The 72089-nt window shown below is 34.8% G+C and overlaps 1 protein-coding gene and 2 pseudogenes across 1 annotated transcript; 2 read left to right on the plus strand and 1 right to left on the minus strand.

The window, feature by feature from the left end:
• The first annotated feature begins 24437 nt into the window (after positions 1–24437).
• On the plus strand, positions 24438–34873 carry LOC120115336 (annotated as a pseudogene).
• Positions 34874–35341: 468 nt separating this feature from the next.
• LOC120115310 lies at positions 35342–50428 on the minus strand (annotated as a pseudogene).
• A 9362-nt stretch (positions 50429–59790) lies between these two features.
• Positions 59791–61460, plus strand: LOC120115309 (60S ribosomal protein L30-like). The gene is made up of 5 exons (XM_039136042.1): positions 59791–59902; positions 59997–60102; positions 60424–60525; positions 61220–61288; positions 61379–61460. The coding sequence occupies exons 1-5, from the start codon at positions 59882–59884 to the stop codon at positions 61417–61419; spliced, it is 339 nt and encodes a 112-aa protein (XP_038991973.1). The 5' UTR covers positions 59791–59881; the 3' UTR covers positions 61420–61460.
• The last annotated feature ends 10629 nt before the right edge of the window (positions 61461–72089 follow it).

Raw genomic sequence — 72089 nt, forward strand, 5'->3', positions numbered from 1 at the left:
TCAAAACAATCAAATAATTTTTTGTGCAAATGAAATTATTAAATTAATATTGTAGGTGGAAAACATGAAACACTATTAAAAAAAATTGAAACATAAATTACATAACTTTAAAGAAGTATCGATCCTTTTTATAAAAAGTATGGACACTTTCAATATAATATAATGTAATAGGTAAATTTGCAATGCTATCGGTATAAATATACCGGTTTACTTATAAAATAGGTAAATATAAGCGCTACCTATTACATTATATAAGCGCTACCTAGTATGTTATTGTACTTTATAATATTTCCGGTTAAATAATATAACATAACCGGTCTAAATTTTAACCGGTCACTTGTTTAACCGGTCACGCCGTATATTAGCCGTTTTTTAGGCGCCGCACCGCAGAACTACCCGGTGGGTAGTGGTTTAGTGGGTAGGTAATAATGTTTCCTGTTTTTAGGGGGTTTATATAATAGTGGGTGTTGAATAAAAAACCTACAAAAATAATAATAATAATAATAATAATAATAAATAATATTTTTTAAACTTAGACAAAAACGAGTGTCTACAGCTGTCCCTCTTTGCACATTCTTGTGTTGACAAGGATATGACAAAGACGAAAAAAGACTTTGTCCGATTCCCTTTTTTTCTAATTTGATTTGGGGGACGATACTGCTCATAGGTGATGAAGAGGTCTGGTCGTCTAAGGTTGATAACATGGTTCCTGTGACACTAAGTCGATCCATTGGGCACGATATCATTCTTCGTGAAATTGAAATCGTGAGTGACTCATTCTTTGTGAAGTTAAGTTGAATTGTAAAATCCTGAGAATGATATCCTTCGTCATGAAGTTGAAATCGTGGATCCCTTGAGCGTGATAACCCTCGTTGTGACGTTGAAACCGAGTTCAAAGTATTGGGAAGTAGCTCCTGCATTGTCTTCTAGCCCAATATACTTTGTTGTGAAGCTAAAATTTGACCTGAATGAAACAGGTTTTTCATTTTTGTGTCACAGATGACTCATTCGTCACGAAGTTGAGTCAATCTTTTAGGTACGATATCCTTCGTTGTGAAGTTGAAATTGTAGGTTTGATGACAGATAACTCTTCTCGCCTTTGAGTTATGCTGCACTGGGTTGGGGAATGAATCCCTATTTTTACATATGACTTTAAGTCGATCTGTTGGGCACGATATCCTTCGTCATGAAGTTGAAATCGTGGATGGCTCATTCGTCGTGAAGTTGAGCCTTGAATTGGATATCCTTCGTTGTGAAGTTGAAATCCAATCTAGAGATGGATGCTGCTTGTGGGCACGATATTCTTCATCGTGAAGTTGAAATCGTGGATGGATCCTTCATTGTGAAGTTGAGCCTTGAATTGGATATCATTCTTCGTGAAGTTGAAATCCAATCTTGAGTAAGTTTCACCAAATTGGCTTTGAGTTGGATATCATTCGTCGTGAAGTTAAAATCCAATATTGAGTAAGTTTCGCTTCGAGTTCAATATCTTTCGCTGTGAAGTTGAAATTGACTCTGAATTAAACTGGAAAGTTGTTTGTTGACAGACGCTCTTTCTCTGTGAAGTTGAGCTTTGAATTGGATATTCTTCGTTGTGAAGTTGAAATCCAATCTTGTGTAAGTTACGTTGTTTCGAGTCCAATATCCTTCGCTGTGAAGTTGAAATTGACTCTGAATGAAACTGGAAAATTTTTTATTGACACACAGCTTTTCTCGGCTTAAGATGTGGTGTAAATTTCCTCTATACGAAGGATGACCTCCATTCACGGGTCTAAACCGATCATAATTCTTTGGAGGACTCCCCTTCACGGGAAAGCCATATTTTGTTAGCCGGATATCATTCGTCGTGGAGTTGAAATCTGGCTTGAAAACATGAACTAGAAACTAGCCACTTGTCGTTGAGTTAAGCTGAATTGGATCCGTTCTGAATTGGCTCTCAAACCCTTCTGAAGTTGATTATAAGATCTGTCGATCTTTCAATATGTCAAATTGGTTAAGGTGTAGCTCCTCGCTGCTGAGTTAAGCAACCACCATCGATATTTTACAAACTATTTTGAATCAAGTATCTTTCGCCTTGAAGTTGAAACTTGATTCTAAAGCTGCAAAAATTTATCTACGAAAAATGATAAATGTGATGCTCTTAAGTATGTCTAAGATGCATGCAACATGAATTAGTTTTATTTTATCTCTTAGATTGAGTCTCATTCTTTGTCTGCTGATAATTCACATCAGGATGCTGAATCTCCAAAGATGCCCCAATATTCGATGTTGGATCTCCAAAAATGCCCTAACATTTGATGTTAAATCTCCAAAAATACCCCAATATTTGATGTTGAATTTTCAAAGATGCCCGCATTGTTCCTCATCTCTTGCTTCAGCATTGATTCTAAGCATGAGTTTTGTGTCTGAGAGCCACATGTCATTTACCAAGATCCACTCTAGAGAGATTGTCTTGTTTGAAAAATGTTTTTTTCTCTTTTATTTTCAAAGTTCTGAAAATATCAGTTAAAAAAGTTTCGAAAAATGTTTAATCAAAAGTTTTGAAAATATTGCCCCTTTCGTGGTTTTACAATTGAGACGAATCACAAAACTAGAGTTCGTTGGATATCAAAAAATTAATTACATTGTTAATCCGTCAATAAATTATAGCTATTTGACAAGTATCAAGATCAAAGCTATCTTTGGGAAATGGTTAAATAAGTAAAGGATAAAAAAAAGTCTCAGGTTATTGTGTTTGGTCAAAGGTTTGACACTTTTGTTTATTTGACGCTAAATAGTTTGGCGGGGTAGCTTGTATGCTCTTCTACTGGAAGTGTTCTCTGACTTCCAGCTTTTATGGTCACACTCGGATTGTGCGACGCCTTAGCAAGGAATTTGTGCGATCGCTTCAGCTGTACAATTTTATATTTGAGCCGTCTTTTCATGTTTTCAACTCAAATCCTCCTTTAGTTTCAAGATGACATTTAGAATTTACGTCTTGAACCCCTTTGTTTTTTTCTCTATCATGCATTAAAGATTTTAGAAAACTTTTTGCAAATAAAGATTAATCCTGATGGGCGGGATGAAATCTAAAGCTAATCTCTTCTGTTCAGAAATCAATGTATGATTAGAAAGGACTTTTAAGGCACGTAACATAGGCCATGGTTCATGGTTATGAGAGAAAAGAATAAATAGGTCCAAACAAGTTTTTCAGGGTATTGAACCAAAGATCAATTCAATTTGCTGCCTTCAATCCTATATTGCTCAATTTGAATCAGCTCATATGTGTTTCTCTTGATTTTTTCTGGATGCTCCATGAACTTCGAGTGAAGTGATTCTGGAATGATTGTGCTTGATCAATATCATAATTTGAATCTCGATGCATCATTTGAATCGAGAGAATCTGTGTATATGTGTATTGTCTTCTTTTTTCTTCACTTTTTTCTTTGTTTTTGTTTCTCTTTTTTATTTCTGATTGGATCTTCGCAATTGGCATTTGGTTCACCTTTTGGTATCTCCTTTGAATTGATGTCTTCACTCATGTGAGCAGATTTCTTCAACCTTTCCCCCCAGTGTAGAGGGTGATCCTTGGTTAGGGTTGAATCAGAAGAAAAATACTATAGGATCAAAAGGGGACATAAGGGATATATATTTTCTTCTGTTGTGAAGGGATAAAGAAAGAAAGTCGTTCATCATTTCATACATGAAAGTCTTCACATAAGAGGTATCCCAGGGGGATAGATTTTCAGGATTAATTTTATTCACATGAAAACAGTTTAATTAATGCATGATAGAAATATTTCGAATGAATTCTTCTTTTTGCTTATTGCTCCCAACATGTCTCAATGTTCAGGCTCCCTGCGAAATGCCCAAGTTATGTCTTAGAAGAATTCTCATGTTCAAATGAACAACTCAATGCCTTAGGTTTTAACGGTATAAAAATGTCAATTTTGAGTCTAAAAAGAAAATGGTGTGACTTTATTGACTCAAAGAAAGACATGTGTATGACTCTTTGTATATCTAAAAGATAAAAGCAATGTTCAAAAGTTTCAAAGGGTGGTAATGTCAAAATCTGATATTTTGGTAATGACCATGAGTTATTTTGGGTAACAAATCAATGTATTTTATTTTGGGGTTTTAGACAGGATAAGAAAGGTCTAATCTTTCTATATGTCAAAAATATATAATTCTTGAAGAATTAAAAGAATATTTAATTCATTTAATATTCGAAGAACTAAATATTAAAACTCGTTCAATTATTCCACCTTAGAAGGTAGCATAAATTCAGTCGTATAAAAGATTAAGCAAACATGAAAGATCAAAAACGTGTTAAAAAACAATGCTCTTAGTACAAATGGTAGATACAATGCCCCCTTCTTCGATTGTTCATGCCCCTAAATCCATAAGGTTTTGGATCTTGCGCTTCAGTGCCTTACAGTTCTTAGAGGAATGTCTGGAGCTTCCTATGTGGTAACTAGACACGGCTTCAACATCGTAGCCCTTAGGATATGGGGACTCTTTTCTCAGATCATCATGGCAGGGTTAGTCCTACAATCAGCTAATCAGGCTCCCGCTGTACTAATTTCATTTTTTTTCTTTAATTGTTCAAATCTTGCTTCCATGTGGTGTCATGTGGTTAAGATCACTTCATCGAATCCTCCATGAAGAAATTTCATGTTTATGAAAATGCTTTAAAATGAAATGTAGATGCAAAATGCATAATGCATGAAATGTTCGAGGCATTGATCCGAAAACATGTGTGTTATTATAAAATAATCTTTATTGGGACAAAAGTGTTATTTCTTAAGAGACAAAAACATCCTAAATGTGCATTCTGACTAAGTCTTCTAGACCCAAAACAGGTTGACTAGTTTTCTACCTTCGTCTGTCACCGGTCGAATACCCTACCAAACCGTTCCAGCTTCTCAGGCTAAACCGTGCAAGTGACGAGCTGCTTTTTGTACTTGTTCCCAGAAGTATCAAATGACTACATCTCTGCCTTTCATCCTTTGCTGAACATGCTTTCTAACAGAAAAGCCATTGAAATCCTCCATCAAAGGGATTATTTGAAGTTCATTTGATTGTTTATTGAATTTGTCGACAGTGGCTTCCAATTCAGCTCTCGTTTTGCCATCTTGTTCTTGTTGTCTTTGAAGAGACTCTCCAGGTCAGTACCCTTTTCTCATCTGCCCCTGCACCCTTTGTCAACCCATTTCTGAAAAGTTGACTTTTGATGTACTTAATTGTGGGCACCGCGTCTTCTTGATTGAATGCGACACATAGTTGGCTTGCAGATTGTCCTTTACGTTTTTTACCTATTGTATTATAACCCCTTTGTCCATTAATGCAAATTATTTATGTTTAACGAACACATTTTTGTGGATCAACTCCTCTTTTGAATGATGTGTGAATGATAAAAATAAAATGAAAGAGAACAAAACTGGAAGGAAAAAAATTAGTGAAATGAGGATAATATAAAATAATAATAATAATGAAAATAAAAAGTCCTACCCCACATAATATCTACCCAACATGCTTTAATTCCTACCCGTACATGATCTCTATCTCGCATGTTAATTTTGAACAAATCCTAACCGCATATTTTTTAGTTCACATGTTTTGAACAAAAAGTAAAATAAGAGATAACTCAAGCATCTTAGGTTTTGAAATGGAGTTTCGAGGTGGGCTCTAGCTCCTTGTAGTCTCCCGATTTAGGTTCTAGAAAAATGTACCCGAGTTCTCCTTGTTGGTGTCCCATTGGGCTTGTCAGACCCTTAGTCCTAAGCCTATTGCAAGCTTATGTGGACTAAGTTAAACTTTTGAGAATACATTCCCTTATGCCTATACGGAGAATAAATTCGCACGAAGACATAAGATATATGAATCTCGAATGTTACTTGCTAGGCCCATACGGAGAATAAATTCTCACGAAAGTGTCACTTTCACCCCCACTTAAAAACGGGTTTAGAGCTCGGGTATAGAGCCTTGGATGAAAACTTTTTAAAAAAATCTGAAATCATTGAAAAAAAGTCAGTACGACTATTTACTTGAAAAATAATCAAAGATAAATAATTAGAATCGAATAAATAAATTAAAATTAAAATTTATTATTTTCGCTTAAAAGGACAACCGAAAATTAATTATGGCATGACTCACTTACCTGTCCCTAGTAGAGTCACCAAGCTATCGCGGTCGTCTTTCAGTTGGGCCCGGAATTGGGCTTTAACGTGAATAATTGGGTTAGAGTCACCACCAATCATTTTAAAAAATAAATTTTAGGTTGATCGGATACCATCTTACCTGATTTACGTTTTACTAGAAATATGTTAGATTCGAGAGTCGGTTACAGTCAAGAAAGAATTAGCACCCTTGAAGTGCCCTTTCGGTACTATTTAATTTTTCGGTTGTCTTAATTGCAAATATTAAAAATTTAAATTTAAAAAACTCAATTCGAATTGCTTACCTTTGATCAATTGGAATCCCTCTAAAAAGTCAAAAATATTATATAATAAAACATAAAAAAATAAAAAAAGATAAATAAATCAAGGGAAAAATAAATAAATAAAAAGAAAAAACATAAAAAAATAAAAAATGTTAAATTATAGAAGTAAGGGAGAAAATAAGAAATAAAAAACATAAAACAAATAAAAATTTAAAAGGAAAACAAAACAGAAATGAAATCAAATAAAATGGTGAAAAACAGAGAAAAAAATAAAGGTCGGGGGAATAAATAATAATTAAACTAACAGTCAAACAGTGACTAAAATAGAATGTGTATAAATTACAGAGTTAAATCTGAAAATCATTAAACATAATATATAAAATAACCGAAATGAAAACATCGAAAAATAAAGGCTTAAATTAAAATATTAAAAAGCTGCATTAATATGTAAGAAATTTAGCACAACATAGAGCTGATATGCAGCATGGCCAAAAATGAAGGATCAAATACAACACCATCACATAAACAGATGCAAACTATATAATAATGAAAATCACTATCAAGGTTCAATTAAAATATAACTTTGAAGAACCTAAAAGTCTGACAAAGAATACCGATTGTTGTGTATGATATACTTTCTTCAGAGAATTACCGCATGTTTCCTTTCTTCTCATGATTAGCTCCATTAGGCGGGCACATGTCTTTTTTCCACTTGATTTGGGTGGCAGTAATTTTAACTCCATCAAGAAAGGTAAAGGTCTTTCTAACCTTTGTATCTTCGAAATAAATATTGGGGTTGAAGTTAAACGAAATAGAGAAACCCAATTTCAGATCTTTGGAAACAGTTGACACAAAACCTTCTGACCCTCTTCAGTAAAAATTCACCAAGAACAGGGTGATTCAAGAATTTGCTTTTTCTGATAGGCTTCACCTGCAAACGCATTGTCTTTGTTGCATTTTCTTCAGATTGCACATGTGGTGAGTATGAAGGAGCACGTGAGCTGCATGTCGTAGAATAAAGCTAGTGCCCTGTCCGGATCATCATTTTGCTCATAGGCAGCAATTATCGAGTTCCAAGAGACCACATCCCTTACTACTATGTTATCAAAAATCTTATGGACATTTTCCAACTTACCGAACCCTTCTAATCTCATCTCATTCAGAACATCTAATGCCTCGGCAGCATTGCATTCCAACAACCCATATCTCATACCGGCATATCATCGAACAATTTACGAGCATAGTTGAAAGCTCTGAACAAGCTTTTAGCACATGAGCAAAAGTGATCGAATGTGCGACGCGCGAATGAGACATCACCAAGGTAAGCATAAACATTAACAAGCTTGCCAGGAAAAAGACACTTTGAGCTTTCCCCGAAACAACAACAAGGGCATGCAAGAGCTTAGCAATGTGCACTCGGTTGCAGGATTTGAATAAGCGGTCGAAATCGTTCCCATGGGCAAAGCCTCCATCTGATGTACGTTGCAGAAAATTCGCTGATGCTGATGCTGAAAACAAGGTGCAATGAGCTTGAAGCGACGACAAACTTCTGGATATATGCCTACTTCTGCCTCACTTAGACGGATTTCTTCAAACATGGTCAGGTTCATGAAAACATATTGGAAACCATCTTTGTATGTGTACTGCTTTTGTTCCTTGAAAACATCTGCCTCTTCAATCGTACTTCCGGCTCGAAACGTCTTCTACACGATGTTGTCAGTGATATAATTGCGCATTTTGGTCCTTACAAATGCAGCACCTTTTCCAGGTTTCACATGAAGAAACTCTAAAACTTTTCATGGAGCTCCCTCAACTTCAAGGTTCATACCCACTTTGATATCGCTACTAGTCAAAGCGTGAATCCTGATAATTTTACGAGGGGAGTGGGTTAAATGAAGTGGGTAAGTGGAAAAAAGTGGTGACAGTTCTGAGAAAATAGTGAATTTTGTGGGGGAAAACGCATTGGGAGATGAAATGCTCTTGAAGATGAGGTCCTCAAGATTAGAGTGGGTGATGAGACAGTGAAGGTTGCCCGTTTGAGAGAAAAATAAGAGACGTGTGAGGTGGTGGGTAGTGGTTTAGTGGGTAGGTAATAATTTTTATATTTTTAGGGGTTTTGTGAAATAGTGGGGTTGAAAAAAAAAACCTTTAAAAATAATAATAATAATAATAAATAAATAATAATATTTGTTAAACTCGGACTAAAATGGTTGTCCACAACTATATCAGTAATCACTTAATTATTTAGTCATTTTATTTTTATCATTGATCTTTTAATTTTGTCAATCAGACTACCTCATTATTTAATTGTCATCAATCAAGTCACATGTCGTTAGTAATTGACAGAAGTGCTGACGTGACAGTTAACAAAATTGGTATAATTATATATTTAGTCCTCAATACTCATTCATTCTATTAATTTAATCCTAATTTTGATTTAATTTAATGAATTTAATCCTCTAATCAGATTGTGACACATGTCACTACATAAATATAAAGTATTTTTAATTTAATTATTTTATTTTATTTTAGACCCCAATCAAATGGTGACACGTGTCACCATAAGATGGGATGAAAAATTAGTAATAAAAAGATATTACACAAGTAGGGGCGAGTGGGATTTGAATCCAAGTTAACTAAATTATAAACCAACGCACAAATCACTAAGCTATAACCTCATCCGAGTAAAAAAATGTAACATCTTAAATATAATACGTTTTAACGAATGACAAAAAAGAAGGAAAGTTAAGAAATACTTCTAGTATTTTTTTTAATAATTTCATATATATATATATATATATTTAACTCAATTTATTTTTATTAACAAATATGAAATTATTTGATAAGTTAGATACAATTTATATATATAATTATTAAATTAATTTTTAAGTTAAATACTAATTTTAATTTTTTACTAATAATTATATATATATATATATAAATACATTTATTTTTATTAAAAATATATGAAATTATTTGAAAAATAAATTATTTGATAAATTTAACAATAATTTTTATATATAGTAATCAAAATAATATTTTAATTTATATAATAATTTTAAATTTTTTAATTAATAATTTCTTATATATATATATATATATTAACTCAAAATTATTTAAAAAAACTTAAATTGTTTGGTAAAGTTAAACTGAGTTATATATATATATGAACTTATTTTAAAATTTTAAATTTATTCCTTAAGTTAAAAATATTTTTTATTTTTTCTTTTACCATTCTTTACACTATGTTTTATTCGAAATGTTGCATTTTATAACATAATATTGAGGGTAGCTTAGTGGTTTGGGTGCTGTTATATAACCCTAAGGGGGTGTTTGGATGTGAGAATGTGGGATTCATATGGGAATGAAATCCACATTCTCCCGTTTGGTTAGCCCGGGAATCCCATTCCTGGTAATGTAAGATTACCAATAGTGGATTTTTTGGGGTATATTACCGAGAATGTCATTACCTTCATTTCCTTAGGTATTGCTGGATTATCGGTGTTTTGGACTAAAATGTCCTTAATTTGTTTTTCAAAAATATCCTTCTCCTGTCATTGAATAATAAAAATTGTACGAAGGTTAAATTACAAATTTATCTTTAAACTATTTTAGATTTACAAAAAAATCTATAATTAAAATTTTATATGAAGTTCAGGGGTTAAAATAAAATTTTACCCTTTCATTAAACCTTTTTATATTTTCAATTTTGTAAAAAAATTATATAAATTATATAAATTTAAATTTTTTAAAGAAAATATATAAATATTTTCCAACTTGTTAAAAAAACAAATATTTAATAAAGACACTTTGGTCAAATATACATTCCAATAATCTTTTATTCTTTTAACCAAACACGATAATCTTACATTCCTGCTAAGCCAACCAAACACAAAATACATTAATCCTATTCCCTGGTAATCTTATATTCCCATTGGTAATCTTACATTCCGTGAACCAAAAGCACCCTAAAGGCATGTGTTTGATCCTCACACCCTCATCTTATGCTATTGTTTCTTCTTTTAAATTTAATTTTCTATTAAATTAAAAAATATCCTACAGTCAAGTTCTGAGATGTGTCACATTCTAATTGTATGTGTCACAATTTGATTAAAAGATCAAATTTAATAAATTAAATTAAAATTATTATCAAGTTGATAGAATGCATGACTATTAAGGATTACATGTGAAATTATGTCAATTTTGTTAACTGTCACTTAAGCACTTCTTTCAATTGTTAACGACTGACATGATTGACAACAATTAAATAGTTAAATGGTAAAGTGAAAGAACTAAATAGTTGAGTGATTAATGATATAAATTACCCTTGTCATTACCATTTTTTGTAAAACAATTAAATATTATTTTTAAAAACAATTATGACTTTAATTTGGAAAAATGGGTGATTTTGAATTGATTTGAATAAAATTAAAAAGAGTCGCCATCAACCTTTGGGTTAGGTAGGTCGAATACCTAAAAACGTCTTTTAAAACAATTTTAAGAAAAATCATTTTTTAAGACAAGATTCGGTCTGCATTACCAAAGATTCATTTAAATGGATTCGGGAGTCGGTTACGTGCGGGGAAGGGTAAACACCCCCGCAACGCCCAAAATTGGTACTGTGTCGCTTACACATCGTTGTAAATGGTGGAATTTATGAGTCGAATATAAAGTTAATTTATGATCCATTTATCGAACATTAATTAATTTGCTTCGAATTATTTAATTAGAGAAAATTCTTTAACTCGAAAAGAAATCTCGAAATTAGCAATCCTCCATCGGGAAAGCTAACTCGACTATTTCTCATCCATAAAGAATATTTCCTTCTTGATAAAATGTGAATCGAATATAAATAAAATTGATGTTTGCATACAACAAAATAAATTGATTAACTAAAATGTGAATTGAATACAAATGCAAATTTTGAGATTGACATTTACATAAAATAAAATAAATTACTATTTAAAATAACACACATCGCATCATTTGCACAAATTAATTAATGAAATATACTCGACTTGTTGCAAGTTCCTATGTCGTTAAAATGCCGTATCGGATCGCACCACTTCGACCAAGTGATACTTTCCACGCTCATTCTACGCATACGTGTTCTTAAAAGTATTTGGACAATATTTAAATAAAGAAAAATGGAAATAAATAGAAATAGGAATATGTGAAATAAATATTTACAACAAATAAAATTAAGCATATTTAATTACATATGGTACAAATAAATACATAACATGAAAAATGTACATACATAGGGGATTAAAATAAAAGAAAATTAATATTACAAACCAAACTATAATGACAAAAAAGTACTTTGAATTACAAAAACCCAAAATAACAACCTATAAACTCAAAGGACCAAAATAGTACAAACATGAATTTCAAAGGACTAAAATGAAATAAATAGAAATATGAAGGCCGAATCATAATAAACCAAAAGTAAGATAATGGCTAAAATAATAGATTTATAACTATCATAGCCAAATTTGAATATCAGAGAAAGTACACAACACCTAAGATCAGTGACTAAAATATAATATTTATAAATGTCAGAGATAAATTCGAAACTCAGCCAAAATACATAACATATAAACTCAGGGGCTAAAATGAAACTATTACAAACATTGGGACCAAAGTCAAATATCCACAAAAATGACATAACATACATTAGTAGGACTAAAATATAAACAAGGAAACATAGATGCCCAAAACAAAAGAAAATAAAATAGATATTAAACCAAACATCAAACAATGACTAAAATAGAATATATACGAATATGATGACCAAATTCAAATAACAGTAAAGATAATAAAATGCATGGGACCAGTGATTAAATTAAAATATTTGAAAATATTAAATCCAGAATCAAATATAGACAAATATGATATAAAACATGAACAGGGACTAATATATAACATTTGCAAATTTCAGGACCAAATCCGAATATCAAAGGAAAATGCACAATAAACTGAAACAGTGACTAAAACGAAATAAATATAAATATCACAACCAAATTATAATATCAACCAACATAATATACAAATTAATGACTGAAATGCAATCATTAAAAACTAAAAGGCTCGAAATAAAACAATAATAATTTCATTAAATGACTTAAATAAAGCATTACAAATGAGAAGGGACCTAAACTGTAGTTACCCCATGCTTGCAAAAACACGGGTGCCCAGACCCTTGAAACGGCGCCGTTTGGTCAAATTACATAAGCCCAAAAACGGGCATTCATTCATCCATCCTCATTTGCCTCTCATCCAAAGCAGACGGAAGTGAGAGAGTTTTAAAACTCTCTCAACTTCTTCCCATCGGGGAAGAAAGGGCCGCCTCATACCGGCGGCCATCCCGGAGGCCCATGACGGCCGGCACGGCAGTGCCCGGCGGTCGGAGGGTAAACATCTCAAAAGACCCCCCTCCTTTACCCTCAACCCGAAAATCACCCCTACCTAACCTAAAACCGACCCTAAACCCTTAAATCTAAGGTATACCTTTTGGGAAAACAAGAAACCGGTGACCCTTCCTCCTCTCGATGACTTCTCCGATCAAGGTATGGTCTCCTCCCTCTATTTCCCTCTTGTTTTTTTTTTTTTTTTTGTTTGGTTCGAGCATTTCTCTTTTTGTTTTTTTTTCTGGTTTTTCTCCTTTCTTTTTTTCTTTCTCCCTGAACCCGAATGGTCTCTCGTTCTTCTCTCTGTTTTTTTTCAACCGAATGACCCCCCCTCTGTTCTCTTTGCTTCCTTCCTTTTATCTTGCTTTGCATGTTGATTTTTTTTCGTTTGGTGAGATGATGATGTCTAGAATAGCCCATGTCCTTCTCTGATTTTGTAAGATATAAATCCCGAATATTTAGGGATTTATTGGTATTTTAATTTGGGGTTTGGTTTTTGGTTGATTTGGTCACTGATGGGGTTGCTGTTTGATTGATTTTTCACTGTAGATGACGATGGTGGCGCGGGAACGGCGGCTGGACCATCGGAGTGGGCCGGAACAGTGACGGCGGCGCGGTTGGAAGTCCAACAGAAGCGGCGGCTGAGCTGATTATTTAGGGTTTTGAAACCCTAATTTTTGTTGGGTTATCATATGATGGGCTCGGGTTAAGCCTAGGTTGGGCCTTGTTGTATTGGGCTTTGGCCTGCAAAAAAATATGTAATAATAAATAATAATAAAATAATAAGATAACGATAATAATAATAATAATAATAATAATAATAAAATAACGATAAAAAAAACCCGGACAAAAACGGGTGTCTACAGCTGCCCCTCTTTGCACATTCTTGTGTTAACAAGAATAGGGCAAAGACGACAAGAAAACACGTTTTTGTCTGGTTCTCCTCCTTCTTAAACTTAGAAATTGGATAATGTTGGTTGTTGGGGACGACACTGCTCATACGTGATGAAGAGTTCGGGTCGTCTAAGGGGACATGGTTCCTACGTGATGAGGAAATCTGGTCAAGGGTTGACACTGCTCATACGTGATGAAGAGTTCTTGGCCATCTTAAGGTGATAACACGGTTCCTACATAATGAGGACGGCTGGTTATCTACGGTTGACACAGCTCCTACGTGATGAAGAGATCTGGTCTGGGGAATGACACGGCTCATACGTGATGAAGAGTTCTGGCCATCTAAAGGTGATAACACGGTTCCTACGTGATGAGGACGGCTGGTTATCTATGGTTGACACGGCTCATACGTGATGAAGAGATCTGGTCTGGGGATGACACGGTTCCTACATAATGAGGACGGCTGGCCATCTTTAGGAGTTATGGTTTCAAGAGAAACCAAATTAAAGATTTGTTTCAAAAGAAACAAACCCAAAGATTTGTTTCAAGAAAAATAAACTCAAAGATGATATTTTTAAAAGCACCTGTCTCAAAAAAGACCAAATTCGTTTTAAGGGAAACGACTCAAAGATGACGTTTAAAGGGAAACTGTCTCAAATGAGACAAAATTCGTTTAAAGGGAATTGATCTCAAAGATGTTTGTTTTGTTTCAAGGGGAACAAATTCAAAGATGGTAAATTTTGTTTTCCAAATAAACAAACTCGAAGATTTTTCTCAAAGAAACTGTATCGAGGGACACAAAATTTTGTTTCCAAAGAAAGAGATTCAATGATTTTTTTTTTCAAAAGAAATTGTTTTAAGGGATAAAACATTGTTTCCAGAGAAACAAACTCAAAGATGATCTTGTTTTAAGAGAAAATGTTTCAAGAGAAAATGTTTCAAGAGAAAATGTTTCAAGTGAAACGACTCAAAAATGGTTTTATTTCAATTGAAACAAACTCAAAGATTTGTATTTCTAGAGAAACTGCCTCAAGGGAGTCAAAATTTGTTTAATAAAAACAATCTCCAAGGTGGGTAGTTTTAAAAGAAATTGTCTAAATGATCTCAAATGTGGGTATTTTCAAAAGAAGTTGTCTCGAGAGACAAAATTTTATTTCAAAGGAAACAAACTCAAAGATTTTTTCAAAAGAAATTGTCTTTAAGAGATAAAATTTTGTTTCCAAAGAAAGAGACTCAAAGATGGATTACATCTTAAGTAAGACCAAATTTGTTTCAAATGAAACAATCTCAAAAGTTAGTTTTTAATTAGAAACTGTCTCAAGAGAGACAACATTCATTTTTTAAAGAAATAGACTCACAGATGATTTTGTTAAGAGAAACAAACTCAAAGATTTTCAAAATGAACATATTTAAGGATTTACTTCAAAAGAGACTGTCTCAAGAGATACAAAATTCATTTTAAGAGAAACAGATTCAAAGATTTTTTTTCAAAAGAAATTATCTTAAGAGAGACAAAATTTTGTTTCCAAAGAAACAAACTCAAAGATTTTTGTTTCAAAAGAAACTATCTTAAGAGAGACAAAATTTTGTTTCCAAGAAAAACACCCTCAAAGGCGATAAAAAGTCTGTTTGTTCATGCACGTTGAGGAAATGTCTTGATTGTTGACTTCAGGAAGCCCAAATCATTGTTTCTGTAAGTTAGACATCTGGTCATTTCCGAGCTTTGATTTCCTGAGAGATCAAAATGATGCATTTTTGACTGACTATATTGGATGTTATGATGGATGTCAAGATGAAATTTATTTGATTTTTTATTGAATTTGTCCTCAAGCGAAAAATGTCTTTAATGCACCTGATGATAAATGTTTAATGCAACTATGCAAAATCATGTAACATGCATGTATGTGTTGATGTATGTATATATGCATGTATGAGTTGATGTATGTATATATGTATGTATGAGTTGATGTATGTTTCTCAATCTGTAAGGAGGATGGTTGCGAGAGCAGTCTTCACTCTATCATTGATTCAGCTTGTATGCATTTCCACTAGGGTGTACTCTTGCAAACTTAGACCTGAGACAATTTGTTTTCCTTGCCCCATCAAATTTTGCCCCAAAAATTTGGCTTTCTCTTGCCCCAGCTTCGATATTGAGCTTCAGATAGATATTTTGAATTCCAAGATACGCCTCCAGAGAGATTATCTTGTTTGAAAATGTTTTTCTTCTTCTTTTATTTTCAAAAGTCTGAAAATATCAATAGTTTCGAAAAATGTTTAATCAAAAGTTTTGAAAATATTGCTCTTTCAAGGTTTCACAATTGACAAATCATAAAACAAGAGTTCATTGGATATCAAAGAATTAATTACTCTTTTAATCCTTCAATAAATTATAGCTATTTGACAAGTGTCAAGATCAATGCTATCTTTGAGAGATGGTTAAGTAAGGAAGGATAAAAAGTCTCAAGTGGTTATTTTGGTCAAAAGTATAGTGTCTCATTTATTTGATGTTCTCTGATCTGATGGAGTAGCTTCTGTACTCAGTTATTGGAAGTGTTCTCTGACTCCCAACTCTCATGTTCTCATTCATGTTGTGTGATGCCTCATCAAGGGATTTGAGCAATCGTCTCCTATGTAATAATCTTCATATTCGAACCGCCCTTTCAGGTTTCCAACTCGAATCCTCCTTTGGTTTCAAGACGTTACTCAGAATTTTACGTCTTTAACCCCCTTTGTTATTTTTCTCTATCATGCATTAAAGATTTTAGAAAATCTTATAAGTAAAATATTAATCCTGATAGGCGAGATGAAATATGAGGATAGTCTCTTCCGCTTAGAAATCCATGTATGATTAGAAGGGACTTGTAAGGCACGTAATGTAGGTCATGGCTCAGGGTTACGAAAGAAAGGGATAAAAGGCCCAAACATGTGTTATAAGGGTATTTGAACCAAGGATCAATTAACTCTGATGCCTTCGATCTTGTTTTGCTCAATTTGAATCTACTCGCATGTCTTTCTCTTGATGTTTTATGATCTTCGAGTCAAGTGATTCTAGAGTTATTGTTTGATTAATCTCACGGTTTGAAGCTCAATGCGTCATTTGAGTCAGGAGACTCTTTGTCTGTGTTCTTTGTCCTCTTTTGTTCTTTGCTTTTTCTTTGATTTTGCTTTGATTTTCTCTTTGCTCTTTGTTTTTTTCTTTGCTCTTTTCTCTTTGATTTTTTTCTTTGTTTTTGATTGGATCTTCGCACTTGATGTTTGGTTCACCTTTCAGTATCTCATCTGGATCAATGTATTTACTCATGCGCAGATTTCCTCCAACTGGCCCCCCAGTGTGGAGGGTGATCCTTGGTTAGGGTTGAATCAGAAGAAAATATCATTCAGGCTCAAATGGGGACACAAGGGATATATTTTCTCCTTTTGTGAAGGGATAAAGAAAGAAAGCCGTTCATCATCTCATACACAGAAGTCCTTGCAGAAGAGGTATCCCCAGGGGATAGATTTTCAGGATTAATTTTTATTTAAATGAAAACAGTAATTAATGCATGATAGAATTATTTTGAATGAATTCTATTTTTCTCTTCGCTTCTTGCTCTCAACATGTCTCAATTGCTCATGCTCGTCTTCAGAAAATTGATGCGAGATGCCCCACACTGTGTCTTCTTTGTAGGAAGGTTTATGTTCAATTGAACATCTTGTACTCAATGTTTGTAGGCTTTATTGGTAGGAAATGTTGGTTCTACGTCTAAGAAGACGATGATGACTTTATTGGCTCAAAGAAAGGTATGTGTATGACTTTTGTGTCTCAAAAAAATAAATACAGTGTTTCAAGGTGGAAAGAATATTTCAAGGTCTCAAAGAGATAGAATGTCAAAAATTGGTTATTTGGTAGTGACCAGGAATTATTTCGGGTAAAAAAATCGAGAGATTTTATTTTGGGTTTTAGACAGGATAAAAAAAGGTCTAATCTTGCCATATGTCAAAAATCTATAATTCTTGAAGAATTAAAAGAATTCCTAACTCATTTGATATTCAAAGAACTCAAAATTAAAATTTGTTCAAGTATTCAACCTTAGAAGGTAGCATCATTTCAGTCATCAAAGATTAAAAATATTAAGCAAATATTGAAGAAAGAACAAAAACGAGTTCAAACAAAACAATCTCTATGGATGCAAGTGGTTGATGCAATGACTTCTCTGGCCTAGTATTAGGATACCCCTGAATAAATCATATTATGGATTTTGTGCTTTAGTGTCTTGTAGTTCTCAGTGGAATGTCTGGAGCTTCTTAGATGGAAATTATGCACTGGATCAACATCGTAGACCTCAGGGAACGATGACTCTTTTCTCGAACCATCCTGGAAGACTCAATCGAACAAGCTTCTATCGTGTTGATTTCAGCTTCTTGCTTATATTCTCATATGGTCACGTGATCAGGATCACTTCCACTGACTTCTCCATAAATGATCCCATGTTTTTATGAATGATGCATATGAAAATGCTTAAAAATAAAATACATATGCATAAAATGCAAGGATGCAAATGAAGATGCAAAAATGTTGATCCCAACGATGAATATCGTAGAATAATTTTCACCAGAAATAAAAACCTTCACATTACAAAACAATCCACTTCACAGATATGCCTTCGCTTAGATGGTGAGCCTGGAATGGATCACTGCTTCATATCGAATCTTCATCCTCAATAATGATGCCCTCAAGCGCTCTGTAATTGACTCCGTTAATGCCTCGGTGGTAATGAGGTTGGTGTGTCGCTCTTTGATAACTAGCGATGAAATGATTGTAGATAAGACTCCACTGCTAGATTACTCCTTGAATCAGTGGATCATCATCTCAGTATGAATGATGCACGATCTTCGAGCTCATGCTTCGTCTCGGATCTTTGTACTTGGAACCGATGCCCCTCAATGCTCTGTAAACTAACTCCGTTAATACTCGGCTATGCTGAAGTTTGTGCTTCACTCCCTGATGGTTAACGATGGAATAATTGTGGATAAGAATCTACTGCTGGATTACTCCTTAGATCAGTGGATTATCATATCAGTCTCGAATAATGCACGATCTTCGAGAAATCTCATTCTTGTACTATGGACTTCTTTTTAGCCCTCGATGCATGTCTGTATATGCGATTGCTTGATTGAAAAGTTTTATCTCTTCTTGTGAAAATTTTCTCTCGAATATCCCCTTACGGATCAACACTTTTACATTATGATGATGCAATGCAATGCAATGCAAATGACAAAAGACACAAACAAAGAGAAGAAATAAGTTAGTATACACAAACAAAAGAGGAAAAAAAGTTTAGTACATAAAATAATTGATACAAATAAAAAGGTAATTCAGAGATGGATATAACACCTACCCCGTCATGATATCTACCCAAACATGCTTTCAATTAAATAACAATCCTACCCGGACATGTTATATACCCCAAAATGATCTATTTTCAAGAAATTGGTCCTAACCGCATGGTATCTAGTTCGCATGCTTTATTCGGAAAAAAAATATTCTACAAATTTAAAAGGTTAAGGTTTAGAATCGTTCCTCCTTCGTGTACACCTATTTGGGTACCTACTGACGGACAAAGGTTCGGTATGACTATACCTAGGGTAATCGTTCGACGGTTCACTATATGCTTGGTTTCGGCTCTAACGAAAAAAAAAGGGACTCGAATTGTCCTTGATGTCGGTGCCCCTTGGGCTGCCAAACCCTCGATCCTCACCCATTACAGGTTTCAACGGAAAGTTCAATTCGAGGGGATTCACTGTCTTATACCGTACGAGGAATAAATCCCTACGAAGGTATAAAGTATGTATCCCATGGGTTATTGCTAAAACTCCACGAAGAATAAATTCTTACGAGAGTGAAGCATTCACCCCAACTAATTTGGATCGAAGCTCGTGTCTAGAGCTTATGTTATGCCAATGCGAGTGATGTGTGTGAGGAGGAACATACCTACCTTTGACTCAAATGAAAAAAGAAAAAAAACTCGACAAAAACTTGGACTGAGCTGAAAGCAAAAAGATAAAATGTCAATATAATTAAAAATGAAGCAATTAAAAACTTCAATAAATGGATCAAAATTAACTAAAAACTAGAAATCATAATTTCCACCAAGACAATATGTAACGACATACAGCCTGACTCTCAAAAAAAAGATGTCCCAGCAGAGTCGCCAAGCTGTCATTACCATTTTGTAAAACAATTAAATATTATTTTTAAAAACAATTATGACTTTAATTTGGAAAAATGGGTGATTTTGAATTGATTTGAATAAAAATTAAAAGAGTCGCCATCAACCTTTGGGTTAGGTAGGTCGAATACCTAAAAACGTCTTTAAAACATTTTAAGAAAAATCATTTTTTAAGACAAGATTCGGTCTGCATTACCAAAGATTCATTTAAATGGATTCGGGAGTCGGTTACGTGCGGGGAAGGGTAAACACCCCGCAACGCCCAAAATTGGTACTGTGTCGCTTACACATCGTTGTAAATGGTGGAATTTATGAGTCGAATATAAGTTAATTTATGATCCATTTATCGAACATTAATTATTTGCTTCGAATTATTTAATTAGAGAAAATTCTTTAACTCGAAAAGAAATCTCGAAATTAGCAATCCTCCATCGGGAAAGCTAACTCGACTATTTCTCATCCATAAAGAATATTTCCTTCTTGATAAAATGTGAATCGAATATAAAATAAAATTGATGTTTGCATACAACAAAATAAATTGATTAACTAAAATGTGAATTGAATACAAATGCAAATTTTGAGATGACATTTACATAAAATAAAATAAATTACTATTTAAAATAACACATCGCATCATTTGCACAAATTAATTAATGAAAATATACGACTTGTGCAAGTTCCTATGTCGTTAAAATGCCGTATCGGATCGCACCACTTCGACCAAGTGATACTTTCCACGTCATTCTACGCATACGTGTTCTTAAAAGTATTTGGACAATATTTAAATAAAGAAAAATGGAAATAAATAGAAATAGGATATGTGAAATAAATATTTACAACAAATAAAATTAAGCATATTTAATTACATATGGTACAAATAAATACATAACATGAAAAATGTACATACATAGGGGATTAAAATAAAAGAAAATTAATATTACAAACAAACTATAATGACAAAAAAGTACTTTGAATTACAAAAACCCAAAATAACAACCATAAACTCAAGGACCAAATAGTACAAACATGAATTTCAAAGGACTAAAATGAAATAAATAAAATATGAAGGCCGAATCATAATAAACCAAAAGTAAGATAATGGCTAAAATAATAGATTTAACTATCATAGCCAAATTTGAATATCAGAGAAAGTACAAAAACACTAAGATCAGTGACTAAATATAATTTATAAATGTCAGAGATAAATTCGAAACTCAGCCAAAATACATAACATATAAACTCAGGGGCTAAATGAAACTATTACAAACATTGGGACCAAAGTAAATATCCACAAAAATGACATAACATACATTAGTAGGACTAAATATAAACAAGGAAACATAGATGCCCAAAACAAAAGAATAAAAGATATTAAACCAAACATCAAACAATGACTTAAAATAGAAATATACGAATATGATGACCAAATTCAAATAACAGTAAAGATAATAAAATGCATGGGACAGTGATTAAATTAAAATATTTGAAAATTAAATCCAGAATCAAATATAGACAAATATGATATAAAACATGAACAGGGACTAATATATAACATTTGCAAATTTCAGGACCAAATCCGAATATCAAAGGAAAAATGCACAATAAACTGAAACAGTGACGAAAACGAAATAATATAAATATCACAACCAAATTATAATATCAACCAACATAATATACAAATTAATGACTGAAATGCAATCATTAAAACTAAAAGGCTCGAAATAAAACAATAATAATTTCATTAAATGACTTAAATAAAGCATTACAAATGAGAAGGGACTAAACTGTAGTTACCCATGCTTGCAAAAACACGGGTGCCCAGACCCTTGAAACGGCGCCGTTTGGTCAAATTACATAAGCCAAAAACGGGCATCATTCATATCCATCCTCATTTGCCTCTAATCCAAAGCAGACGGAAGTGAGAGAGTTTTAAAAACTCTCTCAAACTCTTCCCATCGGGGAAGAAAGGGCCGCCTCATACCGGCGGCCATCCCGGAGGCCCATGACGGCCGGCACGGCAGTGCCCGGCGGTCGGAGGGAGTAAACATCTCAAAACCCCCTCCTTTACCCTCAACCCGAAAATCACCCCTACCTAACCTAAAACCGACCCTAAACCCTTAAATCTAAGGTATACCTTTTGGGAAAACAAGAAACGGTGACCCTTCCTCCTCTCGATGACTTCTCCGATCAAGGTATGGTCTCCTCCCTCTCTATTTCCCTCTTGTTTTTTTTATTTTTTTTGTTTGGTTCGAGCATTTCTCTTTTTGTTTTTTTTTCTGGTTTTTCTCCTTTCTTTTTTCTTTCTCCCTGAACCCGAATGGTCTCTCGTTCTTCTCTGTTTTTTTTCAACCGAATGACCCCCCCCCCTCTGTTCTCTTTGCTTCCTTCCTTTATCTTGCTTTGCATGTTGATTTTTTTTCATTTGGTGAGATGATGATGTCTAGAATAGCCCATGTCCTTCTCTGATTTTGTAAGATATAAATCCCGAATATTTAGGGATTTATTGGTATTTTAATTTGGGGTTTGGTTTTTGGTTGATTTGGTCACTGATGGGTTGCTGTTTGATTGATTTTTCACTGTAGATGACGATGGTGGCGCGGGAACGGCGGCTGGACCATCGGAGTGGGCCGGAACAGTGACGGCGGCGCGGCTGGAAGTCCAACAGAAGCGGCGGCTGAGCTGATTATTTAGGGTTTTGAAACCCTAATTTTTGTTGGGTTATCATATGATGGGCTCGGGTTAAGCCTAGGTTGGGCCTTGTTGTATTGGGCTTTGGCCTGCAAAAAAATATGTAATAATAAATAATAATAAAATAATAAGATAACGATAATAATAATAATAATAATAATAATAATAATAAAATAACGATAAAAAAAACCCGGACAAAAACGGGTGTCTACAACCCTAAAATCAATACCCAATATTTACATATTGAGACATTTTGGTCACTCAACGTTAACCTAAGTTAGATTGTTGTCATTAACAAAAATCATTAATTTTTAATTTGACCCCTAAACTTTTGAAAGCTTATTTTTTACCCATCTAAAAAAAATCTAAAATGAAGCCTACCAATGCTAAGTGTCATAACCATTTGTAATATATAATTTTATTAATAATAATAATAATAATAATAATAATAATTTAATAATTTTTTAACCTGAACAAAAACGGGTGTCTACACTAAGGTTTTAGTTGATTTTTATATGAGGAAGCATAAGCCCTGGATGTATTCGGCTTTGATCATGGTTAATTTTTCTTTAACAGAAGCTATACTAACGAAAAGACCCAAGCTTCTAAACGAGAGTGTTAAAGGACCAGATCTAATTCATAACCTATTAGTGATTGTTAGTGGATGAAAAGCTGAAACTGGAAACATCTGTCAGTACTGATCGTTTCCCGAAGACCAAGAAATTGCCTTGAAAAATTCAATTGTTGTTGGTTAATGCCATCCATTTTCACCAGTCATATGGGTTGGTGTTGAGCTCAGGTCGAACCTGATGTCCAGCTCCAACACCATATCCCGATGGCTCATCACTTGTAGTTTCATTGGAAGATTCCAAGCCTCCGAGGAAAGGCAATTGTGGCGCTTGATGTAGCCGTCACTGATCGAAACCAGGAGTAGTGGCATCCCCATTCCAAGCACTTCCTATTTGTAAACTTAAGTCGCTTGGCACTCCAAGTGGAGCTGAAATTGTCCCGTAATTCAACCCAAAATCAGTAAGGTGTTGCAAATGAGCCATGAACCTCAATGGAGGAACTTGAGCTGTTTTTCGGTCATCGGTGACTGCAGATTTCGAGCTACTTCCTTTTCTTCTTTTGTTCCCACCGCCTTTTGGAATATTTCTTAAGGCACCACCTCTAGTCTCTAGACCAGTACCTTTTACAAGCTTTGCAAACGTAACGAGGCTCGATGAGATTATAGTTGTTGAAGTAGCAGAACTTCGTGTTTGTTGACTCACACCTCGGGCATTTTCATGCTGCTTCCGGCATCGATATATTGTTCACCGTGGTTGCGTGAGAATTTTTTAGGTTTTTTTATTTGAGAAGGGATGAAAAAAATAAACTTTTAAAAGTTTAGGAGTTAAATTAAAAATTAACAATTTTAGTTAAAATGGCACATCATCAATTAACAATGTTAACGTTTTTAAATTTTTTTTTGATAAATTTGGGATCAATATAAGATAATATATGTTCAAACTCTCAATCATTTGACAATGAACACTTATACTACTGCATATGCAATGCTCAAACCAAGACTTTAAGAGATAATAACAAATCTCTTAACCAATGAGATCGTTTGATTCGTGCTATAATCTGAAAATTTTAAATAATAGAAATCAAATTTTTTTCAAAATCAATGATTAAAAAAGAACAGAACAAAAATAAGAGGTACTATCCGTGTAGTTTACCCGAATACTTATTATACGAGGGCATGTAAAAAGTAAATATTTATTTATTTTCTGGATCATCTCGTCTACTCGTTGTTGCTCTCGACCCTCAGTCTTCGCCAAAATAATATTTAGATTTTTTACTCTACATTTTATCTATCTAGGGTTATTTTTACAGACACCATGGCCGAGGTCATAAACATGACGGTCGATTCCCTAGAGCGCCGCCGCGGTGGTGACCGTAAAGATGACAACAACAACAACGACAGACAACTTCCAGCGTCTGACGATCCTAACTCTTCTCCCCCTGCTCCGCCGCCTCGAAGCCGCGACCGAGATTCGCGTGAGCGACGGGACCGCGATTTCTACGATCGCAACCGCTCTCCCCCGCCTCCACCTCCAAGAGAGAGAGATAACAGGCGGCGCAGTAGCATTAGCCCTCCACCTCCGCCGTTGAGTTACAGGGATAGGAGACACTCGCCTCCGCCTCGTAGGTCTCCGCCTTACAAGAGGTCTAGGCGCGAGAATGGAGGGTTTGAAGGAAGGAGAGGAAGCCCTAGAGGCGGATTTGGACCCGCAGACAGGAGGTGATACTTCATTTCTTAGATTTTTTTTTGTGTAGTTACAAGTTACAACTAAAATGTATTGATTCTACTTCATTTAACTTATGTGTTTGAACTGTTGCCTTTTATGGTTTTAGGTGTTTTGCTGTGCTTAATGTCATGAACATATTTCTGATTTGCTAAACATTGTATTTTTCTTAGCTGATTAAAGATTGAAAGTTCGTTAGCTTAAAAATTAGGATGACACGGTTTAAATTAATAATAAACAGTTTTTTAGGTGCCAACCTGCAGAGTTTTGTAATATATACATTTCTTTTGGCCATGATAGACTACTTTTTTTCTTTTATTAATCTGGGGTAAGTACAAGGCTTTATCTGTATAAAGATCTCACATCCTGGCATCTATGGTGCTTGAACCCGGGTCCTCAAGGAAAAACAGCAACTCTTTTACCACAATGCCACTTGGTTCATGCCATGATAGACTACTTAGAATGTGAACACTTCCAATGAATCCTAATCGCTACTGCTTATGCTGCCAGTGGATCCTATTTATAGAGGAATTGGCTGATGGGAATAGTAACACTATAAGATGTTTTTTGTTAGGGTTAACATATTAACATTTTTACGGTAAATGAAAGCCTTTTCACTTGTCAGTGTTTGTTCTGTTTTTGAGAGTTCTTTATATTGAAAGTTCGTTAGCTGGTTACATTAATAATAATCAATTGTCTAGATGCAAGCCTTTAGAGTTTTGTAATATATACATTGTTTGGCCATGATTGACTGTTTAATGCAAACACTGCTAGTGAATCCTGATTGCTACTGCTTATGCTGCCAATGGATCCTATTTATAGAGAGGTTGGCTGATGGGATTAGTATCTCTGTAAGATGATTTTTTTAGTAGGGTTAACATATTAACATTTTTATGGTCAATGAAAGCCTTGTCAGTCAGTGTTTGATCTGTTTTTGAGAGTTCTTTATACTGAAATTTGGTTAGCTTAAAAATTAGGATAATACATTAATCGTAAACAATTGTTTGGGTGCAAACCTACAGTTGGCCTTGATTGACTATTTAGAATGCAAACACTGATAATGAATCCTAATTGCTACTACTTATGCTGCCAATGGATCCTATTTATAGAGAGATTGGCTGATGGGATTAGTATCTCTGTAAGATGTTTTGTTGTTAGGGTTAACATATTAACATTTTTATGGTCAATGAAAGCCTTGTAAATGTTTGTTCTGTTTTTTGGAGTTCTTTATACAATTATACTGAAAATTTGTTAGCTTAAAAATTAGGATGACACGGGTTACATTAATAATAATGAATTGTTTAGGTGCAAACCTGCAGAGTTTTGTAGTATATACATTGTTTGGAAGTGATTGCCTATTTAGAATGTAAACACTGCTAATGAAGCTTAGTTGCTAGTTGCTACTACTTATGCTGCCAATGGATCCTATCTGTAGAGAGATTGGCTGATGGGGTTAGTATCTCTGTAAGAAGGTTTTTTGCTAGAATTAACAAATTAACTTTTTTATGGTCAATGAAAACCTTGCAAGTGTTTGTTCTGTTTTTGAGAGTTCTGTATATTGAAAGTTTGTTAGCTTAAAAATCAGGATGACACGTGTTACATTAATAATAATGAATTGTTTAAGTGTAAACCTGCAAGGTTTTGTAATATATACATTGTTTGGCCATGATTGACTATTTAGAATGCAAACACTGCTTATGAATCCTAATTGCTACTGCTTATGCTGCCAATGGATCTTATTTATAGAGAAATTGTCTGATGGGAATAGTATTTCTGTAAGATGGTTTTTTGTTAGGGTTAACATATTAACAATTTTATGATCAATGAAAGCCTCGTTAGTGTTTCTTCTGTTTTTTTAGTGTTCTTTATCTTTAGTTAGCTTAAAAATCTGGATGACACGGGTTACATTAATAATAATGAATTGTTTAAGTGCAAACCTGCAAGGTTTTGTAATACATACATTGTTTGGCCATGATTGACTATTTAGAATGCAAACACTGCTAACGAATCCTAATTGCTACTGCTTATGCTGCCAATGGATCCTATTTATAGAGAGATTGGCTTATGGGATTAGTATTTCTGTAAGATTTATTTTTGTTAGGTTAACATATTAACCATTTTTTTTGGTCAGTGAAAGCCTTGTAACTTGTAAGTTTTTGTTCCCTTTTTTCAGAGTTCTGTAAATTTATTCAAGTCTTGATTTCATTTCTTCTTGGTAATGCTCACATATTATTTATGTCCCTTGTTTATCATGTGAATGATTCACTCATCTTTTCTTATTATGGAAGGCTACATTGTTTTTACAAAATACTGGACTGCCTGTGAATATCTGACACTGAGCTTTTGTTTTCTGGAATCATTTGATGTTAGCTGTGGAGTGGATCATTCAGTCTGTTCTCATTTTTCTTTCTATCCAGTGTAACTTCTATTGATTTGTTATTTTCACTGTTGAGCCTGGAGATATGTTTATGTTAATATGTTACTTGTGTAATTCTATAGAAAATGATTTGTTATTTTCACTTGGCAGTTTTGTCTAGATTCTGATTGTTGCTCATGCTGTAAAACACTTTTTATTGTGTAGGTTTGGCTATGATTATGGTGGTGGATATGATCGTGAGATGATGAGCAGGCCTGGTTACCTTGATGATAGGCCTCATGGCCGGTTTAGTCGCTCTTCTGGTGGTTATCAAGGTGGTCATTTCTGGAACTTGCTTAAATACTTTAAAATTTCCTCCAACTTTTGTTTTTGCTCTTGGCATAATCTTGAAGCACTTGTATTTTAACCTTTTTATTTGCTTTCCTTTTTCCATTCAGTTTGGTTTGAAGTATCTTACATTATCGAGTTTCCAGAATGACATTACCTTGTTTGGTTTCACAATATCACCTAATAGCGGTAATGTAAGATTACCAATAGTAACACTATTTGGGAATATGGGTAATGTCATTACCTCCCATTTCTTTGGTGATGTAATATTCTTGAGGGAATGTTACATTTTTGGACAATTTTGTCCATAGAATGTATTGTTTTGTCAACTTAATTTTTCAAAATTAGACCCGTTCATCAGTTCATGGGTTAGGTGGTATAATTTAGATAAATTAAAAAATACTTTTATTTAAATTTAATTATAAAATTATTTTTTACTTTTTAAATCAAAAATTGATACTTTGGGCAAATGAGTTGGGTCTAAGCCCGCACTTTGAATTTTTTGAAATCAGACCTTGGCCCAATCCAGCCCATGGACACCTCTATTTCAAATAGAAAATTATTTTAGTAATCATTATAAAGCTGATTCGTTGGGTTGTAGTATCAGAGGTAAATATAGCTATAAAATTGGCAATGGGAGGAACATTCGGTTTTGGCAAGACAATTGGGCAATGGATCATCCTTTGATGGTATTGTTCCCTAGACTATTTTCTATTGCAGTGAATAAAGCAGGAAGATTATTTCACTTTGGGGAGTTCAGTTCAGGGGGTTGGATTTGGAACGTTCAGCTGAGGAGAGAGTTGAATGACTGGGAATTTGAGCAATGGGCGAATTTGATGGCTGTTATCTCTGATTTTTCTATTTCTGTTGATGCCGCTGATGGACTGTTTTGGAAGGGGACTGGAGAAGGGGTTTTCACTGTGAAATCATGTGTCAATCTATCTTATTCGGGTTCTCCCGATTCGGAGGAAGCTAAATTTTGGAAGTCTAATGTTTGGAGGGGTCTGTTGCCTCCAAGAGTAGAGACTTTTCTTTGGCAAGTTATCTTAAAGAAGTTGGCAGTGAAGACAACTCTGGTTAAGAGAGGTGTTCAGGGCATAAATACTTTGTGTTCTTTTGTAATCTAGAAGAAGAGTCTTCATCGCATTTATTTTTTTCCTGCTCGGTTGTTTGGCCAATTTGGATGAAATTCTTGGGCTATTGGAATTTTCAGTATGTTTTTCATGCAGATGCTAAAAGATTCCTATTGGCTTGGAATGACTTGAAGACCAACTCTCTTATCTGGTCATTTATCCCTGGAGCTGTTTTATGGACAATTGGAAGACCAGGAATTTTATAGTGTTTGAAGGAGGGAAGCTTGATCGAGCAGAGATTTTTCTTTCTAGCAAGGTGCAGGCTTGCTTCATGGTTTCTAGCTAAGGAAACTCATATACTATTTCCAAGGATGATCTTATTGCTGACCCTTCCTTGGTGGATTCCTACTCGTCCCATTCTAATCGGATTTCAACCAGTTTCCTTGGTCCCTCCTCCAAAAGGTTTTTATTAAACTTAATGTGGATGCGACTACTTCGAGTGATTGGAAGAGGAGTGGTTTAGGTGGTATTTTGAAAGACATGTCTGGTTCGATTCTTGGCTCCTTCAAAGGGCCTGTTGGTCCGGGGCCCCCAACTTTAATGGAATTAAAGGCTATCCTAAAGGGTTTAGATTTTTATGAATCTATTTGTCATAGGTTTAAAGATAGATTGATTATTGAGAGTGATAGTAAGGTGGCAGTTGGTTGGGTTAAGGATGTGGTCTCTTGTCATGTTGTTTATGTTCAAATTGTTAAAGACATTATTCAAAAGCTTAGTGTTTATGAAGGTTTTATTAGTTGGGTTAGTAGGACAGCCAATATAGAGGCGGATGTCCTAGCTAAGGCTGGTATTGGTTGAATTATGTTCTGTTAAGGGCTGTTTCTTCTGGTTTTGTATCTCTTGAGGGAGATTAGTTGTATTACTGTATATTGAGTTTAATGAAATCCTAGGGCACTCTTTTCCTCCTTGTGCGGATTAAGGAGCTATTTTTACGTTCCGTTAATCACGAAGGGGGTTTTATTGAGGCCTTCTATTCCTATAAAAAAAAATATTAATTATATTAATAATATGCTAAATGTAAAATTTAGATAGAGCCCAATTGAAATAGTTCTATGAACTTTCATACCACTATCTTCTGATTTAATATAAAAGTTTAATCTTATTTTAAAAAATCTATCAGAAGGATAATATAGTAAAATGTACTCGTGCTTCTAATTTAATATAAAAGGTTAATCTTCTTTTAAAAAATCTATCAGAAGGATAATTTAGTAAAATGTACTCATACTTAATTTGGTAATGTAACATTTCCTGTAATATTTCAAGTAATCTTACATTTTGGTAATCCTATTCCCAGACATAAACTTACATTTCGGCAACCAAACACCCCCTTATTGCTGCTATTAATTTAAAAGGTTACATTACAAATATAGACTCACATTTGATTTTTATTCGAGTTATTAATATAGAATCTTGGATTATCATGTTCAATGTTATTTATATAAGGAATTTACTTTTTCCGATATCTTGTTTTTGTACCCTACAAACACCTGGTTTGGAATTGCACATCTTTTGTGCTATAATTATGATAGTTGGAGATTAATAATGGGTTTGCACTTGGGTTTCCTATTTTGCCTGCTTTATATAGTAATGTCACTTGGAAAGGAGATGACGTGACATGTCCTCTTTGCAAGTTGGAGGATGAGTTCCTCACATTTGTTTTTCTCTTGTTCGGTGGTTTGGGTTATTTGGAACAAATTTCTGAATTTCTGGAGGATAAAGACTGCTTTTCATGATAATGCGAAAAGCTTTCTTCTTGCTTGGGCTGCTTTGAAGACTAACTCTCCATTTTGGTCTTTAATTCTAGGGTCGTCCTTTGGATAACTTGGAAAATAAGGAATCTAATTGTGTTTGAGGGGGGGGGGAAGTTAGATATGGCTGAATATTTCTTCTTAGCAAGGTTTAGGCTTGCTTCTTGGTTCCTAGCAAAGCACAAAGAGGTTTCTATCCCTAAAGATTCTCTTATTTCAGATCCTTCCTTAGGGGACTCGTGTTCTGTTAATGCCAAACAGATTGTTTCTGTTTCTCCTTGGTCCCCTCCTCCTAAAGGTTTTGTAAAACTTAATGTTGACGCAGCTACTACTAGAGATTGGAAGAAGAGTGGGATAGGAGGAGTTTTAAAGGATTCCACAGGGTTGACCTTAGGCTTTTTCAAGGAAATTGTTGGTCCAGGGCCTCCGACCTATATGGAATTAAAAGCTATTCAGTAGGGGTTGGTGTTCTATGCTGATTTTCGAGAGAGCTTCAAGGACCGTTTGATTATTGAAAGTGATAGCAAGGTGACAGTGGATTGGGTTAAGGAGGTGGAATTATGTCCTGAGGTTTATGCTTTTATGGTTAAAGATATTGTTCATAGGCTTGATGTATTACATGGTGTTGTTAGATGGGTAAATAGGACAGCCAATTTAGAGGCTGACGCCTTAGCTAAAGAAGGAATTGGCTGATTTAGTGTTGTTCACTATGGGTGGTTTATGGGTGTTTATTGTAATTATGTTTTCATGGGGGTGTTTTGTAGGTTGTATCTTATGTAATTCTTTTGTTCAATAATATCCTCAGACACTCTTTTCCTCCTTCCGCTGATTAAGGAGCTTCTCTACAAGCTCCTTTAATCAAGAAGGGGGTTTTTAACGAGGCCTGAAATTCTTATAAAAAAAAATGATGCATAATTGCAGTTAATCATGACACTACGAGGAGTGCGCATATTCCTTCTAAGATTCCATAAAGTGATGATGCATCATGTATAACATGGCGGCAGCAGACTTTATTATCCAACTTTTCAATTTATGGTTTTTTTTTGTTTTTAGTCTCCAAATAATATTGCTTTTGCAGATTGGGATTCTGGTTCTGGCAGATATGGTGATGTTTCTTATTCACGGAGTGCTCAAAGGTTAGCTACCATTTTGTTTTGGGCTCTTGTTTTAAATATGGTTCAAATAATTTTCATTTCAGAGCATTGTTGATATCATTCAAGTTTTCTTTTAATTGAGGCGGACTTTGAAATTGTTCAAATTATTTGATTTTGGATCTTCATTTCTCATTCGGTGGTATGACATGACAAGTAAAATTTTCAGAGAAGGATTGATGACATACAAGCAATTCATTCAAGAGCTTGAGGATGATATACTACCAGCTGAAGCTGAGCGAAGGTGCAACTGTGGAACAATTTTGTTAATTTCTGTGTACGGTATCCACAGCTTAAACAAATGTGATGTTTAGTGAATGTGTCTATATTATTGTATAGGTACCAAGAATACAAGTCAGAGTATATATCTACCCAAAAACGAGCTTTTTTTTATGCCCACAAGGATGAGGAATGGTACTCCCCGTTGTTTAGTTGATTCCTGCCTCTGTATTCACAAATTTCTTATTGGACTTGCTTATGTTTGTAGGTTGAGAGATAAATATCATCCGACAAACTTGGTCACTGTTATTGAAAGGTTAGTTGTATTTCTAATCTTCTATATTTTGTGATGTTTCAGTTCATGAATTTGTTTCCAAGTTGATTGACACATCCTGCATTTTCTACCATGGTGTTATTGATGGATACAGTATATTCTATCTTGCAATCTTTTGGATTCTTTCCTGAATTTCATATTTTTTTGGCATGTGTTTTTCAGGAGGAATGAGCTTGCACGCAAAGTCGCTAAGGATTTCTTGCTTGACCTGCAGAGTGGAACACTGGACTTGTAAGATCAGCATACTGTGATTGCTTATTTTGTGTGCGTATTCAACTTTTTCCCTGCATAACATTGTTCAATTGCTCTCAATAATTTATGTTCTTGATGCAGAACTCCTGGTGTCAATGCTTTCTCATCAAATAAATCAGGACAGACCAGTGAACCTAATTCCGAAGATGAAACTGACACCGGTGGCAAAAGGAAGCGGCATGGTAGGGGACCTACTAAAGAAACTGATCTTTCTCTGGCTCCAAAGGCTCACCCAGTCAGTTCTGATCCCAGAAGAATTCAGATCGACATTGGACAAGCACAGGGCCTTGTACGTAAACTGGACTCTGAAAAAGGAATTGAGGAAAATATTTTAAGTGGGCCAGACAATGACAAAATAAGTAGAGATAAATCTCATGGTAGTTTGGCGGGCCAAGTGATTATTGTACGTGGCTTGACTTCTGTAAAAGGCCTAGAAGGTGTTGAGCTTCTTGATACTCTTATAACTTACTTGTGGCGTGTCCATGGTGTGGATTACTATGGAATGGTTGAAACAAGTGAAGCTAAGGGTCTTAGGCATGTTAGAGATGAGGGAAAGAGTTCTGATGTTACTAGTAATGGGTCTGAGTGGGAAAAGAAACTTGACTCACACTGGCAAGGGAGATTGAGGGGTCAAGATCCTTTGGAGGTAATGACTGCTAAGGACAAAATAGATGCTGCTGCTGTTGAAGCTTTGGATCCTTTTGTCCGGAAGATAAGGGATGAAAAGTATGGTTGGAAGTATGGTTGTGGTGCTAAGGGCTGCACAAAGCTCTTTCATGCTACAGAATTTGTGCACAAGCATCTTAAACTCAAACATCCAGAACTTGTGATTGAGCAAACGTCTAATGTGCGTGAAGAGCTCTATTTACAGAACTACATGAGGTAAGTGAGGTCTTACATGCAGCATATTATTGTCTCATGACTTGAAGAATACTTCTATAAGATATTCATTGTTGCCATTCACAGTGATCCTGATGCGCCTGGTGGGAAACCTGTTATGCAACAACCTTTACAGGTATGCTATGAGTGGTGGTGTTTTGATGTTATGTAGAGAACGTGACAATCGAGCAAGTGGTAGTGACAGATTTGATAGGTCTGAAAACCCACATTCAAGTGATTTCCCATCAAACAATGATCGGCCTGATGGGGGGAGCAATGATGATCCTATGTTTGATGCTTTTGGTAGACAAGGGACGCATGTCACAGCCCCATTTTCTTCAGATATTGCACCTCCGCCAGTATTGATGCCTGTTCCTGGTGCCGGGTAGGTCTTGTGCTATTCTTCAGAGTGGCACTTAGCTTATTATTCCGTTTTAACTTATGTGTGTGTGTTTGCAGTCCACTGGGGCCCTTTGTTCCAGCTCCACCGGAATTTGCAATGCAAGTGTTTAGAGAGCGAGGTGGTGGTGGTCCTTTTGAAGGCAATACTCGAAGTGGACGTGCTGGACCTAATTTAAGTGGACCAGGCCCCATTCTTTTGCCTCCTGGCTTCCGACAAGATCCTCGGCATTTACGAAGGTAAGTTTACCTCAGACTGCTACCATACCATTGGAAAGTTGCAGCTATTTTACTTGTTGAGCAATTATCTTGATCAAATTTTATGATACGATAAATTCAAAAATTGTGTTTTAACTGTATATAGTGTTGAGATGTATAAATTCAGAAATTAGGTGGGAAACTGCCTGTCTATAAATCACAAGGTGGATCTTAAGTGATTTTTTTATCAACTCCTTTCCTTTTGAAGTCTATATTCACACCGCAATATTCTTGCTCAATACCCCACCCTTACATCTCCGCTATAAGTTTTGGTTTCATTTTTTCATAAAATTAAATTACAATCTCCATTGTTTTCCTTATGGTTTGGGTAGAAAGTTGTTTCTTTATTTGGGTGTTGAATAGATTTTGCCTCATCTCAGATGCATGCTAGTCTCAACTGAGGTTACCACTTTGTTATTAGTAAGATGAAGATTGCCAATGTTGTTTTAGTTACAGTCACTTTAATCAAGTTTTCACTGTTTTTATTTGATGCAGTTATCAAGACCTTGATGCACCCGAGGATGAAGTTACGGTTATAGATTACCGTAGTTTGTAGGTATAAGCAATGAAGGAAACCACAATGCATCCAATGGAATCCAAAAGCTGTTTCACCAGAACTCTGAGCAGAGAAGCATTGACCTTGTACTATAGCTGCACTTCTTGCGAGCAAGAGTAGTACGAGTCACTTGTGTGTAATTCTTCATATTTCTTGACCCACATAACCTATTCGAAAAGAGATGATTATTGAGATACAAATATTTATTTGCTGTAAAATGGATTTATTCTGTTCTGAAGTGAACAAGTTTCCTTGGATAGAAGCTTATTTGTTTGGTCGTATTAGAGAAAAAGGTGAATAAGATGGTTCCTGTCTTTAGCTGTTCAACTTAACTGTTTGTAAAACCCAAATCTGAATGCCACTTCCCAAGCTGATACATTCCCCCCGATGGATGAGCAGGCCGGAAAATGATTATAAAAACCTAATCGTTATAGTACTGATTGAATTCATTGAACCAGAGGGAAAAACCAAGGCAAAACAATATAATTTAATTTACTTTTTTTATACATGTATGTTACACAACGTGCACAAAGAGGAGAAGGCAAAAAAATCTATTCGATACGGGGAGTGCCCCCTCATCATCATCATCATCATAGTCTAACTCATGAAAGATGGCATACCGTCAACACAGAGAGGCCCCCAACTTCAATGCCTTATTTCCTATGCTTCTTAGATAAGGGCTCCGCTTTATGGTTCACTCAGGAGAAAGTAAGTTGTACAATTGAGGTATAGTGCATTAAGATTTGATGAAATGGTTGAAGCTGGGAGGAATTGACATGTGAAACAAACATTTCTTTACTCATTGGTTAACTGCAATATGTAAAAGAAGAGGATGCTTACAACATTCAAAAGCTGCTCCTGGATGTACGCCATTGACCTCAGCATTGCTCCTAATGTATCCCTGGATACCTGGAATTTAACTTCCGACTCTCCTGTACGAGTTTCGGTGTCTTGAAGCTGGAACCGAATATGATATAAAAAAAAATTCTCGTAAACAAAGCTGTTCAAATAGCAATCAAGAACGCGTATGTTGAATACATATAACAGCATTATTCTATTTTAAATCCAACCTTGTAAGCAGATTAGCACACCACGAGAAAATGAATTGTAGAATAACAAACTGTCAGCAAGTTCTGGAATACTATAAAACTTTTTTTTTTGGAAGTAATTTCGATTGCATTCAAATGCCAATGCCAATAGCATCAAGCAGTACATCTTGTTTAATACATTTCGGTTCATCGTGATAGAACCAATGCGATTTGGTCCTCGACAATGCCCATTTAGCTAGTGCATGAGCAACCCTATTCACCTCGCGCGGCGCAAACAACACTTTAAACTACCTATGTCTGTCAAGAGCTTTGTGAGCCTCTATGAGCCACAAACCAACTGTACAGCAATAATCCCGCCTCTTATCTAAACGATTAATGATTAACGTGCATCCCCTTCGTTTATCACTAGAGCCCCAATCATTCTCGATGGTCAACCGAAATCCTTGCACGAAAGCGGCTGCTTCAGTTAATTCAAGTGAGTGTGCTTGCTCAAGTTTAGATGCAAAACCTTCAATGACCATTCCATGCACGTCGCGAGCAACCCTTCCAATGGCAGCTTCTCCATTATAGTCCGAGTAAGTTCCATCCTCATTTATCTAGATGCATCCAGGCGGCTGGCGTTGCCATAGTTGTCGAGCAATCCTATTCGCTGTGATCTTCGGTTTGAGATTCCATCCGTTATCTTTGTCAACTTCAGCAGCTAATTCCCATGCCTTGAGGACATCTCGATCAGTTTGAAACTCTCGATCGTGAACCCATTTATTCCTTCTGAACCAAATGGACCATAGCAAAGTGACCAGCTTGGCAAGACCTGTCATCTCCAAGGTTGAAGCAACTTTTTCCAACCAATCTTTCCCGAGGTTGCTTGCCACTCCGCCAGCGAGCGCTCAAGACCAGACAAGAGCAACACTGATTTGGAATAGGAGCAATTCTTGAGCGCATGCAGTCGTTTCCACTTCTTGGTTGCACAAAGGGCACAGGGCATTTCCTACTCTTGCTGCAGCAAGTTTCTTCCCTGTTTCATTATGGCAAAAAAAAAAAAAGTTTCTCCCCTGTTGGCAAAGCATTATGGCAGAATCTCCATCCATATAATTTTATTTTTTGGCAAAGTAGGGAGTTTGTGAATCTGTCTCCAAATTAAAGAGCTCTCTATCGTAGTTCCTTTTTGCATTAATAACCAGTTGTACCCCGACTTTACTGAGTAATAGCCAAAGTTGGGGAGCTCCCAAATGAGGTCGTTCCTAATGCGGGAAATGAAGAACTTGAGGATAATATTTGCATCATCTTCATGGAACACAGCTCTGATTTTTCCGGAGTCCCATCTAGGTTGCCAATGAATCATAAACTCTTTGCAAAGCAAAGGGTTACCTGGATTATCAAGATAATGGGTGGAGAATTGCACCGCCTTATCACCGCCCCATCTGTCTCTATGGATACGAGTTTCCCCATCAAATCCGATCCTCTAAAAATACCCCTGTAAGTTCTTTCGCTTTGTAGATGCTGTTCCAAGCATAGGAGGGTCTATTACCAAGCTTAGCCTCTAAGAAAGTTGACGGGGGGAAATATTTAGCCTTAAAAACTCAGAAAAGCAGAGACGAAGGCTTACCAATCATTCTCCAAACTTGGTTACCTAGAAGTGCAAAATTAAACAACTTTAGATCTCTGAAGCCCAAGCCGCCATCTCTTTTCGCCCGACAATATTATCCCAAGCGACTAAAGCCCACCCTCTTTTCTCTTTTCTCCCCGACCACCAATAAGCCCGCATGCTTGACGTGACGGCATCAATCACCCCATCCGGAAGGAGGGAACATGACATAGCGTACGTCAGCAACGCTTGAGCCACCAATTGGAGGAAGACCTCACGTCCCCCCGTAGGAGAGGAGGTTCTCTGTCCAACCGTTAATCCTTTTATTCACTCTGTCTTTAATGAACCCAAACACCTCCGATTTGTTCCTCCCCACGACAAGCGGGAGTCCAAGATAAACCCCTGATTATTCTCTTCGAGCACACCAAAAATCTCTCTAATGTTCCTTCGATCAACATCTTTGGTATTAGAGCTAAAATAAATCAAGGACTTGTTGAAATTGATTTTCTGCCCAGAGGAGGACTCGTACAAGCTCAGGACTCTCTTCAAACATCAAGCCTATTTGATTGAATTCTTGAGGAAAAAGAGACTATTGTCTGTATAAAACAGGTGGTTCACTCTAAGACCCCTCACACTGGCGCGAACTCCTTTCAAATTCCCTTTCCATTTTTCAGAGAGCAGTACTGCTGATAAAACTTGCGCACAAAAGAGGAAAAGATACGGGGAGACGGGGTCACCTTGTCGAAGTCACCTCCCCGGTTTGAAGGAATTTGAAAGCTATCCATTAATCCGAATACAAAAAGACATAGTGGAGATACATTTGATGATAAGGTTGATAAAGCTTGTATCAAATCCCATTTTACCCATCACTCCCTCAATGAATCTCCATTCTACCCTATCGTATGCTTTCTCCATGTCCAATTTGAGCGTCGTCCCTTTATTAGGTCCATTGTTCGGACCTTTTAAGTAATGGAGGAGCTCATGTGCCACAAGAAAGTTGTCAGAAATTTGTCGTCTTGGAACAAAAGCACATTGATTTTCTGAGATACAAAGAGGCATTAGAACTTTAAGACGATTAACAATACATTTGGAGACCACTTTGTAGATGATCTAGCATAAGCTAATCGGTCGGAAAATTTTCATTAAGAGAGGATTATCCACTTTTGAGATGAGTACAATAACAGTTTAATTACCCCGCTCAAAACATTCATGACCATTAAGCAATTCAAGGCATAACAAAATAACATCATTACCCACAATATCCCAAAAGATACGATAAAAACTGACGTACCATGAATACCTGGGGCTTTGTTTGGGTTAATTTGGGTGAACGCTTTGAGAACTTCATCGATTGGAACTCCTTAACTTCATCGATTGTGAACTCCTTACAAAGCTTGGCATTCGCTTCCGTCAATGGCGTCCAGGATCTCCTTGTCCAGTTCAGCTTCAAAAGAACAATAGAGAGGGGGGGGGGGAAATTCAGTGGCAATGTCAAAGATATCTTCTTGATTTGCAATCCAATTCCCATCTGTGCTTTCCAAACCTTTTATCCAATTCCGCTTCTTTCACCCATTTGCGCGCGTGTGAAAAAATCTGGTATTTCTATCGCCTTCCTTTAGCCATGTAACTCGGGATCGCTGCTTCCAGAACGATTCACTTTTTTCATTGTTAATGGACGATGACTCCAGCGTTGTTCCTTGGTTACAAGTTCCATCCCTCTTCCACCACTCTACGACAGCCTTCCTCTTTTGCCCAACATATGTAGAACTTGAAGTAGTATGATCTCCTTTGTTCCAGTGAAGAATGCCCAAGACCTTGTTTGTTCACGACAATGGTAGCATGGTCAGAAGTGGAGGAAAGTTCCGTAGTCACCACAAAGTTATCAAACCAGTGCAACCATTGGGGAGAATCTACAAGCCGATCGAGTCATTCCCGTAAGTGATTTGAGGCTTCTCGACCATAGAACCAAGTGAACCGCCCAACACGTGGCTTCATATCCCAGAGGTCACATATTGCTAAAGCTTCTTTAAAATTGACCATATCCACTGCCAACCTTCTTCGACCCCCTTGCTTCTCACTTTGAAGAAGAATCTCATTCACCCCCAACAAGCTAAGGCAGATTTGACGTATTTCGAAGCCGGTCGAGCAGCTTCCAACTTTCACTCTTGCAGTTGTGGTTGCTGTAGCCATAGAATCCTGTGAATCGGAAGGACTTTTGATGCCATTTCACAACATCAATATGGTTATTAGAGTATCCTACCAGATCAACTTGAACTTCTTCATTCCAAAGAAGTGTTAAACATGTGCAGAGCTCACTCCTTTCCACTTCAAAACATCCTGACATACCCAAACGTTGTTTCAAGCTTCCTGTTTTATTTTTCCGTAAACGAGTTTCAGATAAGAACACCAAATTTGGGACCTTTCTACAGAAAAATCTCCTTAATTCATTAATTGTCGATGGGTTCCCAAGTCCTCGACAATTCCAACATAAAGCGCGGGCTTGCTCTGCAGCCTCAGTCGAAAAAGTCTGATTGTTATGTTAGCAGTTCTCCCCCAATTTGACTTCGCCTTGTCCTGAACCTGATTTGAAGCAGACCAATAATTCCCTCTTCATGAATGTTTCCCATGTTCCAACGCTGATGTCAGAATCATTGGAAGGAAATGTCCTTTTTGATAAAGGACCCGATCTTTCTAAACACCTGTCAAAACTCTTCGGATAGTGTCCTAGTTTCCTTGTGGCTCTCTCATATAGTGAAGGGTTAGGGTTGTCTCCATGCATGCAGGATTTCTGCATCGTACTAATCTTGATGACATCCCTCTTGTCTCCTGCTTTGTCAAACGTTAATACTTTGACCAAACAGCAGCAAGACTCCGGTTTGATATCCCGCCTGCTCCGACAGCCTCCATCCTTTCTATTGTCTTCCTGATTTTCATTTTTATTCCCCAGCCACTTAGCTTTGCTTTTAAGAATACCTTGTCTTAACCAGATCCTCTTTTCATTACCTAGCTTTGGTAGCCGATTTCCAACCTTTCTACCTGACACCCCCTGGAACCACTTTGTATTCTTCTGGTTTTGAAGCCCCTGGATATTCAACACATCTTTATGCCCCTCAGCGCACTTCTGTTTTCATTCCTCCTACGACATACTTCCAACCGGCGGTACCTCCGTTTTTTTCCTTTTCTACTGCCACTGACATTTTCTACCCCTCTATTTTCGTCTTCCGAAGGACGAACCTTCCATTCGATCCTGCACGTAAACACTAACTAATACATTAGTTCAGATAGTAAAAGCCTTACCTTGCCCGGAGTTACTTCCTCTAGCCTGACATTCTGGTATACTACATAGAAGCTTCTCCCAGTTAGGTGGAAGCAGGAGACAACTAATCCTATTGAGACATGGTTCTCTAAACCTATATCCAAGACACCGTTGATGACCAATGAGACCATTATAACAACACCAGTTTGAGTTTCGACCATTGTGAGATGGAGAAGAAACAAATGAGCTGGCCATCCCCTCAGAAGCTTTCCTGTTGTTTTCCTTCTGGTTTTTGGAATTTCCTTTTAACTTATTTTGGTTTCAAATTTTTATCTCATATCTTGGAATACTATAAATGAAAATTATCATTAGATTTAATTTGCTCAAATATCTGACCATTGTGGATTTGCATACCTTCAAATTGATTACAGCAACTCTGTTAACTGGGGTAGAAAACTGTCACTTATATAAGCCATAGACCTCAACATGGGTTCTAAACTAACACTTGAAAGCTGAAACTTAACCTCCATTTCAGCTGATGGGCTCTTGCTATAATCTTGCAACTGTGTCCATATATCAGATACGTGTAAGAAAAAGGCTTCACATAAGCAGAAAACAAACAGTAGTGAATAATATAGCTATGAACCTCATAAGCTTAACAGTTTTAAAGGGTTCCATGTACTTCAGCAATTAATTCTGAGGTTATATTAACGGTTAATGCGACTACGCTGCAACTTGGGATTTTACGTACTCGAGGGCTATTACAGTTTTACCACACGTATACCTTTAAATTAATGACTGCCAACCTACTTTCAGGGGTTGAATTTTTGTTTTCCATTACCCAAGTCATTAACTTCAAACAAGGAAGAATTGGCTGCATTAATGAAACCCATAAACATGTATCAAGTCAGTATCCTGTTCTTCAATTCAAAAGCAATAGATGAATGGAATGGATTTTAGAGAAATAAAGAATTACTTATTGTACCATGTTATCAGGATGACTGTCATCTCAATGAAGGGAAACGGGTGCCATACATGTCAGATTCAAATCTGAGACATATTGAGCAGGAGTACCAGTGTCATTAAGATTGAAATGCTGCGTAATTTCATCTTGCTTTGGCCATAGCAAAGGGGCCACATTTGGAGCTGATGTTAAGCACTTCTTGTCATGATAGGCAACTCCACTGGCCAGTGAGTCAGGAGGTGCAAGTTTTGCAACATTTTTCTTTGGAAAGGAAACCTTCTTCCCACATTCCTTAAGAGCACCCATTGCAACATTATAAGTCTCGGTAACTATTGCCCCATCTTCTGCATATTTGATTGCTTCCCGACGTAAATTATTATACCATGATGTCAACAAATCTTGACCATGCAACTCAACACCACGTTCATCTGTTCCAACCCCAGACTTTGCATTTCGTGTCCATCGTTTCAGGATGTAATGTGGTGGTAATGTAAGTACATTTGTCAGAGTGAAGACCGTTAAAACATGTCTACAAAGTAGGCCAGCATACTCAAACATTTTACAACTACAATTAGCTCTTATTTTGGGGTAGTTTAATGTAACTATGTACACTTTGTTGTCATCCTCATACTTTGCAACTCTGAATGTGCTGATAGCTCCATCAATTTCAATTCTATTCGCAGTGTAAACAAAAGTTTCAACTAGTTCTTCTTGAAATTTCGTGAAAATTTTCCTTGTATATAGATATGCTGCCTGCTTCTCCATAGGTGACGTTGTCCAAGGGACACGTGGTGCATAGTGTCAAAATCAGCTTCTATCTCCCTTTCAAACCAGTTCTCTAGTGCTAGTTCATACTGTCTAAAGAACATAGGTAATGCGGTATGTTGATTCACATATCCATAAAAAAAAGAGTAATCAAATACCTGATTGGGAGTTATTGCCGCAAAAAAGGAATCCCGAAAATATACAAGCACTCACTGAGCTCGGGCATTATATAATGAATGAAGCCAATCATGCGCCCCAAGATTACTTTTCAATAATCAAACTCCTCAATAGTTTCAGCCAAATTTATGCAATTATACAGTTCCACCTGAAAATTAGGATGCACATGAAAAATATGTGCCAAATTCTCTGGGCCTTCTCTTAAAACACTCCACTTATTAATACAGTGCCGAACACCTGGAAACACCTGAGACACTGCTGTCTGTATGGATCTTTCTTGATCAGTGACTAAAGAAACAGGTTGATGATTGTTCATCGTAGTAAGAAATGTCTTGAGAAGCCAAACAAAAGAAGCCTCGGAGTCATCAAATAGTAATGCACAACCAAACAAGATTGTCTGAACATGATGATTCAACCCAGTAAATGGAGCAAATGGCACCCTATACTGATTTACTCTGTAACTTGTATCCAGTTTCACAGCATCACCAAAATGCATGAAGGCTGTCCTTGACCTTGCGCATCAGCCCAAAACACATTAACCATGCAGTTATCATCATCCAGCTATATTGCATAAAAGAAACCAGGGTTCCCAGCCTGCATTTTCTTGAAATAATCAAGTAAATTTTGAGCATCCCTCCCCAATGTTCTCTTTCTGTTTTTTTTATAAGATTTCAGGCCTTATTAAAAACCCCTTCTTGATTAATGGAACTTGTAGAGAAGCTCATTGATCAACGGAAGGAGGAAAAGAGTGCCTTAGGATTTCATTGAACATAAGTAAAATTACAACATAATTAAAACTCATCAAAATACCCCTTACAAGAACCAGAAAACTCACACCCCTTTCATGAACCAGAAACTCAAAACAGAACCTCAAACAACAACATAATAGTTAGCCTATACCAGCATGGGCTAAAACATCAGCCTCTAAGTTTGCTGTCCTTGTAACCCATCTAACAACCCCTTAATAACTCTAAGTTTATCAACTATATATCTAACAATAAAAGCATACACAACTGGGCATGAATCAACATTCTTAATCCAATCTACTGCCACCATGCTGTCACTCTCAATAATCAACCGATCTTTAACCATCCCTTGAAAAGAGGCAAAGAAAGATAAACCCCTTTAAATAGCTTTAAGTTCCATCAACGTAGGAGGTCCCGAACTAGCATACTCTTTAAAAGAGCCTAAAATTGAACTAGAATGATCCCTTAAAACACCTCCAATACCACTTTTCTTCCAATCACTGCTAATGGTAGCATCAACATTCAATTTGATGAAGCCCATAGGAGGAGGGGACCAAGGGATTTTAGATAACAAAAGGATATTGTAGGAAGAGCAAGAATCCCCTAGGGAAGGATCAGAAATTATAGAATCCTTAGGAATAGAAATCTCCTTATACTTAACTAAAAACCAAGAAACAAGCCTAAATCTTGCTAAGAAAAATAATTTTGTTTGATCAAGCTTTCCCTCTTCAAAAACAATATTATTCCTGACTTTCCAAATGGTCCAAAGAACAACCCCAGGAATGAAAGTCCATATCGCAGAGTTTTTCTTCAAATCATCCTAAGCTAGTAGAAAAATCTTTGCATCTGCATGGAAAACAGAACTAAACCTCCAAAAATTCATAAATTTATTCCATAAAGACCACACAACCGAACAAGTAAAAAATAAATGCATGGAAGACTCCTCAACCAACTTATGAAGAGGACATAAAACATCCTCAATTCCTTGAACCCCTCTTTTTACCAATTTGGTCTTAACAACCAACTTTTGAAGAACAATCTGCCACACTAAAGATTCCACTCTTGGAGGTGTCAAACCACTCCAAACTATATTTTTCCAGAACTGAACCTCATCTGAACCTGAAGCACACATCTTAACACAAGAGCTAACTGAAAAAACCCCATCCCCATAGCATTTCCAAATCAAACAGTCAGTGGATTCTTTTGATAGAGAAACACTGGAAATGATGCTCATCAAATTACACCATTGTTCAAGCTCCCAATAATTTATATTTCTTCTGACTTTGACATCCCAAATCCAGCCCGAAGATCGGAATTCACCAAACTCACATAACTTGCCAATTTTGTTTGTAGAAATAAAAAACAGTCTGGGAAAAAGAACCTGGAACGGATAATCTGCAGCCCAACTATCTTGCCAAAATCGAATGAGCTTACCATCACCCACATGGAAACTGCACAAACTTCAAAACTTAGAACCAAAGGTGTCTTCTTTGAAATGGTTATTAACCAATGATCTCCATAGCCAAGAAGCTTCAGGTGAAATCTTTCTATCAAACACTAACATTGATGAATCAATATTATATTTGTTACATATAAATTTCCTCCAAACATAACTTTTTTCATTTGCAAACCTCTAAGACCATTTCCCTAAAAATGCTTTGTTCATGCTATAAAGATTTCAAACTCTCAAACCTCCCTCACTTTTTGATTTACACACTTTGGCCCAATTAACCCAATATATCTTTTTTATACCATTTCCCCCTCTTTATAGGAAATCAGACATAATTGAATTGAGTGTCTTGTAGATGGAGGCTGGAATCTTAAACATTGACATAAAATAGGTAGGCAGTGAGCAAAAAATCGATTTGACCAAGACTAATCTCCAAATTAATGAAAGAGTAGAAGTCTTCCAACCAGCTAGTTTTGTGTAAACATTCTGAACCACCAGTTCCCAAATAACTGATGAATTCCTGTTAGCACCTAGTGGAAGTCCTAGATAATTAGAAGGAAAATATCCCATTGCACAACCAATAGAATCTACCCAAATCTGAACATCCTTTTGAGATATGTTAATTACAAATAGTTTACTTTTCTTGAGGTTAAGTTGAAGCCCTGACATAACTTTAAACACTCTAAGAACATTCTTTACGTTCATAATCTGCATATTCAAAGCTCCAAAAGATAATTAGATCATCAGCATACTGCAAGTGTGTTAAATTAAAAGGCCCTTTCTTCTTGCCAATTAGCATTCCTGAAAATAATCCCTCAGAAACATCCCTAAGGAGTAATAAATTGAGCAGTTCCCCCACTAAATTAAATAATAATGGAGACAGGGAACAACCCTGTCGAAGACCCTTTTCCATAGGGAATTCCTCCTAGGGAACTCCATTGAATAATACCGAAACTGAAGTTATAGTAACACATCTCTTGATCCAACTAATCCTTGTAGAACCGAAACCCATCTTCTTCATCAACTTGAACAAAATAGGCTAGTCAACAATATCATAAGCCTTCCTGAAATCAACTTTTAATACACAACCATTTAGCCATTTCTTCATCCAATAATCAATTCCTTCATTAGCAATAAGAGAACAATCCAAAATTTGTCGACCGAGTATGAAGGCAAATTGAGTCAGGCTGATGATATTACTTATACAACTCCTCAGCCTCCTGGAAAGACATTTAGATAAGATCTTGTAAACCCTTCCTACTAAGCTTATCGGTCTATAATCATCATGGCTCCCAATGTCAGAACCCTTAGGAATTAGGGTAATGAAGGTATGGTTAATACCATGTTCCCAATCTTTCCCCAAAAAGAAATTATAGAAAAAATTTAGAATATTTTCCTTAAGGACATACCAGAACCTTTTGAAAATCCCAAATTCAATCCATCCGGCCCTGGGGCTTTATTACTGTCGTAGGACTTTAATGTCTCCCAAACTTCCTTCTCAGAAAATTCATTCTCTAAAAGAATACTTTGCTCTAAAGAAATTCTAAGAAAAGTCAACCCCATATCATCAACATCCAAAGTAGACCGATCATTAATTTTTTTAAAAAAAATGATCATTGACAGTGGCCTTAATAACAGTTGGGTCATGAATAATATTCCCATAAACTTTTAGAGTATTCAACGCATTTAGTTTTCTCCTAACTGAAGCACAAGTGTGAAAGAATCTAGTGTTTAGATCCCCATCATATACCCACTTCATTCTTGAATTCTGATGCCAAATATGCTCATCTGTTCTGTGAAGTCTCCATAATTCTGATCGACAAACATTTAATTCAGCTGTTATCCCATGATCTGAACTATCTTGCAACTACTGGACATTCTCCTTTAGGTTTTGAATTTTCTTTTATAAGTCTGTAATTGAAACTGCTGGAAAATGGTTTCTCTTCCCAGTCCACTTTTTGATGGCTAATTTAGAACTCTTCAAAATGCTCAAAATTCCAGCTTTTCTCTTATTCTTCTTGCAATCTGATATTGAAAGATTGACCATTTCCTCAAAACCTTCTTCCTCCATCAAGTAATTAAATTGTCTAAAAGGTTTTTTGCCCCAATTAATTCCTCCATTTTCAAGTAATATAGCATTATGATCTGAAATAGACTTAGGAATTAATGACTGGACAATATCAGGAAAACTAGCCAAGAATTGACCATCCACCAAGAACCTGTCCAATCTAACAAATGTGGGAACATCTTGGTTATTATACCAAGTGAACCTGCCCCCATTCAAAGGCAGATCAATTAATCCTGAAGTCTGAATAAACCGACTGAAAATCCCCATTGAGTTTCTATTCTGAGCTCTACCCACCTTCTCTTCCTCAGACAAGTAAACATTGAAATCCCCTCCCACACAAATAGGCAGATTCTGATCAGAAATGAACAAACTGAGTTCTTCAAAAAAACATGCTTTCTCATCCTCCACTGAAGGCCCATAAACATTAATGAGAACACTTCTAAACTGATTAGAGCGAAATTTTCCTGAAATAATAATGAATCCTCTATTAATGCAGTGATTTTCCAGCTCAAACACATTGTTATCCCAGCAACATAATAACCCCCTGAAGAACCAACCACTGGAGATTCGATAAAACCTTGAAGAATATTCAACCCGTTTCTTCTTAAAAAAGACCTTTGTATTTTCTCGGATTTAGTTTCTTGTAACCAAAGAAAAGAAGGAGATGCCTTAGAGACTAATCTCTGAACAACTCTATGTTTCTCTTTTTTCCCAAACCCCTTACATTCCATGAAATTATGGATATTTTTTCCTTCATAAGTGATTGTTGAATAATATGATTCCTCCATAAGACTCCTCAAATGACCATATTCAAGCCTTTCTCCAAATTGATAATTTCTTTCCAGAAATGTTGTCTTCCCCTGCTTAAAAAAAACCCCCAATACCTGGCAAACTTTCCAAGTAGCTAATGCTTCCTCCAAAAGGTCTAAAAAAACCGAAGATGAGGCTGTTGAAATATTTACTTGTTCTAAAGTTTTCCTTAGCATTAATCTTTTTGCTCTTCTATTTAATATACCAGAATTATAAATAGAACAATGTCCTTCTGAAAAATAACATTCAGGCTCCCAATCCAAACTTTTAGCACCTGCTATTCTATATGTAATACGATCCTCACTGCCTTGGATAATCGCATCTGCTGTTATAGTAAACTGTTGGTCTGATATGCAAGTTTGGTCTTTAACCTTATGAGAAACTGAATCATCATCTCTAACATATATGCATTCCTTCTCATTCCCATACTAGTAATTTCTCTCCCTAGATCTTTTATAAACCTTTCTATAACTGCCCATTCTCCTCCTATCTAAAGGTTCACTCTTTGTAAAGCGAACTTCTGAATTGAATCAACGATCTACCCCTTGTATGACTCTTTGAAAATTATGAATTAGGAACTATCAGTATTAAATTATAATTTTTAGCCTCAATTCCTTCACAACCAGTCGAATCTGAATTATAATTGAACCCCTTATATTGCTTATGTTCACTGCCAGTCTCTATCAATTTCCTATTCTGAACCATTTTACCAAACTTATTTATTGTGTAAGTTGTCCCAGAAGGAATTATCTTAGAAAATTTCAACCCAGTCTGCTCATTATCTTTTGGTTGGGCTTGAGGCCCATCAGTCGGAATATTTGAAATTTTAATTCCTAATCCTGCAAAGTCTCCCTCTTTGATACTCCTAACGTTCTGCAAATCTGGCAATCCTCTTTTAATGCCCTTCACATGTTTGGTAAGTCTTGGAAATTGTTTTTCCCTATCAACTTATACTAAACCATAAGATACTCTCTGTTCAATCCACATGTCAACCCTATGCAGTATTTTCTCTATTGATTTTACTGAACCTTCTTCATATTCTGACACCTCCCTGTCTTCACATTCCTCAGACATTAACTCACCAAAATGTTCCCCAACTGCTCCAACCACTGGATATTTTCTGAAGAAAGGTGTTGAAGATTCATACACCAATCCAATTTTGATACTCACCTTATACAATCTACCATACGATCCAAGAGTAATGACCTCTAGGATATCGAAAGGGCTAGCAACCTTAATAAGAATTCTCGCAGACGTGAGATCCTCCCTGTTCTTAGTGGAATCATGGATTTCTACCATCATCCCCCATCTCACTTCTACTCGTTCCAAAAATGATATATTCCAGCATAAAAGAGGAACCCCAAGTAACTTAACCTGGAAAAAGTCGTTGGAACTCCATATTCATTCAGTAAAGGAGACAGTCTATCAAACCAGGATCCTATTTTGTCTGTCTTCTTTGTACATGCCTTCATCATCTCTTCATAAGATTTGAAAATGATTGCACAGGAATTCTAGACATAGCCCCAGCTAACAATCTGAACATCATAACCTTCATTAATAAAAGACTTCTGAACTAACTCTAAATCAAAGGAATGCTTGATAATCCCTGTTAATGATCTTTTAACCCAACTCGAGCTCTCGGAAGGTATATGCATTTCCAAAATGTTATTCTTTGTTTTCTCCCTGTGAATCCCTTCAGGGGATAACTCCCTATATCCCAATGCATTGTTCCTCATTCTGTTTGTCAGCAAGACATCTTTATACGTTCTATCATCCCTTAATCTCCTCCTAGAATCATCTATCCTTTTTGACTTTGAAGTTTAAGCTATATTTGAATCTGGAACCGCTATCCTTGGACGAGCATCATTGTATCTTACAACTCCAACTGTAATCTTTCTTCCATCTATCAGTGAACCATTTAACTTGTCAATTGCCCTTTTCAAACCGGCTTCACTCTCAAACTGCACAAAAACAAAGGTGGGGAATTTTTATTTTGGATTTCTTGTTTCTTTTGGGATGAAAACTCTCTTCACAGGTCCCTGAGACGAGAAAATATCCCAATGGATGAAAACCGTCTCTCCATGTATGCAAACAATCATGGCATCTACTTTTCTCTTTCTGTTGACTAGCCTAAGTGCATAATTTGGTGTTATGATGTTCTTTCATGAGTGATTTGCTTCTGCTAGAGTTCTCCAGATGCCGTTATTGTTTGCATAAATAGAGAGGCAGTTTCCATCCATTGAAACATACATCACACCACTTGGTATAACTTCAATTCCTTGGTAAGTGGTAAATATCAACCGTGATCTTTACAACACCGGTAAAGTGCCTACGGGGACGAATATAATGAACTTTACCAGGACTCATCATTGAATGGCTATGCTCCTTTACAAACTTTATAACAACCCATTTTTGTCCTTTTAACTCTATCCTGAGCATAGCATTGCAGCTTTCAGCAGATCTTTTCAAACTCTCTTTGCCACAAACAAACTCCCTAGCAACTATTATCCCATTGGTTTTATAATGCGAAGAAAAAATGACTAGTTTTGAAGCTAAATCCCATTTGCCTAGCATATTCACCATAGTAAGCTCCAACAGCATCTTCAGAATTAAATTCCATACCCACATACGGCTCAGAAATCCCATCTTCTTCTAGAGCTAAGGAACTTTCTAGATGATTTTCTTCTTCAGTTTCACTGGATCAGCATCCCCATCATCCACATTCCACGATGGCTCAAGCCCTCTTCTGAATAAATCACATAGTCATCCATACTAATCGAGCATTTAATATTATATCATCAAAGTATTTACTTAAAGCCAACGCTCCCACAAGCAATCACAAACCAAAAAAAAAAAACATTTAGTGGAAAATACTAAACTGAAACTCGTAATGAGTAATAGATAGCTAATCAATAAAAAGGTATAAACTCATCTTTCAAATAGTTTAATGGCCCAAAATATATTGTTCAAAAATTGCTCCGAACATAACTACATATACAAAGGAACACACATGTTCATATGAAATATAAGAAAAACAAGGAATTGCTTTTTAATGTGTTCTTCACGTATAAATAACAACAACAAAGCCAATCAAATGCTGAAAACTATACTCCCTGGATTAAACATAGAGCAAAAACTAAAGAAAAACTTATCGCCCAGAATCATTTGGAAAGGCAAAAAAACATGTTGAAGAAAAGCATAAAGTTGATCGAATTCATAAGTTTTCCATGGATAACTCAAAAGGAATTGAAAAAGTTAGTAGTACCTGAAAATTCAAATTTTGAGAACATTGAAGGACAAAATTATGGGTTGGAAAGGAAAGGAAATGAAAGTCGAAAAATGAATATGTGAAGGTTTGAGAGAGAAAAATTTTTCTTTTTTCTTTTTTTTATAACTTTTTCCCCATAGAAAGTAAAAGGCAAAAAGGAATCAGAGGCCCCTTAACTTTAAGAAAAAAACCAATGTGGCCCCTATCATTTTTTTATCAATATAGCCCTCTAACTCGAAAAAAATTCAATATAGCCCTTTGACCAACGTTTTACGTCGTTGACTAACGTTTCCTTTAATTTGTGTTGACCTGGCACGTTAAGCACCCCCAACATAATATTTTTAGCAATCAATTTGGCCCTCCAACTCACGAAATAACTCAATGTGACCCTTTGACTCTATTTAATGATGTTATGAATGGAAAAAATTACATCATACATCACTCAAATATTTTCTTTCTCCCATTTTAATCACTAAACTTTAAAAGTTTTCAATTTTAATCCCTCAAATTGCTCCTATTTTATTCATCATGACTTATTTTTATTAATATATATGTATGATGTGGCATTCATTATTCGTATGATTAAAATAAAATTAATTAAATTAAAATTTCAAATTTATAAACTCTCAGAAAAGACTTTCTCTTCTCCGTTGCTAGTGAGCGACGGTTAATTCGATGGAGTCAAAATGAGAATAGGGTTTTTCAAAAAATGATGAAGAACAAGATGAACTTTTCATATAAAAGTTTAAGCCAAATTTGATTCAAAATTTTTAAGGTAATTAATATAATCAAAATTTTAAACTTTGAAATAAATTTAATTAATATTATTGTAATCATATATTATTAAAATATGAATAATGAATGCCACATCATACATAAATATTAATAAAATAATTCATGATGATTATAATATGAGCAATTTGACAGATTAAAATTGAAAACTTTTAAAGTTTAGTGATTAAAAAGGGAGAAAAAAGATAGTTGAGTGATGAATAGTGTAATTTTCCCATTTACAAAAGCAATAAACAGAATCAAAGGGTCACATTAAGTTATTTTGTGAGTTGGAGGGCTAAATTGATCGTTAAAAATATGATGTTGGGTTGCTTGACGTGTCATGTTTGTACAAAGTAACAGAAACGTTGGTCAACGATAGAAAACATTGATCAAAGGGCTACATTGAATTCTTTCTCAAGTTAGAGGGCCACATTAATAAAAATAAACGATAAGTGCCACATTGATTTTTTTAAAGTTTAGGGCCTCTGATTTTTTTTTGCCAAATAAACTCTAGCTTGTTTAAACATTTCAAATTTGCAAAGAGAACAAACGAGTTTGCTATTTTCGACCCGATAGCTATCTTTTCGGACGTTCTACCCGGTTCTTTTAAGGTGCAAACGATTTATTTGAAATAGGGTAAACTTTCAAATTGATCACTTACTTTTATTTTCATACACTTTTGTTCATAAAATTAAAAAAACTGTTACATTTTATTCTTGATTAGTAATTTTTGAACATTTATGTTATCTATTATTATATTTCGATCATTAAGTAATTAATTCTTGCTAGTTTGATGACATGTTAGTAAAAAATAATTTTTAATTTGAACCTTAAACTTTAGATGAAATAATACTTTGACCATTGAACTTTATATAAAAATATTATTTTCCATAAATATTTTGCATTTTTCTCAATGATTCTTAACAATTAGTAATCATGAAGAAGATGTAAAAAAATTCAAAATCTCTCAACAACAATAAGAAGCAATAATAAAAGATTATACCAACAACAAAGAGTGTTTAAGAGTTAAATTAGTGTATTTTATGTAAAATACTTATGAGTTTTATTGTCAATATTGTTCAAGTACTCTAAGCGAGAGCTTAATTTTTGTAAATACATTTGTCTAGTGAGATTTTTCTTTAGTTTGTTAAATTTATAATTACTTTTTACGAGAGAGTATACTAAAGGAATTAAGGTTTTGGGATACAAGCCTAAATTTCATGTTTTTCTTAATTTTAATTAACAAAATAATGATGTGTGTTATTATGTAACATCCCAAAATCAGGGTTAGTGACCAAAATGGAAGTTTTGAAACTTTAAAGTATGATTTCAAAAGATTGAAAAGTTCAGAGAATTATTTGGGAATATTTTGTGAATGATTGTTTGGTAAATATGTGATGAAGTAAGGGTAAATTGGTCTTTTCAAAGGAAAGATTTTTATTTTCACTTTATAAGGAATTAACCACGTGGAATGATAAGGAAAAAAAAGAAAGGAAAAGTCTGGAGAGTTGGAGTCTTCTTCCTCCTTTAGCCGTGAACTTAGTTGTAAAAGGTAAGTTTCATGTTGGTTGATAATTTCTTAAGTTTAAGTTTGGTTTATGTTCTTTATATGATACTTAAGCTTAAGGAAAGCTTAAGTTGTCTTAAAACTAAAAGATGAAGAAGTTAGGAAGGATTAAAGATAAGATGTTTCTAAGTGAAATCTTGAGAAAGAGTTGGAAAATAAGTTTTGAAGTGAAATTTGACTTGTCAAGGGTCTAATTAAGAAGTTAGAAGTAATAGAAATGAAATTAGAACATTTTGAAAATGTAGTGAGATTCTTGGTTTTAAGAATTTGAATGAGATATTGATGATAATGATGTTTAATATGGATATAAGATGATTTTAGGAAGTATTTTTTAGTTTAGTAGTATGAAATGAGTTATGTAACACCCCCAACCTGTACCCGACCGGAATACGAGTCTGAGGTGTCACATTGACTTTTCAAACTTTGACTCTTGAGAAAATTCAAAGAAAATTTAAAACTTTCTGAAATCAACCTTTAATCTTATAAGACACATTTTGAGGTTTCCGCTCTTCATCATGCCTAGCCAGGGCAGGTAAATTGCTACCACCATCAGATTTGCACCTATCGTTTCACTTTGTCATTTCTTATAATCACATTTCTATTGTATTCTATTAAACTTATTCTATCAGCAAGATAGCATATTCCTTACACTATCATATCAGAAATTTTTCGCTATTTTGTTGGCAGGTATACATTATACGACACTCTAGACTCTAGTTTATGCCGAGAATCGACTAAACCATAGCTATGATACCATTAAATATAACACCCCAACCCGTACCCGACCCAAATACGAGTCTGAGGTGTCATATTGACTTTTCAAATTTTGACTCTTGAGAAAATTCAAAGAAAATTTAAAACTTTCGTTATAATAAAAGCGATTTATTTGCATAAAGCGACCACAATAACCAAATTCGATCAAAGCATAGTTAACTCAATCAATTAGTACATGCCAATTGTATTCAAAATAACCAAACACATTTAAATCATCTATTTTCTGATCTGAAATTTTGTAAGGGAGATGCTGACCTGTCTTGCTCTTCTTCGCTTCTCTTCTCGCTTCTGTGACCTACGTGTGAAACAATCACACACTAAGTCTATGACTTAGTGAGGCATAAACAAACTGACTATAGCATATCATAACTAATCCCTATTATGCACATTTCATGTAATCATGATAACCCATAAAATGCATCCAAACATAACTATATATATATATATATATATATATATATCATATACCTACATATTGCTTCATAAAGAAATACCCATAGCATCATATAATCCTGGTAACATATTTCCTAACCCAAAACATATAAAGCGTATGTAGTAAATTTCTCATTATTTCTTTAATAGTCTTATTTTCTTCTTTATGTTTTTAGTCATATGTTCTTGTACCTATTCTTCTTAACTAAGCTATACACATACCATCATATTACCTATATCATTTCACCATAAAAATTACAAACAAGGCACATAATATCATACAAGGTTCTTTTATATCATCTTCTTTATTAGCCCATGTACACATGTGAGAACTATAGATATGTGAGTCTATAGAGGTTGTGCACTAATGCTGTCACCACAGCTCATATAAATACACCGAAGTGCCACGTAGAATTGCACTGTAGTGCCGCGTAGAAATGCACCGAAGTGCCATATAAAATGTCCCTAAGGACCACGTAGAAAATTCCTTAAGAATCATATACATATACAAAGGATCAAGTATGTGTCTCAAAAGACATCACATATGTTCCAAGGAATATATATATGTCCCGAAGGACCGCGTAGACCCTCGACTCTTGGCATGCCAACTATACCCCTAGCTCTCATGACACATAACATGGGCATTATTATCTATGTCATTTCATATTCACCCATTCATAACATTTATCTTTTATAGCATGTCTGATCTCTTATAATCATTTAATCACATAGCTCATGTCATTTCTTGTGAAATCATACATATCATGTAAGACATATCAGACATGTTCACATAAATCACTTCCATATAATTCACATGATTTATTATCTCCTAGATCATATCATATTTTCATACAATTTCACAAATCATTGTCATATATGGATATCACATCTATACTTAATCACATAGATAATGTTATATAGCACTAAAATCCCACAGTTCCTATTTCGTAGCTTATATATATTGTTCTTGTATCTTTTTATAGACATATAAACACCTATATCTTAATTCCCTAATTTATTGTACATAATCATATCATCATTTATATTCATAACACCTAGCTCATATTTTGTTCTCTTATGCTTACATAGATCCTATAACATATATTGTAGCATACTAACATGTATCACTTATATAAATTCATTTATATATAAATTTCTTATTTCTCTTAATTCAAGTTTACATTGCTCTTATAACCTTTTCCTATGACTTCATAGATCTTTACCATGTAATTTCTATATCATAGCTCATCTAGGCACATTAATCATTCTCATACATCTTATCTCTCATATGATTATCATTATTTATGTACATATCTCCTAATTGATATTCTATTTTCATATTGTCCTATAGGTCAATATTATCTATCTTGTTTCAATTCTCATTCAATGATATAATTCTATTTTACTATTTCACATAAATGTTCATACCACTATTCACTTACCCAACTCACATTCTTATTGTTTATATAACCTTTACACTTGATTACTTCATTCCTATCATTTCTTCTAAACTCGCTTTTTACCATATTCCCATATTATTACCTAATTTATCCCATATCATGTATTCGCATAATCTTATATTCCATTTCTATATATCTCACAGATCTTATCATATAACTTCTCTTTTATATTCATATAATTTCTTATCATATCATATAGTTTATATCATCATAACATAGCATATATTCACATCAACCATGAAATACATATACAATAACATGTCAACACATACCATAACATATAACTCAGACACTCATGACAAACACATGTTCATGTTCATGCTTCATGCACAATACTATAGAAAATAGACTTGTCGCAAGTCTTATTTCCCATTAAACATCATATATAAAATAATGCGCACTCACATTGGCCTCACTAAGTTCCAATCCATTTTTATAATTTACTCTCTTACGATTGAATCATAACTTGATAATCGTTCCGGGACTTGTTCGTGCTCGATATCTACACAATCATACATTGATACATATCAGTATCCCATTGATATACTCTAATCTATCATTTCTTATACCAAAAGAAATGTCTATTTCAATTTCCCCTTGAAGTGCATCGATGCATGGGTAGTGCATCGATGCATTCTTTAACATGTGCATCGATGCACTACCAATGCATCGATACACAAATCACCTTCGATGTTTTCATTTTAAGGGGGTGCATCGATGCACTCCTTATGCATCGATGCACTAACTGCATTGATGTTTCCATTTTTAATGGGTGCATCGATACACACTGAACAATTTCTGGAAATTTACCCTTGATGCATCGGTGCACATTGAATGTGCATCGATACACATAGCCCAAAATTCATTTTTAACCCCGAAAATCATCAACTCTTCCTTTAATTCTTCTATTTTAAGCCCCTATTATGTCATTAAACTCAACTACCATTACTTAAACCAACTTATATCCATGTAAATCATCTTTAACCTCAAAATCCTATATTCCTTATGAAATTCAAGAATCATACTCAATTTCTAACATGTTCCAAATTCCATTTTATTACTTCATATCTCTTAATTAGATTGATGACAAGTCAAATTTAACTTCCAATTCAAGTTATGAACTTTATTCCAAGATTTCTTCCAAGAACCTCAAATCTTTAATTCCTCCTAACTCCATCATACTTTGATTTTTAAGATAACTTAAGCTTTCTTTAAACTTAGTTATCATCTAATAATCAAAAACCAATCTTATATTTAACCAAAAACCCAATAATCAGAAAACTCACATTTGACTCTTGGTTTTCACGCGTGAAGGAAGAAGGAAAATGAAGAGAACTCTGGAACTTCTTTTCCCTCTTCCCATGTGGTTCCTTATCTTATAAGGGAAAAAATAAAAATCTTCTTTATAAAATGACCATTTTGCCCTTTACTTAATCTAATAATTACTAATAACTTTTTGATTTATTTCCAAATAAATCATTGAACTAATTCATTGTTCTACTCTAGTCACCAAATTCTGAAACTTTACAATTTGATCACTAACCCGGTATTAAGGATGTTAGAAGTTATAAATAGAAGGTATATGTAAGTATGAGTGAATTTTCGAGTTAAAAAGATGAATTCTGGCAAGGGGTATCGGTATTGTTCATTCAGTATCGATACTTCAAAGAGGAATTGAGTGTTACTTGAAGCATGGGTATCGATACTGGTTAAATAAGTATCGATACCATAAGGCACAAATTGATATAATTGTTCAAGGAGTATCGATACTGAGGGTATCGATACCATCTAGCAAGTATCGGTACAATTTTTAAAATAAGGATGGCAGAATCGAAATTGGGTATTGATACTATGGAGGGGTATCGATACTACAAGCATAAAGGTATCAGTATTGTGCTTGTAATACTTATACTACTTGAGCTGTAATTTGAGATTAATGCTTTGATTAGCTTGCAATAATAAGAATATTTTCAAGTAATTCGAATCCCGATAATTATTGGATTGTGTATTCGTGTAGAGATCGATCAAAAGCAAAATTCGGACAAGTTATCAGAATAAGATTGACGAGAGAGACTTAAAAGATATGTATTGGCAAGTGAGGCTAAGGTGAGTATATGATATTATGAGTAAGTTATTTTAGGGAATTAAGACTTGCAATAAGTCTAATTCCAATATTAAGTTATATGAGTACCAGAATATAAACATGTAGTGATATGATGTTTAGGTGTATATGAGTACATGAATGTGTTGAGATGTTAAGTGCATCATTATATGTGATCCATACATGTATGTGTGTTAAATCGTGTAACCATGAGCTATGTGTGATACATGAAAATATGATATAAGCTATGTATATGTGATGAGTTATGTGAACATGTGGATATGTCTATGAGACATTAACTATATGAAATGTCCTATGTGTTTACATGAAAAGTGATATATGTGACTATATGTACATGTGATACAAGTTATATGAAAAGTACAAATGATAATGCCCATATTATGTGATATGAGAGCTAGGGGTATAGTTGGCATGCCAAGAGTCGAGGGTTACGTAGGTCCTTGAGACATAGGTCCTTCGGGACACAGATTTCACATACCACTCAATGGATTCTTATACGAGCTTTGGTTACAGCATATGTGCACAACCTCTAAGTACTTACATACCTTAAGTTCTCAAAAGTATACATGGGCTAATAAAGAAATAAAACAAATATATTGTATGTGATATGTATATGTGTGACATGTTAAGGGAAATGGATAAAAGGATTTGTAGGTATTGTTTGGTTAATGTATAATATGATGATTACTAATGCTATGTATAAGAGTATATAATTATAAGGATCAGTGATAATGTGGATAATAATGGAAATAATAATAATATGTGTGCACATAAGCTTAGTGTTGTATGATATGTACATGCATTTGTTAAGTGGTTATAGTTTCTATTATTCTTTTACATGTCTCATTAAGTCTATGACTTAGCGTGTGAGTGTTTCACACGTAGGTTTGAGAAGTACAAAAGAAAAGATAAGCAGTGGAGACAACGTACTTCAGCAAATATTAGATCAGAAGAATTAACTGTATGTTTCTGTTTTGTATTATATAGTGTTGGCATGTATTTAAAGGATTAAATTGTATAAGCTATGAATAGTTTTATAAACGTTTTTGAGTTAATACACGTAAATTATTTAATATGTTAAAATTTTTCCTCTGTTTTAATTAAGTACATGGTTTGAAAGGGTGATGTGACACCTTGAACTTGTATTCGGGTCGAATACGGGTTAGGGGTGTTACATACTATAATATCAGAGAAGTAAATTTATTGAATTATTTTAAATTAAAAAGAGGAACAACTCAAAAGTAATTTAAAAATTAAAAATTTATTAAATTAGGAAAATTTGATAAAATATAAATTTTGGGACTAAAATTATTATCGTACCATACTGCATCACCCTATCCATTAATTTTAGCAAAAATTGGATGACGAATAACTAAAATTAATTTTTATATTATTAAAATTATTTATTTATTTTTTACAATGGTAAAGTATACAAATGGTCCCCCGACTTTGGATACTATTTTATTAAGTCTCTCGACTATTAAAGGTAACAAAATGGTCACTCAACTATTCATTATGTTCCAAACTCATCATTTCCGTTAAAAAATTGATGACATTTTGAGCTGAACGTTAACATGTTGACTGTAATAATAAAACATGATCCTAGAATCTCAAATAACTATCATATAACAATCATCATGTTGACGTTCAACTTAAAAAAACGTTAATTTTTGACTGAAAAAGACGAATTTAAAATATAATGAATAGTTGAATGATCATTTTATAATTTTTAATAGTCAATTGACTTAACAAAATAATATTTTATAACTAAAAAATTATTTTATAACTTGTAATAATCAAAAACATTTAACAAAACACTACTTTATAGTGAGATGACTATTTGTGTAGTGCAACTTTTTTTAAAAATCTAATGATATCTGTGTCACATATTTTTATATTATTTTGGGTTAGATGGAAGAAACAGGCTATCACGTTTAGCCCAAAACACAACGTCGGAATCGGTATATATTAGTGAGATTTTAGGGCTTCTTTTCTTATTGCGTACGGTGAAGCTGAGCCATCTGTAGCTGCCGCCTTCTCGCCGAAGATCTCGCATCGTCCGACGACAATGGTTGCCTCCAAGAAGACCGTAATATCCCTACGCTCTTTTACTTTTCTTTTTTCTGATTTTCTGAAACTATTTTAACCAACTTTTATATCGTTAATGGGGTATTTTGATGCAGAAGAAGACCCATGAGAGCATTAACAACAGATTGGCTCTCGTTATGAAGAGTGGGAAATACACTTTGGGTTACAAAACTGTCCTCAAATCCCTCAGAAGCTCCAAAGGTATTTGGTTTTTTTTTATTTTAAACCATGCTGCTTCTTTTTTCCTCCATTTCTGAGATTTCGAGCTATCTGATTGTTTATTTGAATATCTCTCGCAGTTTTTGGTTCTTTTTGTTATATGAAAAATGATGGGTTTGTTTTCTTGTTTTGGATGGTTGACTAAAAGTGAACCATCTCTTGTTTGCTAAAAATAGTGTTTAACTTGAACAATGGCATTGTAGATTTTGTTTGCAATTCGAATTTTCTATTTATGATTCTAGTCTAAATGTTGATTCAGCTTCTGGAAGACATTTATTTTTATTTTTATTTTATGCTTGGTAGGTAAGTTGATTATCATTGCCAACAACTGCCCTCCTCTTCGGAAGTCGGAGATAGAGTATTATGCTATGTTGTGCAAGGTTGGAGTTCACCATTACAATGGAAGTATGTCCCTTAACTGATTGCACTCTTGTTAGTTACTTAGTAATTTTGATTGTTTTTAATATCGAGATAAATTGAAATCTATTTTATGCTCAGTTCACGGATTATGACTAAAGATTTGTTCATGTTCGTACCCCTCCCTTGCCCTTTCGATTATTTAGTTTCAATAAGATTTTTTCTAGTGCTGCTTATGGAAATTGTAGGAGGAACTACTGATCTGTTTGTCACTCAAAGCCGTTGACTAGTTGATTCCACTCCCCTTGATTTTTTCGGTGTCGTTGGTGTTGGGGGTGCGATGGTCACCAATGGTCTTTATATTTTTGTAATGTTGTTTCTTGATGGGAGCTAACTGTTATTGTAGATTGTAGATGGTAAATAGAGTTAGATTTACTGTAAATAACTCTTTTTTTAGTAGGATAGAATTCTATCTTGAGTAATTTTACTTGTGCAGTAACTCTATATATTGAGCCTACTTAAACTTAAAGGAGACTTGTAACCCTATTCAAAGTAAGAGAATTACCACAGAGAATCACTTGATCTGTCACACAAATACTCAGGTTCTACAAGGAATCAGATTAGGTTTGTCGAACCTATCAACAAACCCTAATTCAATTTGGGGCTGATTTGTTCAGTGTATGTCGATTTTGTTGTTTTTGATGATTATTCCCTTAAAATCGCCTGTTTTCTGCTTTTGTAGACAATGTAGATTTGGGCACTGCATGCGGCAAATATTTCAGGGTGTGCTGCCTCAGCATTGTTGATCCTGGTAAATGTTACTGTCTTGTTGACATGTTTGATTTCATTTTCCTCTTATCTGTATACCGGTTATGATCTTGGAAATATTGTGTTATTTCAGGTGATTCCGATATCATTAAGAGCATGCCTGGTGATCACTAAGTTACTGGGGATAGCCATTATCCATATCTTCATAGATTTTGTTTTGATTTAGTTGCTTCTAATTATTCATAGTTTGAAACATTGGTGTTTAAGAGAACATCACTCTCAAATTCAGAACTTTTGTTGTTGCTATGTTGTTGTTTGGCCTATGTTCTGGAGATTTCAAGTCAATTTTTCGGCATTGCCTACATTCGTTTTAATGGGCCATTTTTACGATTACGTGATCAAACGTTTGATATGGCTTGCCTTCAATCGAGGTGAATCACCATAAATCACCGCCTCCTATCCAGGTTATGACACTTTGGTTTGATGAACGTGAACCATTTTTTACCAAAGAAAATCATTCAAGAGGACTAACTTGACCAAACTTAGTTATAAAATTTCGATACACCAACCATGCAACATCCTCTGCCATGTTCAGACATTAAGTCGGGCAAGAGATGACACATTTCGATAACTGAAACATTTACGACTCTAATTGGATTAAAAACATACATTTAATCATACCAAAACATATAAAAAAAATTACAAGGACCATTTTGAATATCTAGCGTTCTTAGTCCTGCATGATTTACACATTCTTTGAACCAAATAGTTGAAGAGTTCAATGCCAAGCTTAAAAGCAACACTAAAATCTAAAACTTTTACAATATTCTAATCCAATCCCCATCTAAAAGCAGTGTTAAAGAAGCATTCAAAGTTGTTTCTAAAAGGAGCTAAAGAAAAGGAGATGCTCTTCTTATTTATTCTAATGAGATTTGTTAATTCTCCTTCACTTTATTCTCTCCCAACTAATACCCCTTCAAAATTTGTTGTTTACCTCCTTTTATCATATCATATTATCACCAAAGAAATAAAGAAAGAAAGAACAATTAATTTAATTAGAAAAAAATTACGTATCTAATCATCCATTTATTCTCGTAGATCTATTTTGGTCACTTATTTTTTCAAATTACACCCAACGTTACGTATTGGTCACCAGTCGTTAGAAAGATAAATAGAACGATTGGCATGGAAAATATCTTTTATATTTTAGTGGCGACATGATATTATCTTATAATGACACGTCATCACCACTGCTAATTTTTTAATGGTGGGTGACCAACAAGGAAGTAAGATGCAATTTTAGATATTATTTTGAAAAGAAAAATAATAAGATGACTAAAACAAAATTGAAACAATAGGTAAGTGATTAAGTACGTAGTTTCCCCTGAATTAATCACACCGTAGCTTTAAGAACATTACATGTTTTTCTTTGAAATGACCTGAGAATTCAACTTTCAACAGCTTCTACCAAATGATTTTTGTTCTTTGGGAATTTTTGATTAAAAGTTGTGTTTTTGGTACAAGTAGAACATGTAACGGTCTTTACCGTCTGTTTTGTTTTGTTCTGTTTCGAGCAGCAACGTGGGGACCACAATCCGCAAAAACCATATAGAACAGATTGATGGGCCTTCCTTTCCCATGTGCCCTTTTGCATGGAGCCGTTGAAATTACGAGTTAATAGAATTTGATTCTATTCAAAATAATATTTTTTCAAATTTAATTTAATGCTAAAAATTTGACTTATATTAATTTAATTGGTAATTTTATAAATTTTAATTGATTAGAAAAAATTAAATTCAAGTTGAATGATAAAACATAATTTAAATAACATAATTTTTTAATAATTAATTAATTAACTTTTAAACTTTATTCGAATATCTCAACTCTACATGATTAGTGTATATTGCATATAAAAATATATGAAGAAATATATATTTATATTGTATCATAATATTATAATTATTTTTAAAAAAATAAATAGATATAAATAAATTTTAAAACAATTCAATTTTTTTTACCCTCGAATGCTCACTCCTTGCTGGCATTGTATTTTATAAGGCATTATTAAATCAATAACCCATTAAATATTTTTTTTGAAGAACAACCTCCTCCCAAGATTATTTATATGGATGCACACGTAGGACTACCTCGCGTCCTACGAAACGCGATAAATTACTCGCTTCTCATTAGGCGTCAAGGAAAATAATAGAAGAAGCATCCGACTCCTTCATGCATGCTCTACTTGGCTCGAGGGATATAGCTTAGTTGGTAGAGTTTCGCTCTTTCTATTGGGTTGTTACGATTACGAGTTGGGTGTCTAATTGTCCAGGAGATAATGATAGTGTATTGCACCTGAACCAGTGGTTCACTTTTTTCTAAGTAATGGGGAAGAGGACCGAAACATGCCACTGAAAGACTCTATTGAGACAAGTTGTCAAGAATGTAGAAGAGGTAGGATGGGCAGTTGGTCAGATCTAGTATGGATCGTACACGGACGGTAGTTGGAGTCGACGGCTCCCCTAGGTTTTCACATAACGATATTTAATATTAGTATTTAATATCTCGCGCTTTGCTAGACGCAAAGTCTACGATACATTGAATCCTAGCAAGTAATTTATTGTGAGCGATATTTAACATACCTCGCGTCTTACAAGAGGCGAGGTATGTTGTTTTGCAAGTTCTTATAAGCATGTTTAACTGGTATTTTCGGGTATTGAATCTCATTTTTTTTTTTTGTAAATTATAAGATTATAAGCATACTATTTGAATTTATCTTGCAGTTGAGGCCAATATCGAGACATCATATGAGACATTGTAAGTGGGTTAAAATTTGCGTTGAAAATGCTTCCAAAGCTTATTTTATGCATGAAGAAAATGTTAAAATGGGTTGATAGGTATATTCGAAGAGTTTTTTCAGGTATTTAATCTGAAAAATTGCGTACTTTATTATATTAAAAGCGTAGTATTGCAACTTATCTTTCAATTGAGTATAATATCGGCACATATTAGACATTTGTAAGCGAGGTAAAAATCGCGTTCAACATGGTTCCAAAGCTTGGTTTTGTACATTAAGAAGATGCTAACATGGATTCGTAGGCATGTTTAGTGAGTATTTTCAGGAAGTTAGTATGGAACTTTTCGTCATTTATAAGATTAGAAGCGTAATATTGATCCTTATGTTTCAATTGAGGCTAGTATCGATACATACGAGACATTGTAAGCAGTGAAAAAATCGCATTCAAAATGGTTCGAAACCAAAAACGCGTTTCAAAGTAATCCTAGTCACATAATTAAAACACCATATGTTCCTGAGTAGTTTTGATGGAACTAGAAATTTCATGCACTAGGGAAACCCTGGGTTTTTTCATGGAACATGCCATCAGAAGAGGATGTTTTTTTAGAATAATAAGTTTCTCGAGAATGTCAGGTTATTCTTGTTAAAAAAGGTTGAAATATCGACTGACAATTTTGATGGATGATAGTGGATATTGAGACACCCTCCCATAATTTTATTTACTTGGATGGACGACCGGTTGAGGATGCCTTTTAAGGGTATTATTAAATGAAAAACCACCCATGAACTTTAAAAGACAATATCTTTATAAAAGGCATTCTCTTCGGGAGGCATAACATATAACACCGATTTTGACATAAGGATATCTTTGTTTCGTGCCAAGTTGTTCCACTAGAAGATATGTTGAGATTTTTGGAAGCTCGAATCGATAATCGAAATGGTTTGCAAAGAGGGTTGGGATAGGTTTTTGTGTTTAAGGAGTACGGAGATTAAAAGATAGAGAATTGCACAGCGATTTAGAGTGGTTCGACTTCTCAACCAAGTCTACATCCACTACCTTAGCTCCTCACCAAGGATTTTCCAACAAATTCACTAATTTGTTCTTTCTTTTGAGGACAAAGAGTAACCTTACAAACTCCCTAGTTTTTCCGGGCTAAACTAGAACTTTTCCCTAGATTTTACACGGGATAAGCTAGAACCTTTCCCCTTTACAAAAGGATAAAATAAGTAAACAAGAAAACCTCTTTAAGGTAGGTGTTTACAAGATTGAGCTCACAAGAACAAAATATTTACAAGAGAAAGATGAAATAAGATTGAAAAACTCTTCTCTTGTGTTTGATTGCTTGGATAGTTGTTCTTTTTCTTCTTCAAGTGTCCTTAGCTTGTATTTATAGCTTGGAATGTGTTTGATGTTGTATATAGCCGTTGGGGATGTTTTGGAGCCGTTTGGGGATGATTTTTCTACTAAAAAAGGCTGCTCATAACATGGTGCATCGGTGCACTATCATGGTGCATCGATACCCCTTCATTAAATTCAAATAAGCCGTTACTAGCCATTGCAGCCTTCGTGCATGGATGCACAACAGGATGCATCGATGCACTAATTGCATTCGGTGTTTGAGTGCATGGATGCACTGCATGGTGCATGGATGCACTGCATGGTGCATGGATGCACTAGTGCAGGTGCATGGATGCACTGCAGGGGTGCATGGATGCACTGCAGGGGTATATGGATGCACTTTGACACCCTTTAGCATTTTGGCTCAAATTCGAATTTAATGAACTTTGAATTATTTTTGAAACCTTTTAAAACTTTGAATAAATTCAATTAAGTTCAAAAACATTTTGTAAATTCAATTCAAGTCCAAAAACCATTTTGCCTTAAATTGTTATATCAAAACATAGTTCAATAATCTCCCCCTTTTTGATATAACAAAACATTTGAAAAATTGTTTTTGGCAAAACTCCCCCTTAGTAAATTGTTTAATGAAAAAGATATCAATTGTTAACAATTGTTGGGAAATATATGAAAATATTAAGCTCCCCCTTTTTCATTTAGAAATTGAATTTTTCAAACCAAACTTCTCCCCCTTTTTGTTATATCAAAAATAATTCAATCTTTGAAGTTCAAAATAACTTTGGAGAGTAAGTGGTAAATTTGACATTTAAAAATCATTTGAAAAATCAAAGCCCCCCCTCAATAATAGAATTCCAAACAAAATTTAGCTTTTAAGATCATGACACTTAAACAAAATTGAATTTCAACAAAAAATAACAAACATGTTAGTAGCTCATGAAATTCAAAGTATCCAAGTCTAAAATACTTTATGCAATACCAATTGTTGAATTTAAGATCATATGCATAAAGTTTTCCAAAAATGTTATGCATTTGAAATTTTTTTGATATCAATTGTTAGAGAGATATCATTTTTCATTTAAACCACATGCATAAACTTTCGAGTTTAGGTCAAAAATTTAAAATTTGTAAAATCAAAGTATTTGAAAATTTGATATCAATTGTTAGAGAGATATCATTTGCATTAAAACCAATTTTGGCCAAAATTTTATTATGATGAACTAAAAATTATGAAAAATTATTAAAACTTTAAAATTGTTCATCATAAACATCTTTTCAACATACATGAGATTAAAACAATAATGCATAATCATTTAAAACCAAAACTCATGCATGCTTAAAATAAAATGAGCAACCAAATAACCAAAATTAAAAACATTAAGCTTAGAGGTTACCCATTCCTTTTTCATGTGTGGCTAGAACATCTTAAATATCATCACTTTCATCACCATTGCTCCCACACACCTACAAGAGACATTTATTTTGATTTTGGTATCCAAATTGCTTTGGATCCTTGGATATTAGGTTCAATGCCCCTTGTTTCTTTCGGAATCCATACTTGTCTAATTTTAAAACGTTTTCCTTTCTTCATAGGACAAGTATGTTTCTTATGACCATGATAATGACAATGTGAGCATATTGTCATTATTGAACTAAATGAATTATTTAAAATTATTTCTTTTTCTTTTGTTAAGCATTCAAGCTTAACTTTTAAATCAAAATTTTCTTTTTCAAAACTTTTTAATTTTTATTTTTGAAAGCTCTAAATCCTTTTTCAAAATTTCATTTTGGCTTTCAAAATCTATTTTTGTTTTCAAAAGAAAATCATTTTCGATTTTAAATTTTGAAATCATTTTCTTATATTTGGAGTTCATGGTCTCAAACTCCAAATATAACCTATTAAAAGCATCTTGTAACTTATCAAACGTATATGAATTAAATTCAATTGAGTTAGAAGATACCTCGGGCTCTTCACAAGCCATTAGAGACACCACCTTTGTTGGTTCTTCTTTCTTGTTTCCATGGAATTCCTTGAGCTTATTCCAAAGCTCCTTGGCACTTGAATATGAAGAAACTCCATAGATTTCAGGATCAAATGCACACAACACCATGTGCATGGCCTTGGCATTAAATTGAGCTTTCTTCCGTTCTTTGTCTTCTTCTCCTTCTTCTTTGGAGAAGAGTATCCGTTCTTGATTATCTCTCATGCATCAAGATTATTGGATTGGATGAATACCTTCATTAATTTCTTCCAATGACGATAGTTGACTCCATTGAAGTATGGAGGCTTGTCCGTTGGTAGGGAGTCTTCCATGTGGAACGAGCCGGAGGTGGAAGCCATCTTCTCGGTTGTGTCAGGAATTGGTAGAGTTTCTTCGAGGATCGTCTCAAGGTGGTTAAACCTTCTTAATGAGTTAGGCTCTGATGCCAATTGTTGGGATTTTCAGAAGCTCGAATCGATAATCGGAACGGTTTACAAAGAGGGTCGGGATCAGTTTTTGTGTTTAGGGAGTAAGGAGATTAAAAGATAAAAAATTGCACAACGATTTAGAGTGGTTTGACTTCTCAACCAAGTCTACATCCACTACCTTAGCTCCTCACCAAGGATTTTCCAACAAATTCACTAATTTGTTATTTCTTTTGAGGACAAAGAGTAACCTTACAAACTCCCTAGTTTTTTCGGGCTAAACTAGAACTTTTCCCTAGCTTTTACACGGGATAAGCTAGAACATTTCCCCTTTACAAAAGGATAAAATAAGTAAACAAGAAAACCTCTCTAAGGTAGGTGTTTACAAGATTGAGCTCACAAGAACAACATACAACATATTTACAAGAGAAATATGAAATAAGATTGAAAAACTCTTCTCTTGTGTTTGATTGCTTAGATAGTTGTTCTCTTTCTTCTTCAAGTGTCTTTAGCTTGTATTTATAGCTTGGAATGTGTTTGATGTTGTATATAGCCGTTGGGGATATTTTGGAGCCGTTTGGGGATGATTTTTCTACTCAAAAAGGCTTCCCATAACATGGTGCATCGATACCCCTTCATTAAATTCAAATAAACTAGCTGTTACTAGCCGTTGCAGCCTTCGTGCATGGATGCACAGCAGGATGCATCGATGCACAACCTTGATGCATCGATGCACAGAAGGATGCATCGATGCACTAATTGTATTCGATGTTTGAGTGCATAGATGCACTGTATGGTGCATCGATGCACTAGTGCAGGTGCATGGATGCACTGCAGGGATGCATGGATGCATTGCAGGGGTGCATGGATGCACTGTAGGGGTGCATAGATGCACTTTGACACCCTTTATCATTTTGGCTCAAATCCGAATTTAATGGACTTTGAATTATTTTTGAAACCTTTTAAAACTTTGAATAAATTCAATTAAGTACAAAAACATTTTGTAAATTCAATTCAAGTCCAAAAACCATTTTGCCTTAAATTGTTATATCAAAACATAGTTCAACAAGATAAGCCTTTTATAAGTTGAGACCATGTGTATTAATTTAGAATGTCAGCAGTAGTAGTTGCATTATATAGGCAAGATACTCGTGTTTTTCATTGTGGTCACTGACCTGGATTGACACTTCACGTCTTGTACACCGCAGGATATGTAGAGATTCCTGATGTGGCAGTAGGAATAAGATTCCTGACCTGGCAGGTTACTCGCGGTGAGGTCTATCTATTCTATAAAAAATTATAAATACAATAGCTTCGTTAAAAAATTAATTTAATGGAAATATTTTCTGCAACAGTGTTCCATTTCGAAACTTATTTTTACACTTCGTTCAACACCAAGATCAAGAAAGATGAGTTATACGATTTGATTTCGATGGAGCTTAAAAAAATCTACAATACGACAGATGTGTTCGTTGCAAGCAAAAGTTCTCATTCTTGAGCCCGACCCTGAAGAACATTACATGTTGACCTTATCAAATTTAAGAGACCTTTGGAAGATTCTTAGGGCTTACACACGTGCCAGTAGTATGAACATCGAGTTGACTGTGAAATTTGAGGAAGAAACATCTTTATTAAGTAATGCAGAAGCAACTCGGTTGTCACAAGACCAAAAGAACGAAGAGTCAGTTTTGTTACGTTACGCTCGTAAATATAAGGAGAATGAACAAATAATTGAGGAATTGAACTTAACATCAGATATTTCTACAAACTACGAAGAAACGGAAAGTGACTTATCTTCTATTCATTTCAACAAGCTAGAATATTGTGTAGTTATTGTTTTTATTACGTTACGCCCAATAATTATCCTTTTAAGAAACGATAAGTTTCTCGAGAATTGATGTTCACTCGTGTTGAAGAAAATTTACAAATTTCAAAGAGCGATATAAAAGGCATAAACTCCTGCATTATAATGTAGAATGACATCAGTAGAGGGTGCATTATATAGGCAATGAGCTCGCAATTTATAAAACGCGTCAATAATAAAATATTAATAATTTTAGCATAATTAATATAATAATACCAGGAATCGGATGTCTGACATGGCAGTGACATCACGTTGTACAAAAAGTAACTTACATAGAGATTCCTGACGTGACATCACATTCAACGTACACATCTAATTTGATAACGGACCTCGTTGTTTATAGGACGCGAGTTTCTTTTATTTCATTATATATATAAGCGATACAAAAATCACGTTGGACGAATATCTTTGTAATGGAAAGATTTTTTTTTTGCAACTGTGTTCCATTCCAAAACTTATTTCTACATTGCCTTCAATACAAAGATCAAGAAAGATGAATTATATAAGTTGATTTCAACGAAGCTTAAAAATTCAACAACACGACATATGGCTTTTTGCAAGCCAAAGTTCTCGTTGATGAACCTGACCTTGAGGTACATTACATGTTGACCTTATCAAATAAAAAAGACCTTCTAAAGATGTTTAGGTCTTACAAACGTGTTGGTGGTATGAACATCGAGTTAATAATAAAATTTAAGGAAGAAAAATCTTCATCAAGTAACGCATAACCAATTTGATTGTCACAAGACCATTACGACGAAAAGTCAGTTTTGTTACGTGACACCCGTAAACGTCAGGGCTAAGAGAAAGAAACATCTTCATCTATATCAAAAATTTATACTAAATATGAAAAAAATAAACTTTTGACTACATGTATTTCTTTTTATTATGTTTATCAATCAATATTTTAAATAAATGATGATGTTGTTGAAGGATAATTTGATTGATATTTTTAATATTTGATATATAAAAACTTAATTAATAATTTAAAAAATTAGAACATAATATTCTAATACTATTAAAAAAAAGAAATTGTAGTTCGATTAACTAAAGAAAATAAAATAAGGTTGATCAAACATTAAATATTTTTTTCATTACAAGAAAAAAACTAATGATGCCTATGTCAACCCGTACCGCACGGTGGTGGACGACGAGTCCGGCGAGGATTCCTACGAATCAATCTATCTTCATCAGTGTCATCATCGTCATCGCCATCTACATGTCCATTACCTCCACTAGCACTGAGACCAAGACCTGTGCAAAACATGCTCTGAGGCGACATTTGATTGACATTATCAGAGCCAAAACCGAAGTCTGTTGCCAATGGTTGAGCAAATGCAACCGAAGGTGATAGATAATACGGTTCAACTGGTGCAGGAAGGCAATGAGAATGGACAATGACCATCGGATAGGAATCAAATACGTCGGTAAAAAAACTTCCGTCGGAGGAGGCATCGTTTGTTGAAACGCTGACTGAGTCGAGTGGGTGAATGTAGGTGGTGTCAGTGGTATCTGATGCTCTGTAGGTGCCCATGAGCTACTCGATGATGATGCTGGAATATGTTTTCTTCTACTCCGACTTGATTCCCCTCTAGAAGCATGTTACGTCGGTGGACGGTTTCGGTGAGGTTTATAAATTTCTCGTGCTCGCTCCTCCTCGGTCAGTATATTTGGCATCCCATTTTGCTTGTACCACAACATATAATCATGTGTAACACTGTAGTCAACGATGGGTTGAGAAAGGGGATGGTTATCTAACCTCGCTATCCATCGTATCACCCAGTCCGAATGATAAACCATCCAATTAAACGCTGCCGTCCCCTGTCACGTTACTCGGTGCAATTTGTCCAAGTTTGGTGGTGCTACCGGAATAGTTTGGACACAATTAAATTGTCGCATCACACGATCGGTAGGATGTCACTCGACTATCTCATAAACTATCAACGACACCCTCGACGTCCAAACGTGCAAACTGAGACCTATTTCAACTGGAGCACACGATCGGATAACATCATCATCGTATGACTTCCACACGAACTACAAAAATATTTTTAAACTAAGTTAGATAAACTCCAACTAAAAATTAAATATAATTTTTCAAAAATTCTATAAAATCGATTACCTCGTCCGTCATTTTATCAATCAACAATCTAAAATCACGCAAATGATGTGGTAGGTGGGCATGAGTTAGTCCAACTGTACACATATCATATAATAAAATATAACTATTTGTAAAACCCTAAAAACCTTTAATAATAAAAAATTTTAAAAAACATAATTTATATTTAATTACCTTCGAAGTAGTGAAAATTTAAGTGGGGTCAATTGTATAGGAATAGATTGTAAAAAATGACATTCGAAACCACACCCACGATTGTAACAACATCAAACAACCTCCAATCGCTTGTTTTTCCGGATGAAC

The sequence above is a fragment of the Hibiscus syriacus genome, unplaced genomic scaffold (genome assembly GCF_006381635.1).
Source record: "Hibiscus syriacus cultivar Baekdansim isolate YM2019G1 unplaced genomic scaffold, ASM638163v2 tig00110263_pilon, whole genome shotgun sequence".
NCBI lineage: Eukaryota > Viridiplantae > Streptophyta > Magnoliopsida > Malvales > Malvaceae > Hibiscus > Hibiscus syriacus.

Excerpts from the sequence above, each read along its gene's own strand:
- LOC120115309 (XM_039136042.1), top strand. The coding sequence starts at position 59,882 with ATGGTTGCCTCCAAGAAGACC. Across the intron at positions 59,903-59,996 it reads TGGTTGCCTCCAAGAAGACC|AAGAAGACCCATGAGAGCAT; the intron begins GTAATATCCCTA and ends ATTTTGATGCAG. Across the intron at positions 60,526-61,219 it reads AGTTCACCATTACAATGGAA|ACAATGTAGATTTGGGCACT; the intron begins GTATGTCCCTTA and ends CTGCTTTTGTAG.